Source organism: Myodes glareolus, chromosome 9 (genome assembly GCF_982192425.1).
Source record: "Myodes glareolus chromosome 9, mMyoGla1.1, whole genome shotgun sequence".
Lineage (NCBI taxonomy): Eukaryota > Metazoa > Chordata > Mammalia > Rodentia > Cricetidae > Myodes > Myodes glareolus.
Genome location: NC_142034.1, coordinates 11,321,323 through 11,393,411, shown reverse-complemented (window position 1 = coordinate 11,393,411; position 72,089 = coordinate 11,321,323).

The following is a 72,089-nucleotide window of genomic DNA, read 5'->3' as shown; positions in this document are numbered from 1 at the left end:
AGGAAAGAATATACCTTCTTCTCTGCAGCTCATGGAAACTTCTCGAAAATTGACCACATACTCGGTAACAAAGCAAACTTACACAGACACAAAAAAATATTAGTAATCACCTGTGTCTTGTCGGATCACCACGGAATAAAGTTAGAACTCAATAACAATTCAAATTCCAGAAAGCCTACAAATGTGTGGAAGCTAAACAGTCAACTACTGAATCATCCTTGGGTCAAGGAAGAAATAAAGAAAGAAATTAAAGTCTTCCTTGAATTTAATGAAAATAAAGACACAACATACTCAAACCTATGGGACACAATGAAAGCAGTTCTAAGAGGAAAGTTCATAGCACCAAGTGCCCAATTAAAGAAATCGGAGAAAGCATATATTGGAGACTTAACAGCACACCTAAAAGCTCTGGAAAAAAAAGAAGCAGACTCTCGCAGGAGAAGTAGAAGATTGGAAATAATCAAACTGAGGGCTGAAATCAACAAAATAGAAACACAGAAAACAATCCAAAAAATCAACGAAACAAAAAGTTGGTTCTTGGAGAAAATCAACAAGATTGACAAACCCCTAGCCAAACTAATCAAACGGAAGAGAGAGAACACTCAAATTAATAAGATCAGAAATGAAAAGGGGGACATAACAACAGACACAATGGAAATTCAGAGAATCATTAGATCTTACTACGAGAGTTTATATGCCACAAAGTTGGAAAATGTACAAGAAATGGATTGGTTTTTAGATAAATACCATTTACCAAAGTTAAATCAAGAGCAAGTGAACAATCTAAATAGACCTGTTAGTCGCGAAGAATTAGAAGCTGTTATCAAAAACCTCCCCACCAAAAAAAGCCCAGGTCTAGATGGTTTCAATGCAGAATTCTACCAGAACTTACAGGAAGAGCTAAAACCTATACTCCTTAATGTATTTCACAATATAGAAACAGAAGAATCATTGCCAAACTCTTTTTATGAAGCTACAGTTACCCTGATACCAAAACCACACAAAGACACAACCAAGAAAAAGAATTACAGACCAATCTCACTCATGAACATTGACGCCAAAATACTCAATAAAATACTGGCAAACCGAATCCAAGAATACATTAGAAAAATTATCCATTATGATCAAGTGGGCTTCATCCCAGAGATGCAGGGCTGGTTCAACATACTCAAATCTATCAATGTAATCCATCATATAAATAAACTGAAAGAAAAAACCATATGATCATTTCATTGGATGCTGAAAAAGCATTTGACAAAATTCAACACCCCTTTATGATAAAGGTGTTGGAGAGATTGGGTATACGAGGATCATACCTAAATATAATAAAAGCAATATATAGTAAGCCGACAGCTAACATCAAATTGAACAGAGAGAAACTCAAAGCCATTCCACTAAAATCAGGAACACAACAAGGCTGTCCACTCTCTCCATACCTCTTCAATATAGTGCTTGAAGTCCTAGCAATAGCAATAAGACAACATAAGGGGATCAAGGGGATTCGAATTGGAGAGGATGAAGTTAAACTTTCGTTATTTGCAGACGATATGATAGTGTACATAAGCGACCCCAAAAACTCTACCAAAGAACTTCTACAATTGATAAACACCTTTAGTAATGTGGCAGGATACAAGATCAACTCCAAAAAATCGGTTGCCCTCCTATACACAAAGGATAAAGAAGCAGAGAGGGAAATCAGAGAAACATCACCTTTCATGATAGCCACAAATAGCATAAAATATCTTGGGGTAACTCTAACCAAGGAAGTGAAAGACCTATTTGACAAGAACTTTAAGTCCTTGAAGAAAGAAATTGAGGAGGATACCAGAAAATGGAAAGATCTCCCCTGTTCTTGGATTGGGAGAATCAACATAGTAAAAATGGCAATTCTACCAAAAGCAATCTATAGATTCAACGCAATTCCCATCAAAATTCCATCAAACTTCTTCACAGACCTTGAGAGAACAATAATCAAGTTTATATGGAAAAACAAAAAACCCAGGATAGCCAAAACAATCTTATACAATAAAGGAACTTCTGGAGGCATTACCATCCCTGACTTCAAACTCTATTACAGAGCAACAGTATTGAAAACAGCTTGGTATTGGCATAACAACAGAGAAGTCGACCTATGGAATCGAATAGAAGACCCGGGTATTAACCCACAAACGTATGAACACCTGATATTTGACAAGGGAGCTAAAGGCATACAATGGAAGAAGGAAAGCTTCTTTAACAAATGGTGCTGGCATAACTGGATGTCAACCTGTAGAAGAATGAAAATAGATCCATATCTATCACCATGTACAAAACTCAGGTCCAAATGGATTAAAGACATCAACATTAATCTGACCACTTTGAACCTGATAGAAGAGAAAGTGGGAAGTAGTCTACAAGATATAGGCACAGGAGACCAGTTCCTAAGCAGAACCCCAGGAGCTCAGACAATAAGAGAAGCAATGAATAAATGGGACCTCCTGAAACTGAGAAGCTTATGTCAAGCAAAGGACACTGTCAGTAAGACCAAAAGGCTACCTTCCGACTGGGAGAAGATTTTCACAAATCCCTCATTAGACAAAGGTCTGATCTCCAAAATATACAAAGAACTCAAGAAACTAGACACTAAAACTCTAATTAACCCAATTAAAAAATGGGGTACTGAACTGAACAGAGAATTCACAACAGATGAACTCTGAATGGCCAAAAGGCACTTAAGGTCATGCTCAACCTCCTTAGTGATCAGGGAAATGCAAATCAAAACAACTTTGAGATATCATCTTACACCTGTCAGAATAGCCAAACTCAAAAACACCAATGATAGCCTATGCTGGAGAGGATGTGGAATGAGGGGAACACTCATCCATTGTTGGTGGGAATGCAAACTTGTGCAGCCACTGTGGAAATCAGTGTGGCGGTTTCTCAGGAAACTGGGAGTCAACCTCCCTCAGGACCCAGCAATTCCACTCTTGGGAATATACCCAAGAAATGCCCTATCATACCACAAAAGCATTTGTTCAACTATGTTCATAGCAGCACTATTTGTAATAGCCAGAACCTGGAAACAACCTAGGTGCCCCTCAATAGAAGAATGGTTAATAAAGGTGTGGAACATATACACATTAGAGTTCTACTCAGCGGTAAAAAACAATGACATCTTGACTTTTGCATGCAAATGGATGGAAATAGAAAACGCTTTACTGAGTGAGGTAAGCCAGACCCAAAAAGAGGAATATGGTATGTATTCACTCATAAGTGGATTCTAGCCATAATTAAAGGTCTTTGAGCCTATTATTCGTGATCCTAGAGAAGCTAAATAAGAAGGTGAACCTGTTGAAAATCATGTAGCTATCTGCCTGGAGATTGGAAATAGACAAGAGTCCCAGGTAACCTCGGGTGCATGGGGGAGGTGGGAAGGTTGTTGGAAGGGGAGAGGGTTAGAGAGAAGGGAGTAGGGGAGGAATGGGGAAAGCTAGGTGGACTGGGATGGGGGGAGGGGGGAAGGATGGATATGAGACCAGGGAAGAATATATCTCAACTAAGGGAGTCATTTTAGGGTTTACAGGAGACTTGATTATAAATGGGATCCCAGGTCTAAGGAGAGATCCCCAGACTTTTCTCTAGACAGAGGAGAGGGTGCCTGAACCGGCCTTGGCCTATAACCATACTGATGAAGATTTTGCTTATCACCATAGATCCTTCATCTGACGATGGATGGCGACACAGACGGAGACCCACATTGGAGCACCGGACTGAGCCCCTCATGGTCCAAATGAGGGACAGAAAAAGGAAGAACATGAAAAAAACTCAGGACTGCGAGGGGTGTGATCACCCACTGATACAAGGGGACTGATCTAATGAGAGTTCACCAAGGCCAGTTGGACTGGGACTGAATGAGCATGTGATCCAACCAGATTTTCTGAATGTGGCCGGATCTCTGAATGTGGCTGGTCCGGAGCCTTTCTGAAAAGCCACTGACAATGACACTGGGACTTGTTTCCTCTGCATATGCTGGATTTTTGGGATCCGGTCTGTTCGGATACTCACCTTCAGGGACCTGGAAGGAGTGGGGAGGAACTTGAACTTCCCACAGGGCTGGAAGCCCTGACTGCTCTTAGGGATGAAGAGGGAGGAGGAGGGGGAGGGGGGGGAGTGGGAGGGTGTTGGGAGGAGGGGCAGGAATAAAAACTTTCATAATTTAATAAACTTTGAAAAAAAAAAAACAAAAAGTAAAACGAAATAAATATCTTTTCCTTTCTTTCCTTCCATCATTTCTTTCTTTCTTTCTTTTTGTCTTGTTTTTTTTTAGGACAAGGCACCTTTGTGTAGCCCTAGCTGTCCTGGACCTTACTCTGTAGACCAAGCTGGTCTTGAACTCAAGGAGATTCTCCTGCATCTACCTCCCAAGGGCTGGGATTGAAGGCATATGCCACCACTGTACAGTATAAATATTTTTCAAAACTTTCATTTTCATCTTCATTTTTTTCAAATTAATTTGTCAATTTTCTTGTACCCAAGAGCATTTTGATTGAGGTTATGCTTAATCCATAGATTGAATTTTGAATGAATGACATTTTGACATGCTTCCTTTTTCATCAATGGAGACATTAAGTCCTTTCTCATCAATGGAAATATTAAGTCTTCTTTCATCAATGGAAACATTAAGCTTTCATCTTTACTGCCTGACTCTTCACACTGATGTTTGTCGTCTCAGCCTACAGACATTTCATGTCTCTTGTCAAGTATATTTCTAAACATTGATTAATTGGTATCATTTTGCTATCTTTGATGCTATTTTGGAATTCTGCCCTTCCCTGATCCTTCTTTCTCTGCCCTTCTCTTTCCTCTTCTGCCTCTCCCACCTCTACCACATACATTGGGATCAAAGCACAAGATTTGCAAATGTTCAGACGCTGTATTACCACTGGACTGATTCCCCAGACTTAACAGTGTTCTTGGGGGCTGCTAGATAATACCTTTTGAAATTCAACTTGTTTCTTGATCTATTCAGGAAACATTTAATAAATTATAGTTGACTTTATTTTTTTTTACTTGTTAAATCTACTTGTTTTTTTTACTTGCTAAATCCAACTTTCTGTTGGATTTGTTCACCTAAAGTAAGCTCCCAACATCAGATTTTTATATATGCCTTTATCCATGGTGCCATGGTACCATCTGCTAAAGGATTCTGATTTTTGTTTTGTTTTTTAAAACATCCATGTCTGAAACATGATTAATTAAAGCTCAGGGTCAGGATTGGGGTTCAACCTGAAGATTTGAAAAACAGCCAGCCACTAGCTCTTATCTTAACCTCAGTCTGAAATGGCGATCCTGCCTCCTGGAATCTCGGAAGGAGACTATCTGAGAGCTGTCTCCTCTCTGGAGCTGGGGTTAAAGGTATGCACCACTGGGATTAAAGGCATGCACCACCTGATTTCGATGGCAACTAATGTGGCTACTGGGATTAAAGGGGTATGTTACCATAACCAGGTCTATAAACCTGACCAGTGGAACTGTTTTACTCTCAGATCTTCAGGCAGTCTTTAATTATTGAAGTACAACTGAAATGTCACTTCACATGTTCCTTTCATGTTTAACTGCTATTTCCCTTTTGGAGAAACCATACGCTTATGGAACTTTGTGTTTAGTCCTCTTATTATATTTGTAAATGTAGTTGAGAGACATATCAGTTCCAGGACTAGAAACAAATGGGAATTATTCATTTCTAACTCGAGAACTTATGAGAACTCTACAGGAGGTAAGTGAACCACAGTAGTCAAGCTGAGGATGAGTGATATTTACTTGTAAAACACCAAGGATCATGCTGGAAAAAGGTGCGGGAGAACTGTCTGCAATCTGTCAATCATATTTTAATAAAATGCTGATTGACCAGGCAGGAAGTATAGGCGGGTCAACCAGACAGGAAATAGAGGTGGGGCGATGAGAACAGGAGTATTCCAGGAAGGAGGAAGCCATTCTGCCACTTTTGCCCAGACCACTGAAGAAGCAGCATGTATGCTGGCAGTTGAAAAAGGTACTAAGCCATATGGCTAACATAGATCAGAATAATGGGTTAAGGTAAGTCATAAGAACTGATAAGTAGCCAATCAGTTTATAACCTAATTTAGACTCTGTGAGATTTTGTTTGGGAGTTTCTGGCTGTGGGGTACTGGGCGGGACAGATACCCCAATAAGCCGACTCTCATGCTACAGAAAAAGCTAATGTTACATTAAAATCACTACTAGTAACAGTAAAGCGTCTTTGAAACTAGCATATTCACCCTTGGTTTCAGGTATAGGGAAAGGACATTACCTTTTTTTTAATTGTTATATTATGCAGGTTATGTTTTGAAAAGATCATGTTTCTGAAAGCTAATGTAGCATATTTGTTGAGCAGTGAAGCAATCTCTATATATACTAAAAAGTTCAGACACTTTGCCAGGCACTGTAAGATTAACCAGAATATTCTTCCACAGGTTTATCTGAATCTAAGTTTTAGAATATCAACAAATCAAAAAGACAAATGGTGAGGGGGGAGGTTACAAATCTTTAAGTGATAGTTTAAGAAAGGGTTGGTAGACTATTGATTTTATAAATTACTAAGTGACTTTTGAGATTATAATCTTTATTGGCAAGAAGCGTTGTTTGAGGGTGGAAGAAATTGCTTTTAGAATTTTTTATGAAATTGTCAAAATGGGGCTTCTTGGAGGAAGAATCAATTTTAGACAAACAAAGTCTGACCTAAAACCCAGGGAACCAAAGACCAAATGTGAAATTCTCTCTCTCTCTCTCTCTCTCTCTCTCTCTCTCTCTCTCTCTCTTCACACACACACACACACACACACACACACACACACACACACACACACACAGTTCGAGAAAACTGAGATGTCCAGTGTTTGAAGAGATTGCTATATATGTTAATATTAAATCATAATATGAGAGCTTAATATCAACTGTGCAGATAACCTGGACTAACACGAGCAATTTCAGAACAAGGTAAGAAGAGAACTGGAAAAGCAAAGTTAGTCTGACAAATAACACCCTCTCCAATCTTAGGATTTAGCGGTGGGAGGTAAAGGTATGTCACAAAGTAATCACAGAACTCAACAGATCTCAAATAAGGAATTTATGGGGGGGAGGGGGTGAAAGTTGTCTTGGAGTGGGGATGAGAGAGACAGACAGACAGAGAGAGACAGAGAGAGTTGGTTAGACAGAATGAACAAGAGAGCAATCTGGGATGGTGAGGACCTTTTAAAAGGTTGGTGACCTGAAGACGACATAGCTGTGAGTCCCTGAGGCCCTCAGGGTAGACTGGGAGAACATCTATTTTTCACACCCCAACCACAGGTTAATCAAGAAATGAAAGCTCAGTAACCGGTATCAGCAGGCCAACTTCGTGGCAGAATGTCTCTGCAAAAAGGCGATGCAGTACGCTGTGCTAGGGATGAAGAAGGGCAAGGGACATGAATCTAATTTTTTATGAATAAGCAAGAAGACTTTTGCCTTGCTTTCGCCATATCAGCCAAAGAAGATTTGTGACATACCAGGGACTCTAACAGTAGACCAAGATAAAACTGGCTTCCACATTGATGCTTCCTCTCCAAGTCCCAGTACCGTATTATCCTATCAACACTTCTTTTATCCATTACATTTCCAGCATCTCTTTATGTTGTTATGAATTCAAGGACTGGGCCTTTGAGATTCTTTAGAGATCTTAAGGTATTTGCCTATTGTGTATGCTCACACTTCCTTCCATGTTTCACTGTAGAGGACCGCAACCACATACTCCATTACAAGATGGCGCTGGCATCCGGTTCCGCTGCCAGGTGAACTAGGTAACGCACACATGCTTGGTAACTTTCCACTACTGCGTCCCCGCCTACTCCCAAGGCATCCTCTGGGATTTTGGGCGGCGGACCAATCCAAGAGTGACATGTCCGAAGCGAGGACTGTTTCCTTTATAAGGGCTGGGTTCATCTCGTCCTGGGTCTCCGCCATGTTAGCTTATGCTCTCTCTCTCAAGACACATTAAAGCTTTTCTGCAGAAGAATCCTAAGTGTCCCGCGTGGTTCTTGCGGGTGAGACGATAGCGTGGGACATCTATAATCTTGCTCTTTTAGACCTAATCTTTTCCCTTATTGTCCATTGATCCATTCAAAACTGACTAGTGTCTATTCTTCTCACTTCCCCAAAAGATTTCATGACATTTTAATGAACTAACCCATACTCTACCTCTTCTTTAAATAACTGGAGAAAAGAAAGGCTACCATTTTTTTTCAAGACAAAAGATCTTACCATCAGATCCCAGACACTGTTATAAGTATTGCAGCTCAGACGGAAAGACATCCTGCAGTCAGGAGCCAAGAAATACCACATGTTCATTGTAAGCATAGTCGTTTATAGTACTGATTGAGGGAAGGGTTTCCCCAAAGTGAGTGTAATAGCTTTGCTAATGCAGGGAAAGTTTCCCCAGTGATATTGGTACAGCTCTGCTCAGGTTCTGCCAAGTGTTACAGATCTGCCAATAGAAGGCAGGGCTTTCAAGGCACTGAGTATGCCAGGAAGAAGGGAAGAGACACCAGGGGACTCAGCAATCAGCATGAAAATTACAAAGTAAAGTTAACCAAACTACATAAAAGAATGCATATTAAAAGATATGGATTAATAAAAGTTATAAGTGCTAGTTAGAAACAATTCCAAGCTATCGACCAAACTTCTATAATTAATAATAAATCTTTGTGTAGTTATTTGGGAGCTGACCGGTTGATGTGGCGCAGTGCAATCGGTAATAAAAGATCCACCAGATTAGCTTAATACAAAATATACAGCTTTAATAAACAGAAGGAAGACTTACACCAGAATCCCAATGATCCGTCCGGATGCAGGAGCCAGGCGAGAGAGGGGGGGGGGGAAGCGCAATTGCCAGGTTTATTGGTAAACTTTTGCCTAAGGGCGACACGCCCCACGAACAGAATGTGATTGGCTGAACTCCCCTATCAGCCAATGGGACAGAAAAATTCATCTACCTATGACTGTCCTCACAATGATTAAATAGCATCAGTTTAACTCAATGACACCTGCCATTACATGTATTTGTGTGTATATGCAGGTGTACATATATGTACTTATGTACATGAGTGCGAAGTTCATAGGTTGAGGTCTGTGTCATCTTCAACCTTAGGCTACTGTACTCATTAAGGCAAAATCTTTCATTTGATACTAATGTTTGCCAGAACTAGAAGTCTAACTAGCCAGCTTGTGTTGGTAACCCCTTGGCTCTGCCTCCTAATTACTAGAATTACAGGCTGGCTGCATAGTCCACCTGGCATTTACATGGGGATCCTAATTCTGTTCTTCACACTTGTGTGGCAAGTGCTTTGACCACTGAACCAGTTCCACAGCCTGACACCTGGCTATTTTTAAACCAACTATCCAGTTTTTTTTTTTACATTAAAACATTAAGTGTCATGTGAATGAAACTAATTAGAATCATCTGAATCATCAAAGACTGCACAGGATCTGAGGACAAATAAGAAGGGACCAGGGCTTGCAAAAACAGGTTAAGTGAATTCTATTTCTGTCCTCCTTAGTGTGTCTACTGTCGAAAGGAGAGTGGTCTTGACCGGGCAAATTCCAAGCATAGGACTGTCAGTATTGGTCATCTGGAAACAGAGCTAGACTCTGGCACTTTGTGGTTTTCTCCACTCCTAGCGCAGCCCACACCAGGACGCCCCAGAGACCTGAGTCTGAATACTTCCTGTCCTTGTGCTCTCTACACATCAGTCTTGTTGAAAGGAGGCAACCTGGAAGTGGGAAGGGAAGAACAGTTTCTGTAGGAAGTGTTCTACAGGGCCTCCTGGGACCTGATATTCTGATGGAAGTAGGTTGGTTGTTATGTTTGACATCAATCAAGAGATACTTCCCGTCTGCAAGACAGTTATCGGGTCCTGCTCATTTATTGTTTCTGCAAGGAGGCAGCAGGAGCAGACTTGCAATGGAAAATTTTTCTAGCTAGGTGTTTTTATGATTTTAGCAAAGATATAAACACTCCCATTTTTCATGGGAGAATGAGAGTGCTTAAACACACATCCAAGGAAGCTCTGCAGCCTTTCAAGTGGAGGAGCCTTCCAAGGGAGTTGCTGCTTTGGAGTCTAAATCTTTTAAGCAAAGCGATCAGTCTGAGGCCATTTGCTTTTCATGTTACTGAGGGCAGGGGGTGGGGTGCATTGAATGTAATAAGACTCAAACAGAGCTCCAGTGGGGACCCGGAAATGGACTTTCAGAAAGGTTTGATTCATTCTGTTTCAATGGTGTAAAGTTAAAAGAGACAGCAAGGCAGGGGTCTAGACAGAAGGTGAGCTGTGAATGTGTAACTGCCGAGACTCATTTCCTTGCTTATGACTTCCCTTGAAGACAGACATGAAATTAGGGCCCCCAGCAGAATTCTGACAAAAGACAAGGCTGTACTAAGTCTCTCCACAATTTATTCATTTCTGGTTTTGTTGATATGAAATTAAGAGTTGGGTAGAAATAAGACCATTTTATTATTATATTATATATCTCCTCTGGAAAAAAATTGTCATAAGAAAGATTAAGAAAAAGAAGAAAAGAATGGAAAACCAGATTTCTGGTTCTTCAGAATTTAGTGGGAAATCCCAAACTCAAGAATTTTGAGAATTTAGTTCATGCATGATTTGTGTCATTTTTTAGTAACGTATGATGTTTGTTCAGTAACTGTCCAGAGAAAGGAAAACAACAAATTCTGAACACCCAACATCTGGGTACGAACAGTCATCACACAACCAAACCTTCACACTTTGGTTAGAGTGACAATCACTGTAAGTGACAACCAATCCACACAGTGGTTCAGCAGACGTTGTGTCCCAGGCCAATAGCCAGAGAGCTAGGCTCATCCCCAGACACCTGACCCTGGGTGGATCATTTGCTACAGCAGGGAAGGACTGGAGAGAGACTTAGATCAATCACTCTTTTGGTACATTCTGAATCAGCACCTAAAGTGGCAAGGCTGGGGCTGGAAAATTTTGACTTACTTACCAGGATAAGAGAACGTCAGCCCAAAGAATTGAGAGCTGCCAGGCTTACATACTCCATACAGTCTTAGCTCTATTTAAATGGAGCAGAAATACATTCCGTGCTCTCTCCCCTCAGGCTCATTTCTTTTTTGGGGAGAGATGTACTGACATTCGGAGACATGGGGAATTTCAATATTTAACGTTAGAAATTTCTCTACCTTATACTAGGTATTCCTCAGCATCTAGTCTTCTGATAGTCTGATTTCTGCCCTTGCTGAGGTGTTTCTGCTTCCTGAGAGAACATGTTTGTCATCTAGAATACAAAATACATATCGTAACTATACACTCGGCAACAAAACATATGTGAACCCAGGCTACCTAGAAGACTATTAATACGAGTGGGGTTTTAATAAAAAGTGTCCTTGTAATGAGAACTTAACAGCATTTTCTCTGACCTTCTAACATTTCAGCGCAGCATTTGCTACTATTATTCTCCATATTTGAAAGCAGAACTGAGCAAGACCAACAGATGAAAGCCACCAGATTTTGAAGTCAAACTCTTGTTAATCACAGTGTCATCCCAAATGCATGTATTTGTTGGGACTTCATTTTAGTTACGATATTTTCCCCATTTTTGTATCAGTGAATTTCGCAAAAGCAAAAGAGATCCTCCAAAGAAACTTCTACCTTAGGTAATATCTCTTCACAGCTGACATTTCTTCTTCCAATAGAAGGATCTGATCATCAGATATGTGTTAGTCCAGTACCTAGAATTTATTTGAAATAATTTTTTATTTTCATGGTAGGGATAAGGAATATCACTTTTTTAACAGCGTGTTTGACTTTATGGATAACATTTAGTAGAGCCATGTCTAAATGTCTCCTGAAGGTGAAGTTCCGATTTGCTAGCAATGAACTCAACAGGTTTCAAAAGTTGAGACTATAATCCTGCCACCCGAACTCCTTTATTATACACCCCCCCCAGGAGCTGCTGTAACCCTGCAGTTGTGTCTGCAGTATAAACAGAATATATGTTTCATGGGGTATAAAAATGCCAACAGAAACTGCTTAATTTTATCAGGCTGTGTTTCCGAAGGTGCTGACAGGCTTACAGAGGCAAGGACAGCCGTGGAGGCTGCCAAACCTACACTCTTGTGTCTTTTTTGTTAAGTGGCATGACAGATTAACTCAGCCTGGGTTTTGCATTTGCAATTTGGTACAGAGGCCCACAGGTCTTAGGAGCAAATGCATATTTGACACCTATTTATCTTTGTCAGGGGGTTGTCATGGGAGCTGAGGTGATATTGACTTTATAGTGAAGTCCTTTGAGGAGAGGCTGTAGAAACTGGATCTATCTGCTTGGTTCTATTTTCATATCTATCCACTGCTTGCCAGAAGGTCAAATTTCCCTCCTTCTCTATCAGCACCTCCTGACAGTTCTATGTCCTGTAGTACATTTAGTAGTATCCAAGGAGGTTGAGTTGTGACTGGTGATAGGCTTGACAATGGATATGTTAGAGACAGTCTCTTCTGGGAACAGTTACTTGAGTTGAAAGAATGCTTTGTTAGCCAGGAATGGTGGCACAGGCCCATAATACCAGCTATCACTACTATAGCAGCTAAGGCCAGAGAACTGCAAATATAAAGTCTCTGTCAACTACAGAGTGAATTCATGACCAACAAGAGAAATGTCTTGAGACCCTGCCTCAAAGTAACTAGTATCAAAACACATAGGGGCATAGCTCAGTGGTAGAGCACTTGCCTAGTGTGTACGAGGGACCGGGGTCAGACCTCAGTGTTGGTGGAGGGGGAGGTATTTTCTTGAGATTTTAAATTTTCTTATATTAAGAAATGGTGATTGAAATAAAGTCCCTAGGTAATTTTAAGAGATACATTCTATTACGTTGATTGTAGAGGGAGAGGGTTTGGGAGAGACAAAGAGGAAGAAAGGGAACAGAAAGGAAGATAACAGAAACCTAAAAATAGAAGAGGAATCATAATCTAGAAGAATCCATTAAGGCAAATCTAGCATTATGAGAAAAAAATAGATTCTAAGTCATTGCAATTAGAAAACTATAATATTTCCTTATCCATTACTTTAATAAGGTAAGTGAAAATGTATTACAGTTGTTTTAAATCTCAAATTTCAAATCAGCAAATGAGTTTTCTAAGGCTTTGTGCCTGTGCATTGGGATGAAAAGTGAGTACACACTCTCATTTTCTGAACGCAAACAAGCAAGCATCCAACATAAGTATAAACAGTGGAAAGGATGCTCACGCACGTCACCCATGTATGCACGCACAAACTCAGGCCTCCATCTGCACTGGCCTTCTTTCCTCTATCCTGTTATTTCCCCACCTGCTTTTAAAGCTGAAGCTCTGAGATGCGCTAAGCTAATGCTCAGCATCTCCCTGGCACTGTCTCAGAGAGCACCATACCACACCAGCCGACGACAAGGAGAGCAGAGCTACCTACCGGGCCTGATTTGCAGACTCTGACTTTCACAGCTCTAGAAACTTCCTTCAAGACTCTTGCAAGTTCAAGACAGACAGAAATCACAGCATGGAGAAAGGGAAGTGGGCATAAAGTCTCACAGTTTTTTCAAGAAGTTATTTACTGGGGGAGGGAAAATCAGTTTTCTTCAGTGGAGCCCATTAGGTATATTAACTACATGTCAGGGTAGGCCTAACGCTCAGGAGTAATTGACTAATCCAAAATTATCTCTATTCTTTCCTTTTTGTGTTCCTTTTGTTTTTGTTTGTTTTCAATTGGTATTAATTATTTAAGAGAGAAAAATCATGGAGTTGGGTGAGTAGGGAGGTAGGGAGGACCTGGAAAGACTGGGGGAGGGGAAAGAATACACCAAAATAGATTGAATGAAACGTTAGAAACATAAAAATACCACTCAAAGTAATATATCTTCCAGAATCTGAGAATTACTCACATAAAACTGTTTATAAAGCCGGGTGGTGGTGGCATACACCTTAATCCCAGCTCTCGGGAGGCAGAGACAGGTGGATCTCTGTGAGTTTGTGGCCAGCTTGGTCTACAAGAACTAGGTCTAGGGCAGTCTCCAAAGCTACAGAGAAACCCTGTCTCACAAAATAGCCAACAAGCAAACAACAACAACAAAAAACTGTTTTTAAAAGAAATTGTTTTTAAAAACTTTCCTTCTGTTGTTTGTAGACTACTTAATAGATATATCATCTCTCAATGATATTTTTGTACTAAAATTCCTTCTTAGGAATAATTATATAGGTAGATTATTTTCAGCTCAATGACACAGCTAATGGAAAGGACACCAAAGAAATGGCATATACCAAAGGAAAATAATTCAGAAGAATCAATGAGGGTAGAGGGCTGATCTTTCAATATTCATGTACATCAACCAATCAAAATGAAGATTAAATAAAGTCAATCAAACAAAATCAACAAAACCAGTATCTACTAATTCTCCCCAAGAAACACCAACTTTAACATAATAAGCACTGCTTTATGCTAATTTTAACAAACCTTCAGAAGGGACTATTTATTATTGGTCATGCTCTTTCCATTTTCTGCAAATTAGTCTTTGTCCTGATAAATAAGCTCAACCCAATAATTCATTCACTGATTTTGTAACTCTTCCAAAAGTGTTTTGATTTTCTGCCTTCCATTATAAATATTTGAATTTTGCTTAGATGCATTTGTATGTGTGATTTTTAAACTATGTGTCCTTAATTAAATATTTTGCAATGGTTAATCCTTTTAACATTCTTTTTAGCTCGATAGTCTTTATTCCCATGAATTATATATGCCACACTACAAGCAATAGGATAAAAACTAATGACATTTCTTTGAGAACTTCACCCAACATAGAGCTGATGTATCTTCTGAACATCAGTATTAACTTTCACCCATTCATTTTTTCATGTGTGTCTATTTTTATTACATTATGTTTGGTTTATGCCTTGTCCTGTATGATAATATATGAAAAATTATAGAAATAAAATGAACATAATCATAGAAAAGTAACTCTATGAACCTAATAGATACAATCTATACCAGATACTTTTCACTACAGATAAGAGGGTAGGCATCTAGACTCTATAACTGCAGAAGTTTCAAGAAAACGTTCAGGTTCAGATGCAACTTGGCATACGTTTTGTTTGATCCTTGAGTAGTGGTTTTGTAGCCAAGTTGGTCCCAGCATGTTAATAATTTTGGGATGAGTTATGCTTAGTCAGTATAGGACTTTCTGCTGACTGAATAAAGAAATTTATTTCTCAGTTTTTATAGCAGTAGGTTATTTATGTCACTGTTCAGAACCATGATTGTATCTAGAGATAATGAATAATATATGCATTAATAAAATGAATAGTTCCCGGGAAATAAGAGTGAGATCTTCATGTTTGTACATCATAGGTGATACTATGTAAAATGCCCAAGACCCTTTGCTCTTAGATTTCCCTGGATCTGGACACTACATTTATTTCCCAGTTCTCTGCATTTCTGTACAAGTTAATGAGATCTTTTAAGTCTCAATTCACTCTTAACAAAAGAGATTACTGTATGAATTTAATAGTGAACTATAAGTGGAGTTCTTAGTAAAGTACATCAAATTTAATAATTACTCAATAAATGTGTCTGCTTATTTTTGTGGTGATTGTGTTTGATATAGCTGAAGAGGTGGGTGGGAAGGTGGCCAGATGTAGTGATGTCAGCACAGGTTGGGTGGTGGAGAAACTCAAGGAACTGCTCAGGTAGGGTGGGTTGAAGTAAGAATTTCCTCTGGTGACTCAAATTTCACTTCTTCTATGAAAAGCCCTCTAATCCATGTTTCTAATCCAGACATCCCTCCAACAGGTTCCCAGTATGAACTTTGGTCAAAGGCATCTCCTTGATAGCTCTTGGTGAACCTTTCTCAGGAAGGACCACTATTTGCTCAGAAACATACTTTGAATTTCCTAGAGCTCAAAAGTCTGTTCAAACTTCATTCTAGGGAAACCCTTTCTAAAAATCATATCTTTCCCTTTCTGAAATTTCAATACAGTCATTCATTTTTGACTTGTATTTTGGTGATGGAATAGTATTTCACACTACTACAACACACAACCACACATTCAGTGGCTTAAAATAGCAAAATTCATCTTATAGTCCTTTAGGTTAAAACCTGGCCTCTCTCAATTAAGATCTAGAACATGTGGGTCCAGGGGAAATCCCTTTCATGTTCATTAAGGTCTTGGTAAGCTTCATTCTCATTCAGCTGTGCGAACGAGGTCTGCACTTACTGTTTGTCTCTTGGCTGAGGTTTCTCTTATGAGCCTAGGGCTCTTTTAATCTTTGCAACTGTTACACGTATCTGAGAACAAGTACACATGCCGTCTTTGACATACACTCATAATGAGACTCACTTTTTTGCCCCTCCTCCATCTCTTTCCACTTGAAGAACTTGTGTAAGTGGACTGAGCCCAGTATGTAATTCAGAATAATCTCTAAATCTCTTCATGCTGAAGTCCTGTAACTGGGGTCACTCCTCTTGATGTCCCTTTCTGCCACAGTCTTATGAATCATTACTCCTTCAATCTCGACAGTCCATTTAGGATTGTGATCACACATAGTCGTATATGAATTGTGCACAGTTACAAGGTGTCAAAATCATGTCTTCCTGTCAAAGCTTTGCCTGGTAAAGAGAATCAAGAGAGCCTTTACAAAGTTCCCTTCTGCTGCCCTTACTTGATCCACCCCAAAGATTCCAAAGCAAATCAGTTAAGAGCATACTCAGGTCGATCATTGAATCTGGGGTCATGGGATTCTTCAAATTTTTTTGTTTCCCAATAGTCAGATTTATGAAAGATTTATTTCGTTTCTAATCTGAAGGATGATCTTGGAGGATCCTCCTGAGATAAACTACTCCGTAGTTTGGTGCCATGAACTTGACCAGGCTTGGACTGAATCGAGCAACAGGTGTCATAAACTTGAAGCTGAACTTCAAGGTTGAGTTCATTGGCTTAGAGCAAACAGTTCCTCACAACGTGTATTAGAACTACTGTGACAGCGGTCAAAGGGACAGTGTCAGTTGTAGAGAAATGGCAGGTATTTCTCTGACAAAGCACATTTAAATATCTTTTCCTCATACCAAATTCTTTATTGGTGCAATTTTTAATCTATTCTTAATTGATTACTGACAAAATAAAGGAATGCAAGTATCTTCTTGCCTTCTCCACTGCCTCTGACATTCTCTGCTTCCTTAGAATTGAAACAGTCCCTTCTAGACAGAGGCTCATTACAATTCAGAAAGTATGAAAATCAGGAGTCTTGGCTGGAAGATAAAGACTCTTACCACCAAGCTTGAGTGTGTGAATTCCATCTCTGAGCACACATGGTGGAAATTGAGAGCTGAAGCTTCCAAGTTGTTCTCTAATCTGCACATGTGTGACTTGTTGTCTAGTAGCTTGAGTATATACACAATTGACTCAGACACACACACACACACACACACACACAAATGTGCATGCATCCGGGCGCACAGACATAGAAAAATTTTCAGTGTATGTGAAAATAGAAATTGTTTCTTGTGAAACATATTTGTTTCAGTTATTATCAAGTGACCTTCCTGAAGAAGCGTGAACAATCAACCAAGGTGGATCCCCCAAACAGACCAAAGAAACAGTACCCGAATCTAGAGTATTGAGCCAGCGACTTTACTGGGTCACCTGGAGGAGTTCAGTTGATGGCAATTTACAGCATAGATAACTCAAGGGCAGCTGCATTATGTGTCATTAGTGACAACTCAGGAATTGCAGGCAGCTCAGTTGGTAGGAGAGTCTCCTCTCCCTAGCAATTATTGCTTCTTACATAATTTTGGGAGGAATCTTATGAATCTAGAATTTAGGTTTTTTATATTTTTTCTGAGGAGAACTTATAGTTGTATATTGAAATTGTAATCAAGTTCTTCCACAAGGCAGCCTTGCTCTATTCCTTTCACCTACACAGAATGTGAATAAAACATCACAGAGATGTTTCTTATTCCCCAAAAGCAGTGCTGTGCTCACCTTGATAAATGCTGAGCACAACAGCATACAAACTGACTAATAAGAACCATCACTGAGCAAATAACATAGGCAAGTTGCATCTCAGGGTGCTCACTATGTGTTAAAATCCCAGTCATTGTTTCTCTCCACAATATGATTAATATTAATCGGTTTTATTTGCTTTCTCAACCCTTGCAATGATTGTTTTGATTTACAGGGTTTGATTGACAACTTAGACTTCAGACAACTCGGCCTCCATCAAAAGGTTAGCGAACACATCAGATTTATCTAAGGTGGTTATAAATTGGGGCTGTCGATGTCAAAAACTGACATAAAAAAGAATTCTTAGTGGTCAGGCAGTTCCTTATCTCTGATTTTGTCCATGGAATGCTGTATTTTACTGCTGTATAACATAGAAATAGCTTAAGCATTGAGAAATTAAATTTATCATTGTTGTTTGAAAAATAATGCCCTGTTCCCATATAAGAACAACTGGCCCCTAGTTGGTGGCCCTGTTTGGGAGGTTATAGAATTTTAGGATGTGGTGGGAGTTTGCCGTTTGAGGTGGGTTTTGGAGCTTATAACATAACCCTACCTCCTGTTTTTCCTCTCCTTCCTGTGTAAGGATGAAATGTGATCACCCGGCTTCCTGACTGTTGAACTGGCCTCAACCTCTTGCAGTCAAGCCTTCCTCACTATGATGGACTGTGTCTCCTTTAGAATTTCAAACAAAAATATGCCCTTTCTTCCCTAACACAACTGTTTTGAGAGGGAAAGAGGTCAGAGCATTTCATTATAGCAACAGGAAAGTCACAAGCATAATCACTCTGTCCTATGGCAGAACATGTTAATTCCAAGATGCGAATAACTTGATATTGGATGAAACCTTATTCAGTTCCATTTTGCATCTTCCAAATGAAAGCTAGATTCATGTTTTGCCTACTCAAGGAAAAAACAGTATGTTTCCTCATTAAATATTACTACGTTTTATATGACAAACACTGTGAGATAGATTAGAGCAAAGGGTCACAATACTGAAATGCAAAACTTCACATATCAGACTCTAGAACATTCCATTCAGAGGCAAATGCTCAATATAATAAAATCAGTTCAGGGAAGGAAAAAAAAGAACAACAATGCTATTCTGCATTTGGCAGCTGATCACAGGTCTCCACATTGTATTCTCCCAGAAACCAAATAAAGAAAAATGATCTCAGAAAGGCCTGTTGTTTTGGCAAACGGTGAGATGCAATCACATTTCTACATATCACACTGCGGTTGGTATTTTATAAACGGTTAATGCTGGTGCTGTTCCAAGAGGCATTAAAAATATTAGAGTAGGTAGCAGCTTTAAAGCTCAGCGGTTCTGCTGATGAGCAAGGGCTGGCAGCGTCCGCACAGAGCAATTATTGCACAGCCAAGCACTCGAAAATGTATTTCTAGAAGCAAAATGTGATGATGATGAGGGAAATTATGGAGTGAACAATGCCAAAACAGCTATAAAGAAAATGATGCACTGGGGCAAACAAAGGTACTGGGGCACAAAAGGCATGTCTAGCAGCCTGTGCTCAAGTAAAGTAGCCCCTGAAAAAAGAAAACAGAAAGACTTGAACCATGGCAGTCCCAATACTAAAGTCTCGTTGTTAGGTGATCATTGATTATGTTTTTTTTTCTAATTCTCACTTTAGTGTGTGTGTGTGATACACATGTGTGTGAATGCCTGTGTACATCTTATATGTTATATATGTGTGTATTTGTCAAATGGTTTTTGGTTAGTGAATCTTTATATTCAGAATTCCCTTAATTTTGTGTATGTTTAGTTAAATAATTTATTTAGTATGTGTATGTACATGTGCCATGATGTGTAAGAACACCCTACATAAGTCAGTTCTCCTGATGTCATGTCGATGCTGGGAGTCAAACTCAGATCATCAGGCTTGGAAGCAATCACCCTTACACACCCTTGAACACCCTTACATACCTGGCCATCCCATAGGCCATCCTTTCCAATTTCTTCAAACTCTTCCAAAGTGTTTTTTTTCTAATACCACAGTGCAGAGGTAGTAGAACACACTAAGTTGTGACATTGCCTTATCAGTCCTTTGGAAGCTCGGAAGTTCTTCTCTGCCTTATACCTTCATACTTCCAAGTTCCAGGTGGCTTCTCAGGTTCTCTGGGAGCAGAGATTTTACTCTCCATTGGCTTTCATAGTCAACTGCTCATTGTCACGTTTGCAATAGATGCTCAACATTGTCACTGTATTCTGCTTTCACCATTTAGTTGTAAAGCTCTTTTAAGTTTTTTTCTCCTTCCTCCCAATTAATCTAGAGACCTAGCCTACAGAATATGCATAGTGCTTCCTTTTCTATCTCAAATCTGTCCAGGATCTTTCATTACCATCTCTTTAACTCATCACTTTGGACTTCCCCTAGAGCAACAATTTGATCATTTTTTTTCTGCTGACATACACTTTTCTCCTCTCCTATGCTGTTCTGTATAACACTATCAAGAAGAGAATCAAAAGTAATGACATGAACATAACTTGTGTGTAAAAAGTTCTGCAATGTCTTTACTTGCAGATTAAATACAAACTGCTTGCTCTGGCTCTTTTCAAAGAATGCAATGAACTCTGCCTCATCCAATCGCATTGAGGGAAGTTAAGAAGTAATTATACTCTTAGTCATGTCTTTTTAAAATATTTTCCCCCATGCATCTTTATTTACTAAACTAGTATTCTAGTCAATGAGATATACTGGACTCTGATCACATTCAAGGAGGCCAGAATTTTAATTTGATTGGAGTAATTTAGAACTATAGGGGTCTAATTATCATTACTAATTATTGCTGTGTTTGTGTAAATCAGATCTATTGTGCATACAACTCAGATTCTGAGGAAAGTAGGGCAGATCTTTGTGTGTGGATGTGAGAGTCAGGTGCCTTGCCTGAATGGAGGGTAGTGCATCAGATTTGACTCCAAAGCTTAGATCCCTTGACTCCTAATCTATGTCTCTACTTCATCATATGAATAAACGAACTGTTACCCACATCAAGTCCAAAGATGTGGGGGTCTGAAGTCAAACTCTCGTTCCACTACTTATCAGAAACGTGGAGTTGAACAACACTTTTAATAATTCTGCCTTACCTTAACTAATCTGTGAAATGAACCCGAAAGGATTATTGTGAGCTTAAAACACAGTAGACAACTAAACAGAATTCATGTGATGAAAAAAACAGCTTTTGTTATGTGAGTTACTGAAATAAAAAAAATGTAAACAAACAAAAAAAAAAACCTCTTAGGACTATTGGAAAGACACCAGGCAAGCGATGACACCAAACCCCAGTGAACAGAAGACAGAGGTAGAGTCTGATTAATATTCATCAACAAGATTGTGTCTTGCCTGAAGTGACTAAGACTTCTTTTTCCATTCTAGATGAGAGGCGTTAATTTCATCCTCAGCAATAAATCAACAGAAACAAAGCATGTCAAAAACAAGTTCATTTTCTACTAGTGTGTGCTTTATGTGTAGGGGATGCAAACAATTCAAATAATGTTATTTTTTTTTGATGGACTGTGTTATACCTACAACAGAAATTCATTCTCTGCCCTTTCTTTCTTCCTTTCTTCCTTTCTTCCTTCCTTCCTTCTTTCCTTCCTCCCTTCCTTCCTTCCTTCTTTTTTCTTCCCTCCCTCCCTCCTTCCCTCTCTCCCTCCCTTCCTTACTCCTTCCATCCCTCTCTCCCTCCCTTCCTTTCCCCCAACCCCACTCTCTTTCTGTCACAAGCCTAGGCTGTGAGACACAGAGCTACCACACACACATACTGTAGTCACACTGCTTATGCTAGCACCATGAAACATTGCTCAGCTTGGAAAGCCCCTGATTCAATTACTGGATTAAAAAGACTCATCATCTCCTGGAGGCCCAGCTGCTCAACTGCCAAATTATACCAACTAGGAAGACAGCATTCAGCCTTTGGATAAATTCTAAGTAATTCCAATTAGAAATGGGAAATGCATGAAGTCGCTAAATGTTTACTCTGGACTCCAAATGTCTGAGCTTAAGTCACGGCTTGCTTCCTGCTGAGAGTTTTTGAGCAAGCACCTATACCTGTTTGTGATAGTTTCTTTTATCTCATCTTGCTTTGGTGCATTACTGGATCTGTAAATTTAAGCAGGCGTATAAAGCACAAAGCATCATTCCTGTAATGAAGCACATAAAACCTCTGTCATCAATTATGGTTAATGTTAGCATCATTATAACCCATCCCAAGATGTTCTGTCTGTGATCTCAGCTTCTGAATTCTCTGACTCTTTTCTGTGAACTTAAAATCTCACTCTACTCTTTTCCTATTCATTAGGTAATCAGAAAAAAAATAAAGGACAGATACACAAGGGAGATTGGCCAATTAAAGGATAATCAACGGGGAGTTAAAGGTCCTACTTCAAATGCCCATAACTACAGACACATAGCATGGGGCTAAGGAGCATCACGATCTGAGTTAGCACATAGAATAGCAAATGGTAGGTGCTTGCCAGAGATGGCATTTAAGCAAATATCTACTGATAAATGACTAGAATATTTGTTCCCTTTCCATTAAGGGAATCTTGTTAAGTGAGGTAGATAGCTCTTGAGGGGAAAACTTGGCAAATCAAAGCCTTTCTGGAAAACATAATTGTTCCCTCTGAAGCTCCAGCACAGACACTCAATCATTTAGAGAGACTCTCAGGCACCTAGCCCATCAGCTCTTGGATAGAGCTTCAGAATTCACAGGGGTTGATATTTGAGCTGCTGAGAAAGGAGCGTGTCTTTATTAGATTTTTAACATATTTAGCATAAAGCACTTCCAAAATGCTCTAACGAGTCTATGGTGTAACAGTCACCTTAATTCTATAAAAAGATAAAGACATACCCACATGCAAAATTTACATTGCCTTTTGTTTCCTGGAATTTCTCCTAGCTTATGTTTCAGTAAAGGTAAATCCCAATTCTTGTTTTGTTATACATGCTTCTACAAGACTAAATTGATTTTATATATAATTTAATGTATTACTAATTAGAAACTGTCACTAAGATTTTCCACGTGTTAATGATAAAACCATATAGTTCCATAGGGATGTAACTTTGATTAAGAGCATCTAACTTTGAATTCACTATGCTTCCTAAACCTCAATTGGCACATGGATCTTTAAGACTGGCAGTATTGTAAACTAACCAATAAGACAGATTGCATACACCTATTGATACATTTCATGTGGCCATTCTGTGTGACAATTTTAATCATCTGTATTCTTAATTTTTTATGTTTCACGGTACCAGGTAACTGCAGGCCCTGTAGACACTTGTAACTCACTTTTCAGTAGGCTCTTCTCCACAAACCTCGGTGAATACTCCTGTCTATACTTGAGTGTTCAAAAATCGGATACTTAAGATTTTGCCTCACTGTGATTCTAATCCAGGCAATTTTAGTACCATACCCTGAGAAAGTTAGCCTCCACCTCCAGTGCCAATCATTCCCAGGCAGATGCTGAGCCAACCCTTTTAACACCACTGTGTCATTTGACTTCAGATGGCTCTGACTTCTAACCATGGAAACCACTAAGCCTAGATCTTTCTATCATCTCTCTATATCACGAATTCCATTTCCTTCATTTCTATGCCAAAATCAACAACTGAAGCACAGAGAAAGGAAGACATATCTTAAGTCTAAACAAAATTCTACTAAGTTGCTCCATGGGCATTAATTGCATCTCATTTAGGAGTGCCTCCTGAGTCCTTTCCCGGACATTTGATCGTCTATCTTCTTAGTCTTTGCTACTCTCTTCTGGAGGAAATAGGATCCTAGGGCCTCCTAGTAGTCTTTGGTGGAGGGTTCATGAAAATTTTAGACATGACAACCTGCTCAGTGATTCACGGAATACTCAGTCTTGTTCTGTGTATCATTTCTAACTAGTTCTGACTGCAAATGTCCCAAACTAGAGACCTGTCATGAGAAATTATGAGACATTAGTTTGTTCAATGTGAGCTAATATATTCCTACAGTTTTTCTGCATGAATGTCCTTGCATCATTAAGCTCAACCACATACATTCTGTCTGTTCTTCTAAATCAATGGTTCTCAACCTGTGGGTCATGACCCCTTTGTGTTTGAAAGACCTGCTTACATGAGTTGCATATCAGATATCCTGAAAATCAGATATTTACATTATAATTTATAACAGTGGAAAATGACAGGAAGTAGCAATGAAATAGTTTTATGACTGAGGGTCACTATAATATGAGGAACTGTATTAAAGGGTCACAGCATTAGGAAGGTTGAGAACCACTGATCTAGATACAGTTAAACAGAAAGAAGAACTCCCAATGCCCTATAACAAAATGGTTATCTACGGTTTAAACATCTATCATTTCTAATTATCTTAGAGCAAGTACTTGAAGATTCTATATAAAGATATTTTAAGTGTTGTGGGTCTTTGGCTAATTGTCCCTCCATGGTATATATTTCAGCATATCATGCTTTATCCTGTGACTGAATACAGTTACTATATGTCAAACGTTAGAATGTTAAACATTTTTCTATTTTGAATTTTTTATTATTTTAAAATGTCATACATGAATGCAATAGATCTAGCTTGCTCCATATGCTAACATCCTCATCCAGCTTCACCTACTCCCAATACATCTTCCCTTCAAAGTTATATCTTTTCTCTTTATTATTGCGGTGGTATGAATAATGGCCCCAATAAGTTTGTATGTTTGAATGCTGGCTCTGAAGTTGGTGAAAATGTTTGGGGATGGTTAGGAGTTGTGTCCTTGTTTGGAGAAGGTGGATAACTGGAGATGACTGTTGAGGTTTGAGAAACCCATGCCATTTCAAATTAATGCTCCCTCTCTCAGTGCCATGTGGCTGTCTCAACACACAAGCTCTCAGCCATTGCTTCAGTATCACTCTTGCCTGCTGCCATGCTCCCTGCCTTGATAGCCATGGACTCACCCTCTAAAACTGCAAGACCCATTGACTGCTTTTGTCAATAAATTGCCTTGGTCATAGTGTTTCTGCACTGCAATAAAAAAGTAAACGAGACTTAAGGTGATCCAATGAGTTACATGCTGAGAGACAGAATTCAAGCATACAGCTTAAAGAATTCTAGATTTTCAACTCTCAGAAAAACACCCATCATTCTAGATCTTTCTTATTGTTCACCCAAATTCAACTTAAGTCAAGCAAGCAGAACACAAGCAAGTATCCCTGAAAGAGATTGTTGACATAATAATGTCTGCACTGTCTAACTAAAGGCATTCAATGTCTGAATACATGGGGCTCTTAAAACCTTCTTGTCCTTCAGTAATGACATGTGTTGTTACTTTGGTATCCATAAAGATGTGGTAAAGATGGTATCTACATTATATTCCAGATCTTTTTAAACTTTTTTAAGTTTAATATATCTAGCATAATTTGAACAAGTGGTTAATTCTAAGCCACTTCTAGCAAAGAATTGAAATTAGAGGCCCATTCATCTCTAGAGAAACTATGAATAGCCCTTTCCCTGCCTTGCTTCACACTAGTTCCAAAGGGAATTCAGTGTGGGAATTAGTAGCCAACAGTCTGTGTATGTTATCATACAATTGTACAATCTGCTGTAAATTAGTATTGGAATCTCATACTTGGATAAGTCTCTGTTCCATGTAGTCACTTCAGGTATGATTCTTGTATTATGATCGCTATAAATTCTCCAAAATACTTTTGACAGATGTATTTTATTTCATAAAACTAAAAAACCCAGGGAGAAAGACGTCAGCAAGTATTATCCCATGGATTTTCTTCATATGCTTTCTTATCTCAAGATTAACTACACTAAGAAAAACAATGATGGGAAAGCAATAGAAAACAAAGAAAATAGAAAAAAAGAAAACTCAATGCAATGGACATTCATTTCTGATTATTTCTGCCATAAACCAGCACAAAATCCATGGCTTTAACCAGTTCAACTTATCTTACTGTTTGAAATTTAGATGAAAGAAGTGGAATTTTGAACTATAATCAGAGCATATATAGAGTTTTTTTTCTTCCCCCTACACTGTCAAAAGGGCAGTCTATTGTCCATTTGCTTCCTTGGTCCAGTTTCAGGATTTATCTACATTCCTCAACTTGTGGTCCCTCCTTTAACTTCAAATGACCATGGCCAAGCTCTCTTAGCTCATTCACAGACTGTATTTTACCTTCCTGTCTCCCTCTTCTATGAACTCTTTCATGTTTCAAAATCATCCATTCAGTCGCTATGTGCAGTCTCTTTTCCTATGTAATGTGTTGTATTTAAAGATTCATTAGATTGAAATACATCTTGTGGGACTATGTTTTAATCCTAGTCATTACAAGCTGTTTTTGACCCTTTCATATTTTATGAAATTTTAACTATTATTAATGCTTTAATAGTTTAAAAGATCAGGAATACTCTTTGAAGTTCCTATTCAACTGCAGTGTATAGGAAGGTTTAAGCTTTGTCCCACAGCTTAAGACTTATTTATTTTATATGTATGAATATTTTCTCTCTATATAGTCTGTACTTCATATGCATGCCTGGTACCTAAGGAGACACAGGAGGAGGGTCATATCCTCTGGAACTTGAGCTACAGATGATCATAAGCCACCATCTGGGAGCTGCAATTCAAACTTACATCCTCTGCAAGATGAACATTGCTGCTCTAAACTGCTGAGACATCTTCCCAAAAACCAAATTTATAATCTAAAACTTTAATAAAATAATAAAAGTTATGTGTAATATTGAAATAGCTAAAGATTCTCAGTGCATGATTTTGAGCCTAATAAAAGTTCATTACAGCACAGAATCAGTAATGGACAACATTAAGGGAAACCCCAGAAAACTTGGAAAGTAGGTGCTTCTGGGTACAGATGATTCCTGGAAGAGATAGGCATTTCCAGATAATCAATGGTTTTATCTGAAAAAAAAAAAAACAAGCAACAATAAGAACACTGTGCCAAATGACTAGAACCGGACTCCCCACTGAACTGGACACTAAACCCATTGCTTTCCATCATTGCTGATTGTCATATGTTCTACCAACCCTGGTGATGTTGAAATCAGAGGCTTGAAACCCAGTAAAGAGGCAAGTGAATCTCATATACATATTCTGATGTACAATGTTTGTTTGTTTGTTTGTTTTTGTTTTTTCAAGACAGGGTCTCTCTTTGTAGCCTGGCTGTCTTGTAAACTCACACTGTAGAGTAAATGGCTTGATGTTGCTTATAAATGCTCAGCCCATAGCTCAGACTTATTACTCACTAGCTCTTACATTGTAGGTTAACCCATATTCCTTATTTGTGTTTGCCCACAGGGAGGTACCTTTATTAGCATGGCACGTTCATCTCCTGCTCTATCTGTGTCTGGCTGAGATTTCTCTAACTCTAACTTTGTTCATTCCCAGCATTCTCAGTTTGACTTTTCTGCCTAACCTTATTCTTAATATGAACCTTATTCAGCTATTGGCCAGTCAACTCATTTATTAAACCAACCACAGTGACAAATCATTGCAGTGTGGTGTGGGAGGTTCATCTGTCTATGTGTTGCTTTTCTTGGTTAATGAGTAAAGAAGCTGGCTTGGTCTGTTGATAGGGCAGAACTTAGGCTGGGAGATGGAACTGAATGCTGGGAGAGAGAAGGGCAGAGTCAGAGAGACATCATGGATACGCTGCTGGAGATAGATGTGTTTTGCCGGTAAGCCACTGCCACATGGCGATACACAGATTAATAGAAATGGGTAAAATTAAGATGTAAGACTTAGCCAATAAGAAGCTAGAGCAAATGGGCCAAGCAGTGATTTCGTTAATACGGTTTCTTTGTGGTTATTTCAGGGCTAATCGAGCTGGGTAGCAGGGACAAACAAGCGGGTCTTCCTCCTACAGCAGTGTACAAAGGGATCATTCCATAGCACTTTAGACCATGTTGGCCTCTAACTCACAGAGATCTGCCTCACCAGTGCTGGGGTTAAAGGCATGCATCACCACCACCCAGCCTTATATACAATTCTTAAAAATAACTAAGAGGGTAGTCACCAATCTGATTACAGAAGAAGGATAGTTCAGGTACCCTCTCTACTACTACTAGGAGTCTTAGAACCTTCATCCAATGATGAACTCAGAGACCACAATCAAGCACTGGGCCAAGCTCAAGGTGTCCAGTCAAAGAGAGGGAGGAGGGATTGTAGGAGTAAGAGGGGTCAGGACCACGGCTGGGAAACTCACAGGATCCAAGCTCATGGAAACTAACAGACTTTGGACTGAAAGCTTGACCCTGCATGGGACTGAACTAGGCCCTCTGCATGTGAGTGATAGTTGTGTGGCTTTGTCTGTTTGTGGGGCCCCTAGTACCAGGATCTATCTCTAGTGTATGACCTCGCTATGTGGAGCTCATTCCCTATGGTGAGTTACCCTACTCAGCCTTAATGCAGGGCACAGGAACTTGGTCCTGCCTCAATTGATGTGCCAGGCTTTGTTGATTCCCAATGGGAGGCCTTGCCTTTCTGAGTAATGGAAGGAGGAGAGGTGAAAGGGAAGAGGGGGAGCAGGAAGAAGGGAGGGAGGGGAAACTATGGTTTGATGTGGGAGTCCCTTCTCTGTGCTGTGATTAGCATTAATGAATAAAGAAACTGCCTTGGTTTGTTGATAGGGAAGAACTTAGGTAGGCAGGAAAACCTGGACAGAATGCTGGGAGGAAGAAGGCAGAAGCAGAGAGATGTCATGGAGCCACCAGAGTCAGACAAGCCAAATATTTGCTGGTAAGCCACTGCCACATGGTGATGCACAGATTACTAGAAATGGGTTAAATTAAGATATAAGAGTTAGCCACTAAGAAGTTAGAGCTAATAGGCCAAGCAGTGTTTTAATTAATATAGTTTCTGTGTAATTATTTTGGTTCTGGAAGGCTGGGATGAGCAAAACGGCCTCCTCTTCCTCCTACAATGGATGGTATGTAAAATTAATAGAAAATTTATAATTAAAAATAACTAAGAGGTGTAGAATCTGAGTGTGTGTGTGTGTGTGTGTGTGTGTGTGTGTGTGTGTGATGCTAAATGATGGGGGAGTACATCAAAATATCCTTTTAGAATTTTCTTTTAGTAACTGATGGAAATAGACACAGAGGCCCATAGCCAAGCATTGGCCTGAGCTCAGTGAATACTATTGAAGAGACAGAGAAAATATTATACAAGCCAGAAGGGTTAAGGGTTTCAGAAAGGAACCCACAGAAACAACTAACCTGGCCACACAGGAGCTCACAGACTGGACTGACACCCAGGGAGCCTGCATCTGACGGGTCTAGGTCCTCTAAATATGTGTGACAATTGTGTACCTTGTTTTACTTATGGGACTCCTTGCGACAGGAGCAGGGGCTGCCCCTTACAATTTGGCTGGATTTTACGACCCTAATCCTCATACTGGGTTGTCTTGCCCAGCCTTAATACAAGGAGAGGAGCTTAGTCCTATAGCAACTATATATACCGTATGCTATGTTTTGTTGATACTTATGGGAAGCCTGCCACTTTCTAAAGAGAAAGAGAGCAGGAGTGGATTGGGGCAGGGTAGAAGGGAGATGGGAGAAGAGAGGGTAAGAGAAGAGGGAAGGGAACCCGTGGTTAGAATGTAAAATAAATGAATACATTTAATAATAAAAAGAGATAGAGAATGGTGTGTTGTTTCTCATATTATCTTCTCCATTCATTTTATGTTAGCAAAGAATGGGGCATTTAGAAAATACACAAGACATATAAGATATATATCTATTTTATGGACATGAAATTGTGAAGGTGACATTTGGGGCCTGGGCAATGTTGAAAAGCATGGGGGAGATTTTTCAAAGATCCTATTTGTATCAAATTAGTGTTAGAAAAGGTTTTATTATAGGATGTGGCAAACTTGATTGTTTCAAATTATTCCCCTTGAATGGCCTATGTGAACCAAGAGACCAAGATGAGCAGACTTATGGTGACTTATACAAAGTAGGTTTGATTGTATAAGTACTAGCAAATGCTTTTCTATGACAAGTATTAGGAGGCATTGGAAATAGGAAATTGTTTGGATCAAATCTTTTAGTTATGAAGATTGTCTTATTAAGAATGTAGGTAATAAATCAGAGGCTGCAAAATGGATACTGTATCTTTATTTGACATTTGGGACATTTGCTTCAGAACTGCAAACATATATTCTCCATTTCATGCTTTTAGAACATTTACCACAGAAGAGAACTTGTTTTAATGTTTTTGATGTATTTTTATCTACACATTGAGAATTTCATATACCTATAAAACTTATTGCAATGATACTCCCACCTACGCCTTGTTTTCCAGATCAAACTCCACCGCACCACATACCATGATTCTTCCAACTTCGTGTCCACTTTTCTTATGCTCCACTGTGTCATATTTAGTGCTGCACCACTTGTGAATGTGTGCGGGACTGTTTAGTAGTGTATAAGCAACCTACTAGCATTATTTGTGTTAAAGATTTATGGTCTCCATTTTAACAAACCATCTCTACTATGTCAGAGGTAGTGGCGTGACATTAGTCCATTACCCAATTATCTTCCATCGCCTTTATCATCATGTGGAAACATTGTTAACACATGAACCTTGGAGCTATGAAAGAGTATCCACAACATGTGCATATGAGTTGGGTTGAAGATACTGACACATTTGTGTCTTTGGATAAAAGATGTCTGTCTTTTGTAAAGTAGGAATCAATGCTGAGTGTCACTGAATAAGTTGGGGCTAAATGGTGGCATAGAACTGATAGAATTAATATATAAAGGAGATTTATTAAAGTGGTTTGCAGGCTGTGGTTCAAGTAGTCCAGTAATGGCTGTCTCCCAATGGGAATCCCAAGAAACCAGTAGCTATTCAGTCCACAAGTCTGAATGTCTTGACTGGTCTTCAGTATACACTGGGATTATGAAAGAATGAATTTGCCAACAAGAATATTTCTGGTGCTCAGTACATGGTAATAAATTTATACAAGGAAATAGTCTGACTGTTTTAAAAAAAGAATCAAACATGTTTCTGATTATTCTAGGGTCTATCACCTCAAAGTGTCTTCTATTACCAAAGTCACATAAGTCCATGACCTGATAGGGTCTTCAAAACTCCTAATCCTAATGAGATGAGATATGGAAGAGGAGACATCAGGAAGTAATAATGTTGTGGGAGTGGAACCCTCATGATGGTGTTTCTGCTCTTTTTTATTATTATTATTATTTTTCAAAGTTTATTGAATTATAAAAGTTTCCATTTCCGCCCCTCCTCCCAACACCCTCCCACTCCCCCCACTCCCTCTCCTCCTCCCTCTCCATCCCTAAGAGCAGTCAAGGTTTCCTGCCCTGTGGGAAGTTCAAGTTCCTCCCCCCTCCCTCCAGGTCCAGGAAGGTGAGTATCCAAACAGACTGGATCCCAAAAATCCAGTATATGCAGAGGAAACAAGTCCCAGTGTCATTGTCAATGGCTTTTCAGAAAGACTCCGGGCCAGCCACATTCAGAGAATCTGGTTGGATCACGTGCTCGTTCAGTCCTAGTCCAACTGGCCTTGGTGAACTCTCATTAGATCAGTCCCCTTGTATCTGCTCTTATAAGAAAGGCCAGAGGGCTAGCTGTCGTTCAGTCATGGGAGGACCCAACAAATGGCTGCCTGTGAAGCTGGAAGAGCATCTTCACCACAAACTGACACTGTTATTGTCAAGGTTAGAGTTTCCAGCCTCCAACTACAAGAAATAAATGTCTGATGCTTAAGAGAGAAGAAGAAGAAGAAGAAGAAGAAGAAGAAGAAGAAGAAGAAGAAGAAGAAGAAGAAGAAGAAGAAGAAGAAGAAGAAGAAGAAGAAGAAGAAAAAGAAGAAGAAGAAGAAGAAGAAGAAAGAGAGAGAGAGAGAGAGAGAGAGAGAGAGAGAGAAAAGTGAAAGCTTCCTCTCTATATTGGCTGTCACTAGAAGCTGTGAACCAGATGGAAGGTGGATCTTCATACCACAAATGATCCAATCAAGAAAATCCCTCACAGTTGTGCCCAGTTTCTTAGGCTTTCATTAATCCCAGCTGAAACCAAAAACAGCCATGGCAATCACTCTGAGTGTCCTGTTTCCATGTCCATTGAAGACTTGGGCTAAGTAAGTTTAAGTATAATCTAAATGCAACATAATTTGAACTAGCTTTTATGGAAAATCATTTTTCCTATTAGCTTTAAGTCTGTTAATACTTTGCCATTTAAAATCAAGTACTCTAATCTATTAATGACAATAAAATATTTTTATCCTTTTATTTTTAAGATTATAATTATAGGATTCCCGCCCCCTCTTATCCTTTCAAACCCTCCCATATGCTCCTCCTTGTTATTTTTTCAAATGAATGACCTCTTTTTAGCATGGTTACATACAATTCTGTATGTGTATTTACATATATATTGCTAAATACATAAATACAGCCTGGTTAGTTTGTACAATTTTACTTTGTATGTGTATTCAAGACTAATCATTTAGCATTGAATAATTAATTTGTAGCAGATACAGGCAGATCTTTGTGAGTTTGAGAGCAGCCTGGTGTACCAGGCCAGCCAGAACTATGTAGTGAGACCCTGTCTCAATTCTCAATATAAGTACAAACACACACACACACACACACACACACACACACACACACACACACACTACTGTATAGGAGAGACTTCTCATTACCTATTTCTGTGAAAGAGATAAAGCATTTAAGAGAGAGATATATTATATGAACTGAACAGGTACAATAAAAAGAAGCACCAATAAAAACTTGGGCATCAGATTAAGCTTCTGTATGTAAGGCAAATATTTGTCTGTAGTCAGAAATTTAAGGACAGTACTGGCTGTGCCGTGCCTTGAGAAGTGTCTGAGTCTGTCTGCAAAAATATTTTAATGAGAACATCGGTCCTGTCAGTCTAAGTGTGCCATAAATGAACGAGTTGCTTGTAATAATGACTGTCCATCTTACTTGCACAGTTAAAAGGAGCAGACAGGAGATTTATCATTCTAGTTTTATATATTCAGTATGGATTTGGTGGACACCTAGACAGACTATAGCCCAATCTATTGTAGAGAATTTGGAAAGCAGCATGCATTTTATTCAGTAATTGAAAAGAATATCATTTTTTCTCTTTGTTCTTATGTTTTTGCATGTGCTTGGGTGTTCACAGGCATAAGCCTCTGTGTGTTTTGGGTATGTGTACTGACGATGGGTAGCCTATGAGCTGACTATGTAGAAGCATGATACTGGATGTTTTCCTTGAGAAGACTTTATTGAGTCTGAACATATACTTCTCCAGTTTAACATAGTCTGGTTAGGTAGTTGGCTCCGGGGATCCCCTGCCACTGCCTCCTATGTGCTGGGATTGCAGACCATTTGCAATGTCTGCTCAGGGTTTATGTATGCTTTAAACTTTGGTCTTTATGCTTGAAGAGTCGATACTTTGCCCACTGAGCCAATCTCCCCATCCTGACTTGCATTTCTTTTTTACCCTAACTGGTGTCCAAATAACCGTGGCGAGGACAGCCACACATATGCTTCTTAACATACATTTTCCTAGCTGGGTGGAGATGGGCAGCTGTAGAGTTTACTGACAGGTCTGGGAAAATATCTGAAAGTAAAATGATCACATGCTTTATCAGGATTAGGTTAAATCTATGAAGTTGATAATATTGCTCAGACTCTGGGATAGAATAAAGTGGACAGAAATCTTTTAAACTTCTTTTTTAAAAAATCATGAACTTGAAGATAATGTCTGGCCTGGCAGTTCCTCTAATCCATGTGTCATGGCCTAAGTAGGCAGCTGCCTGCGTCTCCTTTGCTAACTTTTACAACCTCTGTTCATGCAATAAATGATAATCTTTTACAGTTTTGATAAGTCCATCAATTTGATGTGAGAACAAAGAAGGGAAATTTAAATCACAAATCTAACAGTTAGCTACAGGTGCCTGCTGGTTCATATCCTGGGGGCGTAGGAGGCCAGCTGCCAAGTAGCTGAAAACAATTTGAGAAATATGACCGGCTTTTTGCGGAGCGTATGCCAAGTAGAACTCAAAATCCTAAAGCAAACCCATGTCTCATTCCCTCCCTTTTTTTCCCCTAGGAAGTTCATTAGCTGGGAAAGGATTTACAAAGAAAAGGAGGGGAAGGGAGAAACACAATTGAATGTTTACATTTTTCTTTCTCTCTTTTTCCCTTATGCCCTTTATGTAAACTTCAAACAGCTGCTCAGTTTCAGATACTTTTCTTCCTTGAAAAATCTTAAATTTTTCAGATGAGCTTTTTAGATGTACCTTAATGGTATTTCTTTATGGATGGTAAATATGCTGAGGCTCAGAAATCAATTATTAATCTAACACAGTGATAACAAAGGCTTTTTGTATTATCATTGCATCACACTTAGGAGGTAAGACCACAACACAGGGGAGACACTATCTACCTGTGACTGGACCTTTCAGGGTACCACAGTCCTTACTATACAGGAAAGACCGAAGCTACAAGACAGGCCAGCTGGAGAGCAGAGTATGTCAGTGTGTCACCCCTGCTATTCACCTGCATCAGGTCCCCTCTAGATAATCATGGGATTCTAGTGGCATTTCCTGAAAACAAAGGAGAGAAACCAAAACAACACACACACACACACACACACACACACACACACACACACACACACACCAAAACAACAAAAAACCAAACCAAAACTAAAAAAACTAAAAAAAAAAAACAAACAATAATGGAACCTAGTTTGTGTTGTAAGTAGGCCGCTAGTTAGTTCCTGTCTGCTCAGCCCCGAAATAATCACACTGAAACTATATTATTTAAATCACTTCTTGGCCCATTAGCTCTAACTTCTTATTGGCTAACTCTTACATCTTAGTTTAACCCATCTCTATTAGTCTGTGCATCACCGCAGCTGCTCCATGGCTTCCCCCTGACCCCACCTCCTTCTCCCGACATTAAGTTTAGTTTTCCCCACCTACCTAAGTTCTGCCCTATCAACAACAGGCCCAAAGAGGCTTCTTTATTAGCCAATGGTATTCACAGCATACAGAGGGGCATCTCACATCAGTGAGAGAACTCACCTGCCTATGGCTTCCACCCTCCAGTTGTCTTCAAGTGAAATAACAGTCTTGAAAAGTGAAAGTTGAGGTTTTAATATATCGAGAACAGCTGGGAAAACTGTCCTGTAAATATATTCTCAGAGTCGTTGGCACGAGGTAGTTGTATGGGTTACTATTCTGTTATTCTGTGATGAAACACCAACACCCAAGGCAGATCATAGAAATCATGGTTCATTTTGACAGAAGTTTCCAGAAAGGGAGTCCATAAAGGTGAGGAAGGCAAGGCATTAGGTGTTAGAACAGGCAGCTGAGACATTACATCTCCATCCACAAAAAGTAAGCAACACATGAACTCTTACTGGGGCCAGGCTATTAGCCCTGAAAGCCCACCCGCAGCGGTGCACTTCTTCCAGTAAGACCACACGCTCTACTGGTTCCATAACCTCTCTGAAAAGTCCCACCAACTGTGGAACAAGCGTTCAAATGCATGAGTCTATAGCAGACATGTCTCATTCCAGTCACCAGAACAGCAGATCAGACCTAGTCACACGCTCCTTACTTTCTGGTGAGCATTCTTTCTTCAGTTCCCATAAATCCTTGCTTTGTGTGTGTGTGTACATACATGTGTATATGCGCATATGTGTGCATATGTGTACTTCAGGAGTCGACCTTGAGTGTCTTTCTCATGATTCTAAATTTTATGCTTTTAATGGGACTTGGACCAATTGTTGGAACTTTGTAAGCTCCAAGGATCCACCTCTTTCTGCCGCCCCAGTGCTGAGGTTACAAGCATCCGTCATCATTCCTGGCTTTTTATGGGGGTTGTGAGGGACTAAACTCAGGTTGGCATGCTTGCGCAGGAAGCGTTTTCATGACTGAACAGCCTCCCTAACCTACTAATCCTTATCCAATTTAAAATCCCCTGCTCTTCTCAGAGTGAAGAGCAGCTGAAGTGGAAAGAATAGAAACTAAAACCAATTTCCAGAGAGATGAATGCGGTTTTCACCCACATCTTTATTCATGCAGCAAGACGAAAGCTTTCCCTGATAGGGAAAGTTTCCTCTGTTTTCAGTCAATGGCACTACATCATAAGCTCATTTCTCTTCAGTGGTAAGAATTAAATAACTTTATAAGGAGATTTCTTCTGACAAAAGAAGGAAGGGGGAATCCGTTTCATGTGCCTGAACTCACAGTAACACTTGCTGGTGTCAGGGAAGTTAGATGCTGATAGGATTCCTGGAGACAATTCTAGTTCAGATGCATAATTTCTAAACTAAGTGCTTATTTTTAAGAAGATAAGAATTAAAAAGAAATGCAAAAAAATGAGTAAAGAATTTTAATTACATAATTATCTACAGTGAATTATCTATTTGATTGAATCCATTAAAAAGCTCCTCTGTACGAGTGTGTGCATGCTCTTTGGGGTTCTTTTATTTTAATTATTTATTTATTCCTATTTTAGGTGTACTGGTCTTCTGTCTCCATGTATATCTGGGTGAGGGTGTAAGGTTCCCTGGACCTGAGATTACAGAAAACTGTGGACTGCCATGTGGATGCTGGGAAGTGAACCTAGGTTCTCTGGAATAACAGCCAGCACTCTTAACCATTGAGCCATCTCTTAGCTCCCTCATTTGGGTTCTTGGGTGTGCATGTTTATGTGGGTACACGTGTGTACTTGCTGGTGTACACACAAGTGCATACATGGCGGTAGACGTCAGAGGACAACATACGTGACTGTTCCGTAGGCATAGTCAACCATGTTTTGTTTTTTTTTTAAGTAATTTTATTAAATTATAAAAAGTTTCCATTTACGCCCCTCTTCCCAACGCCCTCCCACTCCCCCCCTCCCTCTCCTCCTTCCTCTTTGTCCCCAAGGGCAATCAGGGTCTCCTGCCCTGTGGGAAGTCCAAGTTCCTCCCCCCTCCCTCCAGGTCCAGGAAGGTGAGCATCCAAACAGACTGGATCCCAAAAATCCAGTATATGCAGAGGAAACCAGTCCCAGTGTCATTGTCAATGGCTTCTCAGAAAGACTCCAGGCCAGCCACATTCAGAGAATCCGGCCACATTCAGAGAATCTGGTTGGATCACATGCTCGTTCAGTCACAGTCCAACTGGCCTTGGTAAACTCTCATTAGATCCGACCCCTTGTATCAGTGGGTGATAGTATCCCTCGCAGTCCTTCGTCATTTTCTTCCTCCTTCTGCTCCTCATTTGGATCTTGGGGGGCTCAGTCCGGTGCTCCAACGCGGACCTCCGTCTGTATTGCATCCAACGCCAGATGAAGGATCTATGGTGATAAGCAAAATATTCATCAGTATGGTCACGGGTCAAGGCTGGTTCAGGCACCCCCTCCTCTGTCCAGAGAACAATCTGGGGATCTCTCCTTGGACCTTGGATCCCATATATAATCAAGTTTCCTAAAAGGTGTGGAACATATACACATTAGAGTTTTACTCAGCGGTAAAAAATAATGACATCTTGAATTTTGCATGCAAATGGATGGACATAGAAAACGCTTTACTGAGTGAGGTAAGCCAGACCCAAAAAGAGGAACACGGTATGTATTCACTCATAAGTGGATTCTAACCATAATTAAAGGTCTTTGAGCCTATTATTCGTGATCCTAGAGAAGCTAAATAAGAAGACGAACCTGATGAAGATTATTTAGCTATCCGCCAGAAGGTAGGAAATAGTCAAGAGTCCCAGGTAACCTTGGGTGCATGGGGGGGGGGTGGGAGGGTTGTTGGAAGGGGAGAGGGTTAGAGGGAAGGGAGTAGGGGAGGAATGGAGAAAGCTCGGATGACCAGGATGGGGGGAAGGGAGGAAGGATGAATATGGGATCAGGGAAGAATATATTTCAACTAAGGGAGTCATTTTAGAGTCAACCATGTTTTTTAAAGCTACAGTCTCTTACTCCCCTAACCGACAAGGTCATGATGGCTGGTCATCAAATCCCAGAGACAATCTTGTGTCTACTTCTCCATTGCTGGAATTGTAGATGTGTGTTGCTGAACTTATATTTTTATACAGTTTCTGAGGACTGAACTCAGATAAGAGCATACTATGTAGCCAATGAAATAAATTGTTGCATTCTATGATTCATCTTAATGTTTGAATCAGCATACACATGAAGTACCACTCTGAGGGAGAAAAGTTGATGAGTAGATATTATTGTTATTTTAAAAGATTTATTTTAGTTTTGGTTTGCATATGAGTCAGCGTGCATGCAAGTGCAGGCACCCACAGAGTCCCAAAGAGAGTGTCATATTACTTGGAGCTGGAGTTATGGGTGGCTATGACTTCCTGAGACAAGTGTTGGGAACAAAACTCTGTACCTCTGTGATAACATTTATGCACTCTTAATTGCTTTGTCATTTCTCCAGTCCTATAATATTATTTGAATCTAGAATTTAGGTATTATCTGGGTTTGTTTGTAAGAAGTTCAAAACCACATGAGACTTCTATAGTCTGTAGGATTTTTTGTCTACAGATGACAAAATAGCATGCCTACTTCATACAAATTGCTAGCAGTTTCCAGTGTAACTGGGTGCTGCAAGGCAGGGGCTCACAGTTTCACAGCGCGTCGGCAAACTTGTCCAGTGCCTGTTCTTACAAATAAAGTTTTATTGGAAAACAATAGTGACAGTTATTTGGTTGCATGTTGCATGTAGCTAGCAGTACTATAATGGTATAGTTGAGTGTTTGTGCCACAGGCTTGCTGCCTGCAGAACATAAAGCATTTATTTTCAGCACTCTACAGGAAATGATTGCCTGTTTCTCCACAAGGTACTTGAAGCTGTAGCATGTTCATCTACCATTCCTCTGCTCTTTGTCATGTGGGATGACTGACCCCAATATCTTTGTGTGAATGAGTGTGTGGCAGACAGAAAATGGATGGCGTATACCTTTTCAAAGTAAGCTGGAAGCACAGAGGCAATTAATCTATTGTCTCGGCTTGGGATTGTGTTTCTTCTTACAACCGCCATTTCACACAGCCATGTTGTTGCTTGCCACATAAAAAATCTAAAACAGGGGTTCTCATTGTGTGCATAAAGTGACACTGTTAAACAGACAAATGACACAATTTGCATGTCTCCACTGAGAGGTGAATGCTGTACCATGATGCTGGTGGAATGGTTATGCTCTAAGCGTTCTTAGATGTTTTCTATCATGTGGAATAACCGTGCTCTGATCCTACCAAGAAGTCACATGTTCCTCGGCTCCGAACTCCTCTAGCTCAGACTCAGAATGACAACGTCATAGTCAGCAAAACTCAGTGAGTGTTGGCATCCTTTCAGCCTTTTCGATATACCTAGAGGAACTTTCTCCACTGTTTTATTGTGGTGGCTATTATTGAAACCACCAAGCCTTATTATACACATACAATTAAGCAATTACTGCATACACCTGCTCCACACCAAGCCTGAGAATGGCTGTTTAAACAACAGTGCATGGAGCTGTCATCAAAACTAAACCAACAGTAAATCCAGAGACAGATTGGAGATTATCTGGGTGTTGTAGGAGTAAGCGTGCCTAAATAGTTGAGTTTTGTTTTGTTTTGTTTTTAACAGTTCACTTAATAATTAAGACTTTCACATATGCTATCGTGTGCACTCCTCACTGTGGGAAAAACTGGGCAAAGTTGTTCTCTAGGGTTATTTCATGGTGCCTCATTTCCCCTCAATAATTTATAGCAAAGTTATAAGGAATGAAAAAATATATAAAATCAACCAGGCATATAAAGTAGGGGATTTACTTCTTAGTTTACAAAATTATATGATTAATTAGTAGGTCAAAATCAATTCCATCATAAGGAAGGAGCTGGGCTGTTAGAATACACGGAACACTATTGCAGAGCATATGTGTTTAACGTCACCACTACTTCAAATAACAATGGCTTTTTGAACAATTATTAGCAATTTATTAAACATACTCATTTACTGAGTTTCTGTTAAGTGGCAAGAACTTCAGAGATGTCTTGGTTAGTACATAGAAGGAAAAGATTTGGGTGTTACTGAGCAAGTAGCCAGTAACCCTCCCCTCCTTCAGAGGAAGCAAACTATAAGCACTTCTTGAAGGGCATATGAAAGAAGCCCTGTGGGTGATCCTGAATAGAATATGCTTAGATATATAAGTGACACCATGTGGAAAGACAGTTAAATGTAAAGATTCTTGAAGTAAATCAGCATGAAAAAATGTCCACACGTTTCCCTGTTTTCTTTTTCCTTGCCACTTCCATTTATTCTGCAACCCTGTCTTCTGTTTATGTCTTAATGGTTGCTGAGCCTGAGGGCTCAGTCCTTGGATCTGTTCCCTCCTCCTGTTAACTCGTAGATTCTATCACCCGCTCTGTGCATAATTGCTATCATCACAGTAATGGGAACCAACTCTATATCCAGGTCACACCTCTTCTCTGAGAGTCAGACTTGTGTTTTGGGCTTACTACCAGCTGACTCGCCCTCTCAAAAAATTTTGCAGGTATTTTCATTCTTCTTTACCCTAAAAGAAATCACTGTATCATTTATAAAACACTTCCTGGTCAAGGTCCTCTGTGAATAAACTAAACCAGAAGCCTGCTTCCTCACAAACCTTTCTTTTTTTAGAGAAGTTCTGCTAAAATCCTTTTTAATAGGCTTTCCAAGCTTTGCGTCCTACGTTCCTGCCATTACGCACTAGTAATGTCAATCTGTGGACTTCTATAGACAACTGCAACATTTTCCATTCTGTTTTCTATTCCAGGCGGGACACTCTGCTATTGGTCTACCATTGTAGCAAAATGTGTGTGATGGCTAATTCATAAAAAGAAGTTTATTGTCTGTAATCATAATAATGAAGACCCAAACTATCATCATAAAGCCTTCATCCAGTAACTGACAGAAGCAGATGCAGAAATTCGCAACCAACTACCAGACCGAGCTTCAGGAATCCAGTCGAAAAGAGGGAGGAGGGACTATATGAACAAGAGAGATCAGGATCATAATGAAGAAATCTACAGAGACAGCTGAACCAAGCTCATAGAAAATCATGAACTCTAGACCAACAGCTGTGGAGCCTCCATGGAACCAAACTAGGTCACAAGAATGTGGGAGATAGTGGTGAAGCTTGGAATATCTGAGGGGTCCCTGGCAGTAAGACCAGGATCTATTCCTGGTGCATGAGCTAGCTTGTTGGAGCCTCTGTTCTATGGTGGCAGAGGAACTCTGGGTGACTGTCCAGGTAGCCAGCTGTTTCTATCACCACATTTTTTTTTTGGAAGTTGCTTGCTTGCACTTCCCGATTACTCAATATTTCTTTCTCGGGTCTCTGAGGGAGTTAAAGATGAGATAGCTATAGTTATAGGCTACCAGACACAGAAAGCAAGTTATGACAGAAAGTAAATTAGGCATAAGACTTTGGACTCACCAAGATAGGATAGGTATGAAATATTTTTTTTAATTTGTCAAATGAAAATGGATAGACATTGTTAATGGATTTATTGTTTGTATATATTGCATATAGTTATTGTACTTATTGTATATAGTTTTCTTATATTAGTTATAGCCTTCTTTTTTATTTTAGACAAAAAGGGTAAATGTAGTGTTCATTCAATTTTATTTTGATAAGTAAAGACTGCCTGAAGATCTGAGAGTAAAACAGTCCCACTGGTCAGCTTTACAGACCCTGTTATGGTAACGCACGTATTTAATCCTAGTAGCCACACTAGTTGCCATAGAAATCAGGTGGTACATGTCTTTAATTCCAGTGGTGCACACTTTAATCCCATCCCTAGAAAGGAATGCAAGATGGGGAGGGGGAGAGACAGATCTCAGACACAGTCTCATTCTGAGATTCCTGGAAGCAGGATCACCATTTCAGACTGAGCTTGAGGTAAAAGCCAGTGGCTGACTGTTTTGATTTTCAGGTCTTCAGGTTGAACTCCAACTTCTGATCCTGAGTTTTTATTAATCATGCTTCATGGGGTCCTTTGCACTGTCATAACTTAATGTGTCTGACTTTGTTGACTCCCCATGGGAGCCCTTACTTGTTGGGAGGAGTGGATGGAAGCTGCTGGTGGGAGATAAAGGGGAGGGCGGGAGGAGGATTGAGAGGGAGAACATGGTTGGAATGTAAAATGAAACTAAAAAATAAATTAAAAAAATAATTGAAGAAGAAAAGAGAGGTTTACTGTAGGTCATGAATTTGAATGTTCTAATCCACGATTCTGTAGCCCTCTTATTTGTGGATGCCAAAAAGCACAGCACCATAACAGAAATGAGTGGGGCAGAGACCTGCTCCCTTCAGAAACCGAGAGGTTAAAGAGAGTGCTAAGAGGTCTGCACAAAAGCAGAACCCCACTCCTAGGGTCCCATCACCTCCTACTAACTGATGAACCCTTGTGGCAGGAGACCTTGTAGGGTCCTTATTGGAAAGGTAGCACTTGCCTATCTGTGAGTCTGCTGGCGACACCCCTTGCTTCCACTGACATCATTAACAGGGCAAGATGGAAACACAGGTATCAAGACTCTGACTCCTGCCTACCTCCTCTTCAGCCATTTCCTGTCACTTCCCATGTCACCTTCTCCACTGGGCACATTCTCAAATTGCCCTCTCTTTGGCACCCTGGTCCGTTCTGTTGCTACTTCCTTCCCTGCCATATTCTTGACTTTCCAGGCCCTTCTCCATCCCTTGGATGTGACTTCTGGAAATCGGCTATGACTTGCCATGTATGTCTCAGATGACATCACCCTTGCTTACGTTGCTCTGCTTATTCTTTCTGTTTATTTCAACCTTCATGCACTCAGGACACTCATTTCTCTAGCTCACTACTGTGACAGAATGCCTGTTATACGGCTAACCATGTAACATGCATGCCATCAATTAATCAATCACCTATCCCTAAAAAACACTCATGTGGGATATGATAGAAGAGCATGAATTTGGGGATGGGAGGTGAATTCAAATCTTAGTTCTGTCAATTTTCCCTCCTAGTTCTGACAAATTAACTTACCTAAAAAATAGGTTTTAATGAAATAAGTTTAAGTCCATCTAACTCATAAAATTGTGTCGAATGTCAAACAGGTCTATAAAAGAATAAGTGCATTTAAATTCTCAGAAAATGATAGTTCTTAGAAAAACTCTTTACTACCACCTCTTAGAAAGTGGGATTTGCATTGCATGCCTGTGTGTTCAAAAGATGTTGACATCATCCAACAAGATATAATGCTTTGTCTCTGCCTGGGTTCACTTTTCTTTGGTAAGCATTTATTTACTTGTATATGTGGGGAGGTGTACAAAGGTGCGGGTGTATTACAGCTCTCATATGGATGCCACAGAGAAATTTGCAAGCAGTGGCCCTCTCCTTCAAACATATGGGTTCTATACGGAACTCAGATCATCAGGCTTGGCAAGCAAGTGCTTTTGCCTGTTAAGCCATCTTGCCATCATCCCGCCTTATTTCCTGAAGACCTGTCTTAAATGATTTCCTTTCTATTCTAGCATATACTTGTTATACAAACTACTCTATTGTGACGTTTTGCTTGTATGCATATTGATTCTTGGATCCTGTCTTAATTTAGACATACTATTTCCTGTAATATTCTCCCTAATTCTACAAAGGGCATCCACTCACCAGGTACGACATCAAAGGCCACTTACTATTCCCACGGAGAACTTCCTTTGTTCAACATCAGAAGTTGCAGCTGCTGATTGACTGCTTTCTTAGTTTCCTGATTACCTAAATAACAAAATTACATCAGTTTGATGGTTTGAAACAAATCAAATTCAGTCTTTAAGGTTCTGGAGGCTGCAAGTCCAAGGCAGCCCTTACCTCACAGCTCTTTAGAGGAACTGTGCTCTTTCCTTTCACAGCAGCCAGAAGTTTCCTTCACTGCTTGGCCAGACCTTTTTTCTTACTACAGCCATGGCCAGTAAAGGATTTCTCATGGAGTATTGTTAATAGAACACCAGCACTTCCCTGTGATTCCCTTAGTCACATGTACATGTTCTTTGATAATCCAGCTTTGTTCAAGTCATTTAATTAGTAACTTTAGTAGCAGCTACTGCCTTCCTTCTTCCTTGTCAAAGGAGATGCATCCCTAAACTTCAAGTGTTCACATATCGACAGGGGAGGTTGTTATCCTGACTATCACTCTGTGCTGGATAGTGCATAGAGTTCTTTATTGATATAAGCCCAGTTACTTTACTCATTTGATCTTAGTTGTATAGGTTACTGATACTTTCTTACAGTTAAAAAATAAATAAGGAAAGTGTGGCACAGTTACACATTAGAGTACTACTCAGAGGTAAAAAAAAATGACATTTTGAATTGTGCATGCAAATGGATAGAATTAGCAAACACTATCCTGAGTGAAGTAACCCAGATCCCCCCCAAAAAATAAATATGGTATGTACTCACTGATAAGTGGATACTAGCCATAAACAAAGGACACTGAGCTTATACTTCATGATCCCAGAGAAGCTAAGTAATAAGGTGAACCCAAAGAAAAGTTTGTATAGACCCACCTGGGAATTGGAAACAGAAAAGATCGCTTGACAAAATTGGGAGCATGGGGGTTAGGGGTAAAAGGAAGGGGAGAAGGGGAGTGTTGAGGAGAACTTGAGGGAATAGGATAGTCGAGATGGAGGAAGGGCAGATATGAGAGCAAAGAAAGAGATATCTTGATTGAGGGAGCCATTATGGGGTTAATAAGAAACCTTGCTCTAGAAAAATTCCCAGGAATCCAGAAGGATGACCCCAGCTAAGCCCCTAAGCAATAGAGGAGAGGGTGCCTGAACTGGCCTTGCCCTGTAGTCAGACTGATGAGTATCTTAAATATTACCATAGATACTTTGTCTAACAACAGATGGAAACAAAGGCAGAGACCCACATTGGAACACTAGACTGAGCTCCCAAGGTTCAGTTGAATAGTGGAAGACTTGAGACCATGAGGGGTTTACCCACTGAGACAGTGTGCCTGAGTGAATGGTAGTTCACCAACTCCAACTGGACTGGGAGTGAATGAGAATGGGATCAAACTAGTCCCTCTGAATGTGGTTGACAGTTGGGGCAGACTGAGGGGCACTGGGATTTGTCTACTGCTTTTTGGGATCCTATCCTCTTTGGATGCTTATCTTGTTCAACCTAGATGTAGTAGGGAGAGCCTTGGATTTGTCACAGGGCAGGGTGCCTTGCCCTCTCTTAGGATTGAGGGTGTGTGGAGGGAGTAGGAGGAGGGGGGGGAGTCAGAATTTGGATTGGTATTTTTTTAAAGTAATAAAATAATAATAAAAAATAAAAATAAATAAATAAGGAAACTATGGCAAATGAACGTTTTGTTTTTGTTTTTGTTTTTGTTTGTTGTTTTTTTTTCATATGACTGGCCATTGGAAGGTGGGGGTTGGTGACATTATTTCTGTTGCCCTCCATGAAGTTCTGTGTTTTTTCATGAGCTCATTAAAGAATGGGTAAAGACTATCCTGACCAGTCCTTATTAGACAGTGAATTCAGGTATCCATGCCTTTAACTGTGAAATGACGGTGTGTATTAGTCTTCAGTGTGGAACTAAACAGACATTGTGTTTACATTGATCTTCAGCGGCAAGCCCACAACATCAAATACACAAGCAAGCATCCATCAAAAAGACAGGGGAAAAATTTCCTATAACTAGAAACTAAATCTCTAGTTGGAAAAATTTTTTAAATTTCATTTATTTTTATTATAATATTAGAATTATATGTATGGTGTTTTTGAAACTGTTTTAAAATTTTAAGTGGAAGCTGTGAACACACACGGGACTCCTGAAAACCACTCTTATCTCTTGTGCTTCTTAACATCAGCACAATAGAGAAGGATTTCTCCTTTGTGAGTGAAGTTCATCTGCTCCTCTATATTGTATACTGTTGTAAATGTCATTAGTATATATTTCCACGTTTTTGAGTCATTTATGGAGGTGTGAAGTCTGTACTTCGTGAATCAGATATGACTGTGTTTGGCTCCAGGCTGATAAAATTCTGGGTATTAGGGGTATCATCAGGAGAAAAAAGGTAAGCCAGTTTTACTGAGTGGCAACTTGCAAGCAACTCAGATTCTGTTTAACGAGTCCCTGAATATTTTTGAGTGTTAAGACAAGCTAGTTCATATTTTACACCGTGAAGATAATTCTTCAGGTCCTCTTCAACTGGCAAAGTCCAGCATGACCTTGCAAGGTAATCATGCCAACCCAAAACCTCCTTACTCCCTCCCGAATCCTTTAAAAAAAATTGTGTTTTAATTCCCTTATCGAACGTTTCCTTTCCCATGGTGCAGATGTGGGGCTGGCAGCTTTGAAGAGTGACTTTGTTTTAGTCCATATTTCCTGTGACTCTTGCATTTTGGGACTGTATTGAGGTAAGACAAAGAAAGGGAATGGGTCTTTCAACTATTCTAGCAGATATAGAGACACTTACTACCTGAATCCCAATTGTGGAACTGAAGCAGGATGATATCAATTTATTTTTTCATTTGGGGTTTTCTTGATAAATTAAAAAAGTAATAATGTCTTCCTGTAGTAGAAAATATACAAGCCTGTTCCAGACAAAAAACATCATCCATTCTCAGGCAGACGGCTGAGATCACTTCCTTGTTGCTAAGCATTTGTGTTACTGAAATTGCTGGTGTTTTGTCAAATACAGTGTTTAATAAGTCCAACCATTCTGTGACAAAAATGATCATAATGTTATATTGTGGGTGCTTTTCTTTCTTTTAGGACAACTTAAAAGCAATATATATGTTATATATCACTGACTCGAATGATACGCCCTCTATATCTGTTGCTGTGGATCAAGAAAGCCCCAGTACATATTAGGATAGTGATGGAGGAAGTTGAGATTGCAAAATATATTTTGAGAGTTTCTTTAAAATTCCTGAGCTGAACAAACCTGAAAAACTACATGAAATGGAAAATCTATTTGTCAAATTTTAGCCTAAGTACAGGTAATGAATTTATTGAAAATTTTAGAAATGCCCAACTTATTGATGTTTGTTTCTTCTTGGCACAGCAGTGCTGCCTGGTTTGGAACTCTCTGTATATCCCAGTCTGGTCTTATATTACAAGTGATTCTCTTGCCTCGGGCTCCTGAGTACTGGTGTGGCCAGTGTGTCTCACATCGCTTGTTGAGTAAACCTAAGAAATTATAGGCTCACTTTTCTTTCCGGCCAGTCAGTTCCCAAACAACCACACAGTAATTTACTATGAAGTATAAATGATAGTCCAATAGCTCAGGCTTATTACTAGCTAACTCAAACATTAAAACTAATCCATATTTCCTTATCTGCAGTCTGCCACATGACTCAGGACCCTTTCTCAATATGACAAGTTGACCCTTTTTTCCTCCGTATCTTCCTCACTACTCCCCAGACTCTTTCTTCTCATCTTCTTTGCACCCTCCTGCCTGACCTCTACTTGTCCAGTTATTGACCAGTCAACTTCTTTATTCAACAAATCACAGTGACATATTCACACAGTATAAAGGAATATACCACAAGAAATGGTTTTAAAAGTATAATTAAATTGAAGTGGGCACTGGTTCCCTATAGGATTAGAATATCCTGTGACAGAGGCAAGTGGTAAACCTAAAAGTTACTTTTCAGCCAAAATTCGTTGTGCCTTGGGTCACTGATGACCCTCAGAGTCATCAATTGTAAAGCAAAACTGTCTTTGTCTAGCTGATATTTAATATACATAAATCTATTAAAAAATAACAATAGCAGAAACTTAAGTGAAGCCTGTTGAACTTTTTAGGCACAGAGCAAGTTTCAAGTATTTCTCCACCTCTCTGGTTCAGTGGAACCCTCTTGGTTTGGTCACCACCTCAGCATTTCCTCCACCCAGTGTTTGGCAGCAATATCAGCATTGTCTCAGTATTACAAAACATGGAAAAGGATGACAAAATTGGGCATGTATCACATCAATCAACTATGCAACACTTCATGCTAGAGTTGAAGGCAGAGGGACGTAAGAAAGATTCATACACGCTTACCAACCTCTCTTTCTGTCCCTAGCAGACATTTGGGTGGAAAAGGTGGGCTGCCAAGTTCCAGTTAACCTTGATTTTAGGCACATGGAAAGATTCCATTTCTTTATCATCTCTATCTGAGGCATGGCCAAGAACAAACAGTGGGCTATGATACAATAGAAGTGATTCACAGCAGGTCAAGGTTGAGCTTCTTTTCTCATTACAGTAGTAATTTATAAACCTATGACAAAGAGATGGCTCAGTTGACCTCTGTGTCACTATATCCATCAGCTTTCACTGAGTTATTTGCATTATGTATTATATATAGTACAGCCAAGAAACATACAATCAAAAAAATGAGAGATGAATAAGCTCAGGGTGAGCAACTACTGTTTTGAGACAAACATGTTGCTGGGTTGGCAAACATCTTTGAGTTTGGAGAAAGCCATTTTCACTGGAGCAAATGGCTTTTTCTACATGCTGCACATCATGTGTTTCTACATGCTCACATCATGCCCCATTTGTATGTTGATGATATTGTGTGGTACGCTGTGCTGTTGTCCCTCAATATCCTGACATTGAAAATCCATTCCCTAGCGTGATGGTGTGGACAGGTGGGGACATGTTTATATCACGGGGTCCCTTGTGAAAGGATTAGTAGACCAGTTATCTGAAATTTGGTTGGTTAAAAGAGGATAACCCAGTAAGGAACTCTGCTGTCATCTGGCACTAGAAAGAAAAGCGCTGTTCATAAATCATGACTATCCACCCACCTGTTATATGCCAATTAGATTATTCCATATTGTAGGATGGTTATAACAATTAGCCTCAACCACTTCAATCAATACCTTTTTCTTCATTATTAACTACTTAAAACTTTCCTGTCTTGTATATGAAGAATTACTGATCATTTTCACCGCCAGTCATTGTCTTTCTCAATTTTCCACCTGCTACTTAAAGTGTTTTTCTTCCCAGTGAGTTCCCATGGTTTCACACATTCTTTTCATGGTGTGTGTGACTGTGTGTGTGTGTGTGTGTGTGTGTGTGTGTGTGAGTATATAAGTGTGTGTGTGTGTGTGTGTGTGTGTGTGTGTGTGTGATTGAGTTTAAATATAGCTCCTTGCACATGCTTGGGTATAGGACTTGGTTACTAGAAAGCATAGCAGTGGAGCTTTATAATGTGAGGTTAATTTTAGAAATATCTCTTTGGAATAGTTATGAGAACATTGCAGCCTATTTTTGAAGCTAGCAAATTGTATATAGCTTGATCCAACGCTCCAAGACTTCATGTGTTGATTCTTCACAGACCCTTCCAGTTCAGTTCTCTGCATGCTTACATAAATAAGCAAATGTTTGCTGAGACTTCGTGGTGAAAGGATTTTTAAATCAAATGAACGCATTAACAGTCTGTGGTAGACATGGCCATCTACCGCCCACATGCCTTCAAAGAAGGAGTTGCTGTCTAGCCACAGGGTTTGCAGTTGGCGAGGACTCCAATCACCAGCCCCTTTGGTTATTATCCTGTGTGTGGTCAGGGTATATGACACAGGAGTTGCTGTCATGTCATATGCAGTGACTATGTTGGCCAAAATTACTCTATAGGTTCTTGAGAAATTGTTTGAGAAGCAGCCCAAACATCTACCATACCTGATTTTTACTTTGTCCAACCCTCCTTTTTTTTCAGACTTTTTAAATAGCTTAAACAATGACTGATGTATCTTAGACTATGGTGATGTATTTTATTCAGAATTACATTCCAAGATCATTTTATAAAGAACTCAAACTGCAGTAGGATTATTGGACATCTGCATGACTGGTAGAAAGTATATCAGACTAGATCAGAGAAGCTTATTTTCTTGCGATGCAGAAACCTGTAAGTTTTCACAGTGTTGAGAACAAGTGACTTTTGAGTGTGCTGCCCTAAATGAGACATGTAAAACTCCCAGTTGATGTCTCAGAGAACATTGTGGAAGAGGAGCACTGGAAACAACCTAAGAGTCAGGATACAATCAGAGCACTGTGACAAGACATGACACAACAGAACATGGCTGCTCCATTCATGAACTTAGAGCAGGTACGATGTGGAGGGTGAAGAGACTTGGTTGTCACCAACCCTCTCTTAGAAGCCACTGACTATTGATGGATACAGGGAGAAGAGAGAATCACTTTCCTCAGTAGTGTAGCCACTGGTGAGTGGTTAGATTTTGATGTACCAGTGGGTGAATAACCTCCTCTTGCTGACGCAAGCAACCAGAGTTAAGTTCAATAAGTCACACAAAATGACAAATGAAGATGGGAAAGTATAATGTCAATCTTTTGGGAATGAGAGATTTAGCTCAAATGAATTGGGAAGAATATGAAAGAGAATAATGAGGGTTATATATGATTAAACACGTCATATAAAGACATGAAAATTGTCGAAGACTAGAGACAAATTAAATCTACTGAATTACTGATTGTACTTAATAACTGCTTCTATTTAGTCACCTAAGCAACGGAGACACAGCTTAGGTTCTATTATTCAACATATCCAACATTGCTGTGGGAGTCTGTGTCAGAGGAAGGTGGGCTATAGCTGTGATGAGGAGCGGTGAAGAGGAGGCCGGGAAGTATAAAAATGAAAAGGACTCCTTGGAAAACATACATGCAGAGTTCCTCGCGCAGTGGTTCTTGAGGTGCAAGAGAAAAGAATCACAAGGATAAATGGATGTGATCTGAGTTGAGGGATAGAAAAGGAAAGAAGCACTGCTTGAAGACGTGATTGCTGTCTGTCTTTCCAGTCTTTCCCAGGGATGTTTTAAATCCCTTGCACAGCACCAAACATAATAATGGTGGTACAATCCCGTGTGCACTCCGTAGTCCATACTGATCTCTTTGCAAATGTAAGGTAGAAGAGTCTCAAAGCCACATGATTGTCTGGAAGTTGGTGAACTTGAGCAGATAATAATAAAGAGCTAAATAATCAAAGGCTATCTGTTCAAATAATCTTGTTTCTAATCAAAGTCTACTACAGGGGATTCTGTGGAAGTGCACGTGTGTGTGTGTGAACCCTCTATTCAGTATGCACACTTTGAAGAAAACACTGAGTTCTGGCATTGGATGACTCACACGATTTACTAAGCCTTTCATTTTCCTTCCAGCCCGCTTAGAAGCAATTGAAAGTCAATTTTTCCTTATGCTTACATAAAGCGCTAAATATTTTTTCAAGAGTGTGCTTTCATGCCTCCCAACGTCATTTACCTGATTTCTTAGTTATACTTCCGTTTCCCACAGATATTTTCATGATTAAGTCCTATGAAAACTTGCTTTGTCGAGGGAGGACTTTTAACACAGGCCGCTTACAATGTTTATGTAAATTACTTCTTCGAAGCCTGGCAGATCTCTCTTCCGAGACAGGGACTCTTCCTGTTATTATTTCACCAAAATGTGTTTGACTCTCTGATCTTTGTATTAAGTAAACACAATTCCTGTGCTGAATTCTGACAAGTCGTAAGCTTGACAGTGCTAAATTACCTTTCAAGAACAACGAATGCTTCAACCTGTCTTCTCTATAAAGGAGATCTGTTCTAATTTCTTAGCTGTTGAGAAAGAGGAGAGCTGACATCAAGCGTGACTCATGAGAGCAAACCCACCACCTTTGCCTCCCCCTGCTTCTTTAAAATCTGATCATATTCTCAGTCATTTTCTGACTCGTCAAAAGTGTCACCACAGGAGGGAAGCTTTAGCTCCATTCTTTATATTTCAACTAGTACCGCAAGAATGGGGAGAATTGTGTTCCTTGTTCTGTGTATATGGGCATAGATACCCACCAATTCATTCCTGCTTACCAGTTGATAAAACGGATCAATTGAAACTTATCGTAGAACTGATTGAAACCACCACAGTCTGTTCCCTGAGCTCAAGCCTCCAGGACAACACGCGTACATGTGACAAAGAGTTCAGACAACGTCCCTCCCTCCCCTTCCCTTGACTGTTCTGCTCAGAAGTGACAGCAGTGCAGCTGGTCAAGTGAACAGCTGCTTTCCTATCCCTTGCCATGGCACACAACATTATGGTTTACGAATAAAACTGAGTTCATCTACCAGAATTCTGGTCAAGAAGATGATTTCTCTGTAAGTAGCTGAAGCTGTTTTTTTGTTTGTTTGTTTGTTTTGCTTTGCTTTTTTTTCTTGATGTTGTTTTGATTTTGTTTTTGTTTCCCAAAGGAGGATTATCTCACCTTTAGGCAAGTTCAGCAGTCCTCTCTCTGTGGGTTCTTTGTGTCCAGCTTATGTAACAGTCCAGGCAAGAGCAGTTTCTTGCCCAAATGGCTATCAAACTCCATAAGGAGCCTATTTGATGCCCATCTTCCTCTTGAAGTAGCTGGTGCTGCCAGGAGCAGACGTGTCTCATTGTCATGAAAAGCCCTAAATTATTAAAACAATTTAAATGCCATATTCTGTAGTCTTTGAAAGATATGAAGAATGCCTACCCATCTGAAATACATCTATGCACATCTAGAAAATCTAACTAACATGACTACAAGCTTGACTATTATCAATGATTATTCATTAACAACTTATATTTCCCGATTATATATTACATTTTTCCTGTTTTTTTTTTAATTTTTCCATTCAAAAATTTCCACTTCCCCCCTCCTCCCATTTCCTTCCCACTCCCCTACTCACCCTCCTTCTTCCCCATCCAGCCTTCACAGAGGGCAGGGTACCCTGCCCTGTGGGAAGTCCAAGGCCCTACCCCCTTCATCCAGGCCTAGGAAGCTGTGCATCCAAATAGACTAGGGTCCCAAAAAGTCAGTACAAGGAGAAGAAACAAGTCCCAGTGCCTTTATCAATGACTTTTCAGTCAGCCCCCTTTGTCAGCCACATTCAGAGAGTCCAGTTTGATCACATGCTCGTTCAGTCCCTGTGCAGCTGGATTTAGTGAGCTCCCATTAGATCAAGCACACTCTCTCATTGGGTGGACCAACCCCTCGCGGTCCTGACTTGCTTGCTCATCTTCTCCCTCCTTCTGCTCTTCAATTGGACCTTGGGAGCTCAGTCCAGTGCTCTGCTGTGAGTATCTATCTCTATCTCCATCCATCTTTGGATGAAGATTCTATGGTGATATTCGAGATAATCATCAGTGTGATTATGGGGCAAGTGAAAGAGTCTGTGAGACATTTGGCAGGACACAGAAGAAGCTGACAAAACTATCTTTAAATTTGTCTGGTTTATGGAAATGTCTGCTGGATACCATGGGCCTGTAGGCTGAAGATGGATACCCCAATGGTACAGAACTTTGGGTGACTGTACAGGTTGTGAGATGTTCCTGTCAATTCTAGAGTTTTGAAAGTTGCTTACTTCTTGTTTACTTAGGCAATATTATATCCTTCTTGAGTCTTTAATAGAGTCAAAGAATAGATAGTTAGTTATAGTTTTCCTTTGTTATGATAAAAGATAAAATTGATATAAATATTATAACTGTAATTCTTGCTTGAAAACTGTTTTGTTATGTGGAATTTTACTATGTTAAAATTAAAGCCTTACTTTTTGTTTAAACTGAAAAGGGGAAATGGTGTAAGAGGTCCTTCTGTAATTGTGTTGCTTTCATTGGTTATTAAAGAAACTTCCCTTGGCCTAAAAAAAAAAAAACCAAAGAACAAGAATAAAAAAAAAATGTTTCCTAAGTGACAACCAGAATTATGTCTTCCTTTCTACCATCTTTGTGTGACCCCTATTAACAGTTAACTCTGTGTAGCCTGTTCTATCTCTGGGTAACCTGTCCTAGCTGTTTGTAGCTTGTGCTTTCATATCAAAACCTCCTGTGTGGCACATAATGATATTGTCTCCAGTTTACCATCAAAATGGCCACTTTTATTCAGATGTGCAAAGGACATAATTCCAAAATTTACAAACCAACGCTTATGCGGTACCTTTTCTCTGCTACAGATTGATGTAGACCCTATGGCATGTTAAATTTGATCTTGTGATGTCTTGGCAGATGATTCTGCTAAACCGACTGTAGCTAACTAGATGTCTTAAGCAGGAAGAGATACAGGTTTGGGTACAAAAATCTTCAAGAATATGGCAGTCATTGGCAATGAGTAAAAATGGAGTCCTTTTTACTGTTATGCCTTGATGAAGAGATTTGAGCTTTTAGCATCCAATTGGTAGAGGCTAAGGATACTGATACAGCACTCCAATCCATTTGGTGTGTTCATTAATTAATTCCTTCTTCTGCTCATGTTTGCACTGTCATGTTGACTGAATATGTGATCTTGGACAAGTTATTTCTCTTGTTCTCATTTCATTATCTGATACATAATGCCTTTTGGTTTTATCTTAATGGAGTTTAAGGGAATTAGTCTATATCAGGAATTTAAACCATTGCCTAGATTAGATTGAAGTTTGGTTGAGCTTGCTCCGAAAGATAATGCTGGTCCTTTCCTGGGTCTATGCATCTTAAGTGGACTTTGTATAGGGAGCAGAGTATGAATTGTTTTTGACTTCTAGTTGAGTTTGCCCATTTTATGTTCTTCAATTAACTGTGCAACTATGATCAAATTAAACAGAAATATGGAACTCTTTTTCCTTTTATTTTATTTCAAATTTGTTACAAGTAAATAACCTTTTTGAAAAAATAGTACGAATTTTCCATAGAAATTAATAATCTAGTATCTGGTTTAAGGAGAAACAAAAATAAATGAAGGATGAATGTGGTGCTACACATCTCTAATTCCTGTACTGGGAAGGTGGAGGCAGGAGGATCAGGGTTTATGGTCACCTGGAAGACATATTTTGTCTGCAAAAATGTCTCTGGTCTATTGATGTAGCCTGTGTGTGTAAACACAATCTCAGAATTTTTCAATATTGAAAATATGCAAAAGTGTTCATCTGTATCCACCTACATTTATAAACACATGTGTCCCTGTAAAAGCCAAGGAAGAGGACAAAGGTGACATTCCATGTGTACTTGTGTCCAAAAGAAAGTTTGCTTTCAGATGAGTCGGTGAGTACCGATTTTGACAGATGAGGGCATAATAGATGACCTAAGGTAATAATGGAAGCTGGGAACATATGCACACTTACCTCAGCTTTAGTGATGTTAAGTTTAATGATGTTAAGGGTTGCCTTAACCTAGTTCTTGTCTTAGTATAGAAGGGAAGGAATGCTGGGAAATCCCTGGTGAGTAGCAGTAGCTCGAGTGTGAACCACTGGTGACATCAGGGTGCAGAGTGAAGTATACAACACAAGCTGTATCCCTGTTGGGACCAATAAGCGCCGTTCTGATGCAGTGATTCTAAAGGCATCACACTCCCACGCAGAAGCAGGGAATTAGTTGCTAAGAAGGTTAGGTCATAGGATCAGTGTTTGTAATATTCTAATTAATATTAATCTTGGTTTCAATCAAGGACTGGGCTCCATAATCTGATTTTGTAATGCCATTTATACTTATTATTCATAAGAGGAAATTTGATTTATTAATTTATTCTATTTTAATCCTCACAGCTGATAATGTATTTGGTGAATGTTGTGATACAGTAACTGTTATATCCTTAAGGCTTCTGACTAGGTAAAGATTTTATTAGTGAGTAGATCCCTAGAATAAAAAAAGAATATTTGGATTTAGAAGCCCCAGTTCCCTCTGCAGTGTTCCTCTTCTCTTACTAGTTCTACTTCTGGTACTAGTTAGGAGTTACAAAACATATCCAATTCCATGGTGGTATACACACTCCATATTGTTCTCATAATATGGATTCTCTGTCAAGGATGGTAGCACATGCCTGCAACTCTAGGACTCACTAGCCTGAAGTGGGATGATTCTGTTTCCAGAACAGTCTAGGTAACACTGTGAGAAGCTATTTCAGTAAATAAACACATAGGATACTTTTTCATTTGCTTTAAAACTAAGTCATTCACTATCATCCTCGGAGGGTCCATGATGATGAGTGGCAATAATCCCAAACACCAGTAGAAATTCAAGTTCTGTGACAATCCTCACCACTTGAATTTGTTCTGCTTCTCGAGTTCCTGGTGCCTGCAGTTTCTCACCCTTTGTTCTCTGGCCTCTTGTGCTGTCATCAGTATAAACTCCAGAATGTCAACTTCTACTCCAAATAGCCTTCTAGTTTTGTGTTTTAGTATAAATACTTTCAAAATGTGTCTACAAAATCACCGGAAGAAATATTAAGATACAGATATACTTTCCCGTCTGCAGGTGCGTGAATCAGCAAGTATGTTTTGAATAGGGATCCGGAATTTTAATTTTCATCATGTTTGCCCACGGCGCTGATATGACCATCTCAGGTTCCACACTCAAAAGAAGCTTGCTTCCTCGTTTCTCTGCAGGATACCGTTCTTCTCTTACCTCCTCCTGAACAGAGGCCTTTTTCCTTTCCACGTGTAAGTACAAATTTAGTATGGTTTATTGTGTGCTTTGTTCCCAAAGGCTTTCCCCATATATCTTTTTCTTTTGTTCCCAAACATCTGAAAAAGTACCAGATTATCCTAGCTGCAGCACTTTTTGTGTCTGTCACCTTACAACCTTCCAAATCCTCTCCTTTTCATCACTTTATATTTCAACAACCTGCCAATGGTCCTTTTCTCTTTCTATTATGATTTCCAAAATTCTTAGTGTCTTCATTATGTATGCTCACAATCCAAGAATCTATTACTGTTTCTCTATCATTCCCTGCACTCCTAATACCCTCCTCACAACAGTTATAAGTTCCTTGCAACGTTCTAATTCTGTCTAAACCTGTCTCTGCTTGTCTTGAGCCTGGACTCAGGGTGTCTTCCACAATTGGGAGCTTCTGATTTACAAAGATGACCTTTAGGGGAGTCAAATGGGCTGTAGCATAACAATTATTGCAGCTTCTTAATATGCCAGTTCTTGAGTGGAGGTGAGTTTAGAATGCATTCAAAGTGTCAGAAAACAGGCTGAAAAACCCATGGATGCTGAAAGAGAAAAAAGGATAGGTTGTGCTTAATATGTTTGCAAAAATTATGTGGTATTCAATGTATAGAATGCTTACCATAGCCCCTGACTCTGAGTGAGTAGTAAGTATTGTCTATTCTCCTTTGCAATTTGCCATTGACATTATTCAAAATTTTGGCAACACAAATATGGCCTTAGAACACAAGGTTAAGAGTCCTCTAATATCTTTCATATTCTTTTAACAATTTATTTAAATGATAAGTTAGTAAACTAACATTTGAGTGTGTTTTCACAGCATAGATCATTTGTCATGACCGGTAGGAGTCATTTAGTTGGATGCTCTGTAGACTGAAAGATTTTATGCTTTGATCGTACAGGGGAGCTAGTGTCTGAGCGTGAAGATGATTGCTTTTCCTTGGGTGATTAAATGACTTCCGAGTCCAACCATTCCCAATTTCCCACCAAACAAACAGAACAAATGAAAACACTTTGGAGGAAACAGTAAGACAAATAAGCAAGTCTTTCTTTAGGAGGCTGTAAATTCTCGTTTCCTTAATAGCCATTAAAAACACCATTAATGAAATGCAGTCAGATCATTTAGGAGAAAGCTGGTAACAGGTGCAAGGATTTGTCCAGTATCCAGTTCATCAGAGATGCAATCAGATAATTTTTCAGTCTAATTATAAATGGCATGGAAAATAGGGAAAGTAAAGAATGGAAGTAAACTCAGGTAAGAACATTAATAAAATACATCATGAGGGAAATAGAAACAAAACAATAAAGGGAAAAGTGAAGATAAAATAACAGAGAGTTATGTTTGGGAAACTCCCAGTAGCAATTGCAATAGAAAGATGGAGCGGTAATGATTAGTGATAATGACTGTAGATTTACAAATGGCCACCCTCACATCTGTCTCTACTGCCAGAGACCCGTAATATCTAATTATACACTGTTAAATATCTTGATAAAAAAACCTTTGTTTACTTCTTGATACTCTCAGAGAGCAAACATGTTTTTTGAGCAAAGGTTATTATATAATTGAGATCTCTGTGGATAATCTTGTTAGGTTATAATGTATTTTTCTTGAGCAACAGTCTTTTAATATCTTTTTTCAAATTATCTAGTTATTTATGTTTTGTGTATATGTATATGAGTGCTCACCTGTCACCTTTGCATGTGGAGGTCAGAGGGCAACTTAAGGGTTTGGTTCTCTGTCCTCACTATGTGGGACTCAGCGGACAAACTCAAGCTGTCAGACTTTGTAAAGGTTACTTTATCCACTGAAGAATATTTCTGGCCCAACATATTGCTTTTATTAAAAAAATAAATTGACAGCTTTAACAAGTATTTGAATATAATCGTACTTTCTCTTTTCCTTTTTGTAGCTATGATAAAACACAATAACCAAATGCAGCAAAGCGGAGCAAAAGGATTGGGAGGCTTACATTTCCTGGTTACAGTGCATCACTAAAAGCTGAGCAAGAACTTCTTTAAAAAAAATATTATATTCTTTTTACATGCCAATCACATTTCCCCCTCCCTCCTCCTCTGACTCCCCACCTGTCTGCCCCCAACCCAACACATCCACCCATTTCAAAAGGATAAGGTCTCTCATGTTGAGTCAACAAAGCTTGTCATATCACCTTGAGGCAGCACCAAGCTCCTCTCCCTGCACCAAGGTTGAGCAAGACATCCCACCATAGGGCATGGGTTCCAAAATGTCGCTTCATGTAGCAGGGACAGATCCTTGTCCCACTGTTAGGGGCCCCTCAAATAGACCAAGCTACACAACTGTCACCCACATGCAGAGGGCCAAGTTTGGTCCAATGGAGGTGAAAACTGAGCAGAAACTTGAGGAAGAATTTGAAGCAGAATCCCTGGAGGGATGCTACTCATTTTCTCACACACAGGCTCATGTTTAACCCATTTTTTTTTAAAAAAATAAAGGCCAGGACCATCTGCTCAGAGAACACTGGTGTCCACAGTGGGCAGGGCGTTCCTAAATCATTTCACAATCATGACAACTCCCCTCCGCCACACACAGAGAGACCAATTGTTCAAAGGCCGATCTGATACAGACAAACCCTCAATTGAGATTTCCTGCTTGGATGACTCTAGGCTGTGGGAAGATGGCAGTTAAGGCTAACTAGATATTGTTTTTTTTTTCTGAGATGATGTGAAAATTCCTGCAAAGTACAAATGCTTGTTTTACACCCCCTCCCCATGCAAAAAAATCTACTGTGAGGAAACGGGTGGAATAAAGAGAAACATGCTTCTGAAGGAACTCATACATTCAAAATAAATTAAGTTTTAGATAAATTTAAAACATAGAGCCCTGGATGCCTAGAACACAGTGTACTGACATAGTTTAGTCCCAAAGAAACAGGCATCCACCTGTTTCTGTTACCTGATTGCTGGTACAGGGCATGAATAGACACACCTGAAGTCAATTATCTCCAGATCTTCTGAATCATCAGAGTGATGTAGGTGAGCCTTGTTTCTATGTGTCGCTTTTATTGGTTAATTAATAAAGAAACTGCTTGGCCTGATAGGTCAGAACATAGGTAGGCAGAGTAGACAGAACAGAATACTGGGAAGAAGGGAAGTGAGGCAGTTGCCATGAGCCATGACTCTCCTCTCTGAGACAGCCACAGGTTAGAATCCTCCTGGTAAGCCACCACCTCATGGTGCTACACAGATTATTAGAAATGGGTTAGATCAATATGTAAGAGTTAGCCAATAAGAGGCTACAGATAATGGGCCAGGCAGTGTTTAAGAGAATACAGTTTCCGTGTAATTATTTCAGGTAAAGCTAGCCAGGTGGGTGTTTGGAAGCAGTCCGCTGTTCCTTCTACAATCAGAGTAATGGGTGAGTAGCAAAAGTGAAACATTTGAAACAATTTCCATAACAGTAATATGTTTTGAAAAGGATATTTCTAATTTTCTCATATGTACACACACACACTCTCTCACACACACACGCACGCACACAGGCTTACGTGGGCACACATACATGCACATCCACACCCACGCACACATGCACACACAAGAGTTTTGCCAGTGCCCACTAAGGCTACAAGGGGCTTTAGATCCCTTTGTACTGAATTTCAGATGGTTGGGGGCATTCCATGGGACTCTTTTGGCCAACAAATCAATTAGCTGTAAACCATTTCCATCTTCCCCATTATTGGATGACTTCACTTAGATTGCATTTATGTACATATTTTAATAAGCTTATATTGCATTAGGCTTCCCCAAACCCCATAAATGTACCTCTGTCTTAGGTAGTTTTCATTGCATTCCCTTCTTTGTCCCCCTCTTCCTGTTCTATCCCCAAATGATCCTCCCATTTAATCCCCCATCCTTCCAAAAATATCTATTCTACTTCCTTTTACAAGCAAAATATATCTGCCCCACCATAGTACCTTACTTTATACCTAACTACTGTGGAAATATGGATTGTAACTTGTTTGTAATTAACTTAACAACTGATATCTACATATAAGGGAATACATGTCATTTTTTTTCCTTTTGAGTATAGAATACCTCACTCAGGATGATTTTTTTTCCTTCCATTTTGTGATTTCCTTCCAGATTTTGTGATTTCATTTTTTTAGATGTCTGAGTAATATTCCATTGTGCAAAAGTACCACATTTTCTTTATCCACTCATCTGTTAAGGGTCACGTAGGTGATTTCCAATCTCTGGATATTATGAATACTGCAGCAATGAACATGATTCAGTGAATTTCTCTAAGGTGGGATGAAGTACCTTTCAGGTATGTGACAAGACTGTTTTAGCCACATATTGAGATAGATCGAATCCCATTTCCCTGAGGAACCTCTTCACTGATTTTCATAGCGCCTGTACAAGTCTGCCCTTCCACTCACAATGGTTGAGTGCTCCAAAACACTAGTTATTGTTTTGTGTGTATTTGATAGCACTTGAAATATTTACTCTCAAAAATGTAAATAAAGTAGAGGTATCTGTAATAACTAGACTGGATGTCTTTACTTTGATCTTATGCATACAGTTTTAGTGACATCTTGAACCCAGTGACCAGAAAATCCCAATCTCTCGTAGCTTCTTCCCTTTGGAAGCCAATCTTCTATTAATCTTTTATGAAGTTGATATTTTCTGATTTCAAACAGACAGTGCTTGTCTGGGGATGAGGTGACTTTGAATACATTCATCCAGGCAGCTCTGTCCCTAGTTGCACGGTCTCATTTATTTTCTTCATGAGTCTGGCCTTGATGCAGAAGAATGCACTAGCCTCTGGCTATAGACTTCTGAACTTTATTCTCTGACATTGACATTCTTGGCCTTGTGTTTAGCTTAGAATACTGATCAGTGCCAGGAAGTAGAACTTCTTTGAAGAATTGACTGACTTGAACCCAACATCTTTTTTCTTTTCTCTTCAAAGCATCCAGGGAATTTTGAAATACCTGATGAACTTCACATGCCATATAATTCATTATGTGTCCCTAAGTACTTCCCAAATAATCAATGTGTTTCACAAACCAGGAAGATTAAAAAAAAGCATGGATTTTATATAAATATAGCATGTCTCATGGGAAAAGATATGTTTTCCCCATGAAAACTGAAGAAAAGGGGCTTGGATTGCTTGTTTTGCATGTTGTGTTTCATGTCCGATTTATTGTTAAAATCTGATTTACTGTTTTGGTGTCTGTCCTAAATCTATTGTCAAATGTTCCAATAGACTAACGTTGTGTCAGAGATGGGACAATTGATAATAGATATAGCAGTCTGTTTTAGGGCTGCCAAGTTCCAAAGAAGACATGGAGAATTATTATTAATTATGAATGTTTGGCCTTAGCTCAGGCTTGTTTCTAGCCAACTTTTTCTTTTAACTTAAATTAAGACACTTCTATTAGTTTATGTGTTACCCCGAGGCTCATTTAGCTCATCTATGACCTGTCCATCCAGCTTTCCTGCTTCCTCCGTGTCTGACTGGCTCATCACAGATTGACTGGGCCTTGACTCCCATTTTCTCTCTGCCTCCTAGCCCTGCCTGCCCTCCTCTGTGTAACTATTGGCAGTCTGCTCTTTATTAGATCAGTCAGATGCCTTAGGAAGACAAGATGAACCTGCAACACATCTTTACATAGTTAAATAAACACAGCATAACAAAAACAACACACCTTTACATAACCAAACAAAGGCAGCAGAAGTAAATGCAACACATTTACATAATTGCGCAATTATTCTGCAACACAAACAAACGCAACATATTTTTACATAGTTAAACAATATTCTATTCCACAAGTAGTGTTGGGAGTGTATTGGAAAAATTAAGAGCGTTTTTAATATGTCTAAAGATAATTGTGATTTTTTTAATAGTGCACCAACATTGGAGAGTTGTTTATTATTATTATTGTTGCAACAGTTTCTAAAACTCTATGGAAATGAATTTTGGTTATCCTGTAATGTATATCATTTGTATTATGTACTTTAAACAAATACTGTATTTCTTTAAGTTTTGATTTTCTTAGAAGTCTCTTTTGAGAATTTCTAACATCATTGAAGGAAAAAGGATAACTTTCCATGGTATGAACAAGCTATACAAATGTGTATCTACCCTTTTTCCTATATAACTTAATATCATCCATGCATGGGTCACTTAGAAAACATCTATACAGTAAAATATGTTTCTTCTGATAATGACATACTTCATTCATAATTTAAAATACTCTACTAATATTTCTCGCAAAATCAACAAATGCCCTGACTATATGACAAGTCTAGCTAAGCTAATGTAAGACTTTCCAATTCTAATCTTCTCGTGAAAGCTTAAAGTTTGTTACCAGTAGAAAATCCTGTCAGCTGCGTTCCTGGAACTGACAGGTTCACTTTGCTCATTTTCAACCAAATTTCTGCCAAAAACTGAACTCTGAGTAACTGTTCTTGTCTGTCAGTTTTCTTTTTAAGTAAAAATAGTATTCTCTCAAGAACAAGAGTCAGTTCGACTTGCACTCAAAACAGTTGTATAAGCAGAAGGCAGACACTGTACTTGCGAGTGCAGCAGAGGTTATAAACTATCCTGTCACGAAAAATAAATACAATCTATATATTAGCTAGGAAGGACTTAATATAATCAATATATTCTACTCCTTCCTCATGGGTGTTCCAAGAAAAACTGGGTTTATTTTTTGCTTCTTTGTTATGTCATTTTTAAATTCAAAATGTTTACTTTAAAAAAAAAGAATTTCATACATGAGTAGGGTATCTACATGATTTCTACATCTTTTAGTCTTCTCTAGACAACCTCCCAGGTGTCCCCAACTTTCTCTTAAATTTATAATCATCCTTGAAGGATTAGTGCTGTATATCTATATATTATTTTATATATAACAAAATAATGAATGAATATATCACATTTGTATTCGTAGGTATATATGTAATATAGATACAATATATATGTGCATATGTATACATAAGAAGACATTCTGAGTCCGCTTAATGTTGCTCTCATGTGTTTATGGATGACCACTTGGGGTCGGATAACTTACTAGGGAGCTTTAATCTGGAGAAAACTGGTCCTTGCCCTCGGCAGTTAATAATTGCCTGCGGCTTTTCATCTTTGGAGTGGAGCCTTGGGAGATATTTTTAATCTGTGTTGAAATATTGACTGGTAATGTCATTGTACAGGTCTTGTTTAGATTACCATATTGTTGAGATTTCATAGGTACAGCTTTTCTAAATTTGTGCAAGGCCCTTTTCACAGAAGGAATTCTGGTCTTCTGATTTACAATATTTAGCCCCCTATTGTACAATATTTGAAGCTTAAGTACAGGAGTCATGTTGTAAATGGATTTAGACTACATGTGTGTACATGATTATCAGAATGAAATAGATCATATCACAGATTAGTACTTCTCTCATATTTTATACTAAGGAATGAATAACAATACCTAGCATGGAAATAAATTCATCAACTTGTGAAAGACCAAATGTTATTTAAAAATTTTACAAAGCTTTTATGATATAGTTAGATCTTCCTAAGGACACTCAAGGATACCAAAGGGACTGTGACTCAAACTTGGATATGTGTGTATGTGTCTTATAATATAAATTATCATATATGTATCGATGTGTTTTGATGTATGTATAATACAACATAAGCATTGTTTATGCATGCATAATCTGTTTAGTTCTGACAGAGATCCTGTGGCAATAGTAACCCATTGAACTCTTGGGGAAAGGGTGGCCTGGGTTAAAAACAAATGGAAGATCATTCAAGTAGTCACAAATAAAAGAAATTTTAAATCATACTCTCGACTCTAGCCTGAGCTTTTTCTACTGTCTTGTATTGCACTAAAAGAAGAATAAGCTTTCAAGATGAACCTGAGTTGAGGAGCCATAAATGAATTTCAGGAGTGGTTCATGATCATGACTAGGAAGTCCCTGCCAGTGACATAAGGAATTTGAGAAGGAAGAAAATGTAGGATCCAGTTACTAAAATGATGGAGGGAGATAAAGCGAGTCTTGGGACCAGACTCTTCACACTAATAAAATAGCAAAAAATATTGAAACAGATGTTATGTATCAATCAGAAGAAAGATGAGTGGGTTCAGACAGTTGAGAAATATTACAAGTAAATTTGGGGTTGAGGTCTTTTATGTTCAAGTTACACCCAGTGTCTCAGTACATCTGAACAAAATGAAGGACTCTCAGTTTCTTCTCCAGCACCATATCTGCTTGCACATAGCCATGTCCCACCATGATGATAATGGACCAAATCTCTAAAACTGTAAGCCACCCCATTGAATATTTTCCTTTGTAAGAGTTGCTATGGCCATACTGTCTCTTCACACTGATAGAAACCCAAACTAAGACAAAAGTTGGTACCAGGGACTGAAATATTGCTGTGATAGATCTGACAACGGTTTTGTTAGGAGGAATATGGACCTTTGGACTGTGGATTAGAAAAGCTGTGCAATGCTTTAATTGCTCATTAGTGGGTAATACTTACAGGAGCATGGATGGCAGTGGTGCTGAGTGTGATCTGATGTACTGTGGGGGACTGGCTCGAGAGGCTTCAGGGGACAGGAAATTTAGTATGGTACCTAGAAATCATTAGACAAATTCTTCCCTTCAACAGTTTCAAAAAAAATATTGTGGGAGGAAAATAAAATAAGCAGAAAATCTTTAGCCTAAGGCTGCAAGCTCACATGGCTTTCCAGAATCTTGAGACATGTATATTTAGAATAAACAGCTGATAGACTGATTCTCTTAATTGTATGTAAACTTGTCATAATTATATGCCCCACTAACCCTGACTTAGCAAGGGAGTCAGATTCTGCTTATAGAGAGTTTAGCAAACAGAGGCTCTGCCTTTCCCCTTTTCATTCTTCCTTCGTATTTTTCCAGAATAAAAGTCCCAGAATAAAAGTCTTTTAATTTACAGTTTTAAAGCTTGAGATTCTTAGTGACCTTATCATTTTGTTATCTATTTATAGACTTTTCTATTCTGTTTATATTCATATTTAAGAACTCACGTTTTATGACTACACCCAACTGTGCTGTAACAGATCATCACAAGCATACCTTCAACTCTAGCTTTCACTATACTTTTCAAAGCCTTAAAAAAAACTCATGCCCTGATTTCTTCCATATTAAGATTGTGCACACAATAAGTACTTGTTCATTGTTGTCAGACTGCCGATGATATTACTAATAAAGTTTCCACAGGCTATCTTTCTTCGATTCTATTTGTATTATAAAGTTTTAGTCCAAAATGTGTAACAGTTACTTGTCCCGTAATATTAACTGTTGTGAGATATCTGTACACTGTGCGAAAATGTATTGCTGTGATTGGTGAAATTAAAAAGCTGGAGAACCAATAGCTGGGCATGATGTGTAGGTGGGACTTTCAGGCATAGAGAGAGGAAAGGGAGAAGATAATTGAGGTACAGAGATGCCAAGGAGACTTGGGGGGAGGCTGACATACAGAATGAAAGAAACATAAAAGGCCATGAGGTAAAATATAGATTAATATAAATGGGTTAATTTAAGTTATAAGAGCTAGTTAGACACAAGCCTAAGTAAGCTAAGGTCAAGCTTACATAATTAACAAGAGTCTCCATGTCATTATTTGGGAGTTGTCAGTACAGAGAAAGACTCCCTAAAATTAACCACACCTTCCCGTCTGCTTCCATAAAGTTCTTCGCTTATTCCACACTTAACACTACTTCTACCCCAGCTTCTTCTCTGTCTTTTGAATGTTCATTCCCTCTTCCTGCCTTGCTTCAGTCATGAACCTTACGAACAGTATCTTGATTTTATGTTTCTGTCTCTTTGTATCCTTGTTTTCTTTTTCATTTGTTCTGGTACATTCAGGAATTGCCAGGAAACATTTGATTCCTATCTCATCATTTAATTGCATACAGCTCACTTGTATGTACTGTTATTTTGTTTCCTTTAACGCTTGCTTTTTGGTGAAATTGCTCAGTGGTTAAAGATGCTTGTATCCAAGCCTGAAATTAATTCTGAGGACTCACTTCACAGAAAGAGATAACAAGCTCTTGCCAGTGTCTCATGCCACAGTGGTTCCAGAGGCCATGTGTGTGCACACACACAAAATAAATAGGATGTGATTTTAAACTCCTACTTTCTAAGATATACTACACCAAATTTCGTAGTTTTTCTATCACTTGTAACTTTTTAAGATCTCTGTACCCTGCCTCTTGTTAAGAATTGATTCTAGAACTTAGGGACTACATCATTCTCTTCGCTGAAACGGCGTGGAGAGTTAATCAAAACTAATTTCCCTTTAAAGCTGTGAGGGTCAAGATAAAACTTAACAGAGGTGTGGAGTTTGGAGTCAGAAATACTGAGGTTTAATTTCTGTGGACTTCATCAACACTGTAAAGGTAGAGGGTTGATGTGGGATTACCCCCTGAATGCTGTAAATATGTTTTATTGGCACTGGTTAATAAAGAAGCTGTTTTGACCTATGGCAGGTGATAATATAGCTAGGTGGGAAAACTAAACTGAATGCAGCAAAGAAGAAGGTGGAGTCTTCTATCATTTTATATTTTACCACGAGGCTTGTGGTTTACCGATAAGGTTCCTGGGTGTCTGTCTCCTTTGGCAGCTACATGGTGTCTCCCTGACTCAGTCTTTTTTCCTGCTCTATCTACTTGGATTTCCTGCCGTACTCTATTCTGCCTTTCTGGAGGCCAAAGCATCTTTATTCGTTAAATAATAAAAGCAACACATATACAGAAGGACATCCCATACCATAGGGTAACATTTTTAAGACCTGAGATGTTTTTATATTTTATGTCATATTTTTTATTTGTAGGGCATAGCTAAATATACAACACGCATAATAAATCAAAGACAATAGAAATTGACTATCTAAGGACACTTGGAGAAGGAGTGAGTACATTTTAATTTCTTCACAGACTATTGTCTATTTTGAAAAGAAAAACCCACAGAAATCTAAGAGAGTGATGATAATTTTGGGGGATGAGAGTTTATAGTTAATGGTCATAAAAACTAATAAAGAATAAGGAGACCTCAAAATAGAATAGACATAACTTTAAACTGAAAGGAAACTGTTCTTTGGTCTGAGTATCATCTTATTAGTAATATTTACTACTATATTTGCATGGAACATCAATTTAAGGAAATATTCCCAAATGACATCAGAATTAGAAGGAGATTTGCAAATGTGTTTTCATCATTTTTCTGTTTAATTATTTGTAAATTAATCAAAAAACTAATATCATTTGAAAAGAATGCAAGCACAAATATTTAATCAATTTTTCTTACAACTTATGAAATACATTTCCATAGAACTGCTTCTTCTTCTTCTTCTTCTTCTTCTTCTTCTTCTTCTTCTTCTTCTTCTTCTTCTTTCTTCACCTTCTGTGAGCATTTTTTCAAGATTAAAAGTTGTTAGGGTATTGTCAGAGTTTCTAAAAATATAATAGAAATTCAGCATTAATTATTGTTGAAGAAATGAATTAATTAATAAGTCAACTTGAACTTAAGGGGAACAATGCCATTTTTTTGGCCTTCTGGAAAAGTTATTAAATTTGGAGGTCTCTCCTGGAGGTATTCAGATTAGTCAAATTGCTTCATACTTTTCCAGAAAAAAAAATGTTCACTGTTTCTTAAAAGTGCTTACACATAGCCTTTTATTTTCCAGAATTGAAATTCCGATAATTACTCTTGGGTCACCCTTTGTCAAACTTTATGAGAATAAAAAGCTATCTATATTTCAACTCTGAAAATCTTCCTTAAGGTCACATTTTTACCATGTGGTAGCTACTGTTACCTATGTGAAAGTTTTAGGTAAGTGTTTCTAGTGTGATGATGAGAATAAGGTTAGAGATAATATCTGTCATACCTATTTATTAGTATCTACTGAAAATAGACAATATTGACTGAAGATGTAGTACACTACGTTTTCAGTGAAATAATTTAGTTCATCACTAGTAAGTAAATGATTATGAAAAATGGTAGCCCTTAAAAAGGAATGCTGGAGAAGTGAAAAAAAGGAGAGAATAAAGTGTAGCTGGACGCCTGGGAATGCGGCTCAGTAGGTAAGAGATGAGCACTGGCTACGCAATCATATGGGCCTGAGTTTAAATCCCCAGCAGTCAAATGCCAGGCTTAGCCATACACACTCGTAACCTCCACACTGCAGGACAGAGACAGGATGATCATTGCCTACCAGCCGTGTCTGATCAGCCACATCCCAGGTGCAGTGAGAGACCATCTCTGTAATTAGAACATGAGAGAGCAGGATGATTGCCATCTTGCTGTGGCCTCCATGTCTGTGCACATGAATATGTAGAGCAGCACATGTGTGCATTCAGTTTCACATACACACACAAGCATGTGCGCACACACACACAGACACACACAACATACACAGGGAAAGGAAAAATGCAGGTGAAGCCAAATTATAGATAAGGATTAAGCTATTCTTCTCAAGGTTATGGTACCAGAAGATCACTCTAGATTGAGAGATATTTTGAGAATTATAAAAATTTCCTAATTATAAAATTGTAAAATAATGGGGGCACTAGACATCTACTTTGATTTGATTCTGGATTGAACTAAACAAGACTCTATAGGAACGATCTTAGCTCTCCAAGAGTATGTCCCCCCATGACTTGCAAATTGTTCCCTTCTTCCTGAGAAAGGAAATTGGGGCCAGGGTGTTGTTTGTCACCAACTTCCTTACAATGACTGTGGTGAAGAGCTGAGCTATATAGCGTGGGGACTTCTAGTGAGGTTCTTTATTTCAGTTCTGACAATCCCTGCCTTGGACTGGACCACCGTCATCACTGGCTGGCTCTCCTTTGGTATAGTTCAACACTGTGCTTGCTTCCACTCTGCCTTGTCCATGCAGTCTATTTACAGCATCACAATCAGCGGGATCCTTTAAAACTCTAACTTAAATCCCACGGTTCTGATAAGGGTGAGTGTTTATTTCTGTCTAAAAGCAGTCCGTCCCAGCAGAGCCTTTGAGAGCTCTTGTGCCTAGGTCCTGTTTCCATTCCTCGGTTATGTCCATCTCAACAGGCCTTTTCCTTTCATGATTTCCAGCGGTTTGGTTTCCATTCTGGATCTCAAACATCTGGAATATGTCTTCCCCTTAGGCCTTCCCACTGACTGTTTTCCCACCAGGAACGTTCTTCCTTCTGCTAGCTAGCTACAAGTTTAACTTTCTTTCTTAGATCTCTTTCCAGAATGTATCTTCTTTGAAAGAGACCTACTACTATAGCGATTAAACTCTCCTGTTTTATCTCCCAGGCTCCATCTTCCCTGCACCACTTCTCCTTAATATGTGAAGTAATTTAATTATTTGGTATTTTTTTAAAATGTCACTTAGCCCTAATTAGAACATGAGCTTACTCAAAAACAGGGAGCACACTTGTTCACTGATATATTCTAAACACTTGAAACAGTACCCAATATGATGTATGCTCAATAAGTATTTACTAAGTTTTTAAATTGCTTTGGGGAATCCCCATAAGAGCACTGTAGCCATTTTTAGCATTATTTTATTGTTTATGATTGAAGCTATAATTAGGTTCCTTGACTTTTCCCTAATTTTGAAATTAATGTTGTATAAAGTCTTACATACACGACACCACATTATTTATATAATTTACATTTTATGAGAACTGGATTACAGCTTAAGGAAATCTCTGAAACACAATGTAGCGTGATTTTTAAATTTATTATTTCTGCATAAGTGAATTTACAATCCTTGGAGCTAATAGGCAGCATTTTTATTGAAAACATTTGCTTTGAAACCTATAATACTGCCGTACAAGCGTCCTTTCCAAACATTATAATCAATCTCTCATTTCTGTTTACATCTGAGAATTCCAGTTCATCACTTCCACTAAAGACTGCAGTCATTTGCTCCTAATTGGGCATCTTGTGCACTCTGTCTCAATTGCAGAGCAAAGCTGCCTGAAGCTCCTCATTACAGAGGCAGAAGGCTGGCAATAAACATCCTTGTGCAGCCTCCATTTGTGCCATGAAGAAAGCTTGCCTTCTCTGCCTAGCTAATGGTGCTCTAAGCTTATAATTGCCTTACATCAGAAGTCACGCAGTGCTTACGTGTTCTCTCAACAGAAGAAACAAAGGCATCCACACAGTGAAATGTGTAGCTCCATCTCATCACAGGAGACCCCCTTTGAGGGATAGATCCAGTCTGGCTCAGCCACAGCTCCAGGGACTTAGCAAGGAAGTAGCTTAACAGTGTAAGCCACACTCCAGAGAGACATCCACTAGGGTTAAACTAATTTTCCTCCATTTCCCCTCCTTTCTCCCAAGTGTTCTTTTTCCTATTCTCCCAGTGTTCTTGGAGTCTTAATGATTACTCCAAAGACCAGAAGGCAATAGATTTCTTGTAAACTCCTGTGCTTTCCAATCCAAGAGATGGCTCAGAAAAGGTCGGATATTTAGGGATGAGCATATTCCAGAGAGGAAAAACCCAAGGCACTTTAGAAACAGTTTAGCCATTTTCTTTTTAAATTGAGTGTAATTATAAAGGTCCCATGCTCTTAACCTAGGTTCAAGGTAATTTTGTAGAATTTGTCACTGTTGATGCTTGACTAGGTATTACTTATCTATGACTTATTGTAGTTTCTGGGACACAATAAATATACTGTAGATATTTGCTGTTAGTAATAAAGATAGGATGAATATTCTCATTATCCAACATCATTTTTGTGCAACAGGTCTGATGAGCCTTCCTTTACCCTTTAAACTTGCTTTCGGTTTTCTGAGAAAATTGAGGTTTAAAATTGTGCTGCATCTTCCACTTTGTCACTCTGCTTGAAGGAATCTGCCACATGGCTATGGAGTCATATTTATGTAAATTCCTGGACATTTGATCAAAACACATCTGGTTTGTCTCACAGATAAAATGATTTAGTCTTTGACACACACATTTGCCGTTTGGAGTCATTGAGGAAGCCACAACGATGTTCCTTGCTGCTTTCTGCTGTTCTTATACACCAATCCTGCTCCTGTTTTCAATACAGATTCACTGATGGCCTCCTACATGCCAGGCGATGTCATAAGGGCAGATAATAGAACTTTAAGAATGGTATATAAAAGTGCTTGCTCTCAAAGGAGTTTACAGCCTCTGCATGAGAGCAGTTGTTTTATAATGGAAGTATAAGAAGGAGGAGGGCAGGAGAAGGGAAGGGAGGGGAAACTGGGGCTAGTTTGTAAAATTTTAAAAAAATTAAATGAAAAAGATGGCAATTGATTTGCCATTAGAAGCATCCCTAAATAGGCTTCATTTGCTACGTAAAATTATAAGCCTGTGGATGCTTGATGTATATGCATATATGGTATAAGAGCTCCCTAAGTTGTAGGTATCATATATATTTATTTTCTGAAATAGACTTTGTAATCCCTTTGTACAATGATGAAAATTTTCACCTTCAAGGCATGCTTCTCCTGGTTGAGACAGTGTCTCCAGTATTATAATGCTAAAAACATATACTTAGGAAGAATGTTAGTATATATGTTGTAACCATTTTCC